This window comes from Lynx canadensis, chromosome D1 (assembly GCF_007474595.2).
Source record: "Lynx canadensis isolate LIC74 chromosome D1, mLynCan4.pri.v2, whole genome shotgun sequence".
Lineage (NCBI taxonomy): Eukaryota > Metazoa > Chordata > Mammalia > Carnivora > Felidae > Lynx > Lynx canadensis.
Genome location: NC_044312.2, coordinates 102,025,892 through 102,097,980, shown reverse-complemented (window position 1 = coordinate 102,097,980; position 72,089 = coordinate 102,025,892). Strand labels below are relative to the sequence as shown.

Genomic DNA, 72,089 nt, shown 5'->3' with positions numbered 1-72,089 from the left:
TTCTTTCTTTCTTTCTTTCTTCTTTCTTCTTCTTTAAATTCAAGTTAGATAGCATACAGTTTTTGTCTTGGCTTCAGGAGTAGAACCCAGTGATTCATCTCTTACATATGACACTAAGTGACAGTAGAGAAGCAAAGATACTGTTAACATTCAAAAAGAGTGATTATTTTTGTCTGAAATGGATCAAGGAAGGCTTCCTGGATGAGGTATAATTAAGTAATACCTGCAGAACAGATGGGATTTTGACTTCCAGTATTTCAGTATGTGAGAAGGGAGTGTCAGGAGGGTTGTAAGGAACTGGGTGCCCGTGGTCTGTGTGGGAACCATAAATCAGTGAGTCTGTTTGAATCTTATAATGTTCCTATAATGAGAAAGGAAGCTGTCAGTGTAGGTCCTGCAACACTGAAGAAGCTATGTTAAAGTGAATGCAGACTTAAGTCATGCTGAGATATCGCTGTGACTCTGAAGTTTATATGGAAATGCAAAGGGCCCAGAATATCTCATTAATCTGAAAAAAACAAGCCATGGGCACCTGGGTGGCTCAGTCGGTTAAGCGTCTGACTTCAACTCAGGTCACGATCTCGCGGTCCGTGAGTTCAAGCCCCGCGTCGGGCTCTGGGCTGATGGCTCAGAGACTGAAGCCTGCTTCTGATTCTGTGTCTTCTTTCTCTCTGCCCTTCCTCCGTCATGCTCTGTCTCTCTCTGTCTCAAAAATAAATAAACGTTAAAAAAAATTGAAAAAAACAAGCCAGGTAGAAGGTCTTCCTCTACTTAACAAAACTATAGTAATTAAGGCAGGATCAAGAATAGACTAATGGCCCCAGTGGAACAGAGTGGAGTGTCCAAGTATATTAATGAATGCATGCTAATACCTTTTATGTTAAAGAATATACAGACCCAATATATGGATGTTTCATTTTATGACACGGGTGACACAGTAAAGTATTGGGGAAAGAAAGATTGAGAAAAAATGGCGTTTAATCCATTGGATGTCCAAATGGGAAGAAAAGTGGAATTTTATCCCCATCTCACAACACACATTAAGATTAATTACAGATTATTTGGAGATTGAAATGTGAAAGGCAAAGAATTAGGGGATCTAGAAGATATTGGAGAATATCTTCATGATGTATAGTAGAAATTAAAAAAAAAGTAGGGCTGCAAAATGCTAAACATGAAGAAAAATATTGATTCCTGAACTATATTAAAATGAAGACTTAGGTTTTACTCTTAAGAGCATAAACCTGGAAGGCACAGCAAGGGAAATTGTTATTTATAAGGCATATAGGTGACAATCTGAAGAACATGAATAACTATATAACTTTTTTTCAAGTTTATTTAATTTTGAGAGATAGAGACAGAGCATGAGGAGGGGAGGGGCAGAGAGAGAGGGAGGACACAGAATCCGAAGCAGGCTCCAGGCTCCGAGCTGTCAGCACAGAGCCCGAAGCAGGGCTCGCACCCACAGACCATGAGATCATGACCTGAGCTGAAGTTTGACGCTTAACCGACTGAACCACCCAGGCGCCCCTCTTTATTTATTTTCAACTTTATTATTTTGAGAGAGAGAGAGAGAGAGAGAGAGCAAGTGAGGGAGGGGCAAGAGAGAGAAAGGGAGGAAAGAGAGAGAGAGAGAGAGCATGAGCAGGGGAGGGGCAGAGAGGGAGACAGAATCCGAAGCAGGCTCCAGGCTCTGAGCTGTCAGCACAGAGCCCCACGCGGGGCTCAGACTCATGAACTGTGAGATCGTGACCTGAGCTGAAGTTGGATGCTTAACCGACTGAGCCACCCAGTAACTATTGTTAACTTTTAAAGAAAGACAATCCAGTGATGAAATGCAGGCAAGACATTTCAAAAGCCAATTCATAAAAGTGGTTATGGAAATGGCTTGTAAAGCTTGCAGAATTGTTCCATCTCTCTAGAAATGGCAGCTAAAGGCACAATGAGATACCATTATACACACACCATTTTAAATGGCTAATAGCGACTTTCATACCACTGCTAATGGAAGTGTAAGCAGTGGGTTTTGGAAGACTTCTTCGATTATCGGTCCTCAGGAACATATATGCGCCCCAATAACAAAGACATTCCCTCCCAGTTATATCCCCAAGAGAAATGCATGCTCCTAACACCAAACACATGGCATTCATGGATGCCCATTGGAGAAAAAAAACAATCACAAAGCTAAAAACTGGGAAAAATTCAAATGTCCAACAACAAAGCAATTGATAAATCATTTGTGGAATACTAACAGAATGGAATACTGGCATCCATAAATACATGAACTAGAGATGTATTCAATAAAAGATGAATTTCACAAATATAAAATGGATGGAGAGGTTCTATTTCCTGACTTGGGTTGGAGGCTTGCATGCCTGTGCTCACATTGCAATAATTCAGTGAGCAGTACGCGTAAGGTTTTTGCACTTTTCTGTGTGTATTCATCAATGTAAGTTGAAAAAAATGTAGTATCAGGCTTGTATTTTTCGGTGAAACCTCTCTCAATTTCTCATTGAATATGGTGGAGATACTTCACACATTATGATTCTCAGTGAGTTCCCTATGAGTATCAGGAAAGGAAGATGGAATATCACAATGCCAAGTAAGCTATCCTGGGGGCTGATCTTCAATGGTAAAAATCTCTAGCTCAATAGTTGCAGAAATTCCGTGGTGCTTCTTATGGGGGAAAACTCAGCAGTTGTTACAACACCGTGCTGAAGTTTACTCATTAAATGTTGTTGTTGTTGTTGAAGAAGGAGGTAAGAAATTAAGACTTGACTCAAGTCAAGCACAGAGAGCAAATAAGTGGATCCCAGTGGGTTTTTTAGAGTTTAAGGATAGTAATAGCATTTTAATTTAATTCCCTCTTAACAAAATTCCCAAGGTATGGTATGTATTGGGACATAAGTTTTTCCAGAACAACAACAACAACAAAATGAGGTAACTAATTCTGGAAACTTCCAACCAAGTGAAAAGACAATGTGATTTGGAGTGGAATCTTACCAGTTCCTTGGGAAGGAAACTTAAGAATAAAGCAAGTGATTCCAAGAAAGTCTGCCCTCTTCTCTGTGTGGAGGCACAGATGAAGGTGGGAAGAAGGAAAACAGGCTGAAAAGAGTACAGTTTATGCTCCGTTTTAATTTCAATCCTCGGAAGAAGAAAGGAGCTCCTTGGAATGTAAGTTTAAAGCATTCTTAAAGACCCATCTCTGTCCCTCCGTTTACTCTTCAAGAAGCTCAAAATAAAAAGATTGATGGGAAAACAAAAAGGACTGACATCTAAGATGTGTTTCTTCGGTACATAGAAAAATACCCACTTTCAGACCATAATTGGTTAGAATGTTGCAGCAAACCTAACATGCAATAATGTGAAATTTGCTAAGATGCATGAAGAGATTATAGTCAGGTGAAATCCCTCTTCAGATTCACTGGCTGCCCAGAACAGGGAGAGAGAGGCAGGGCCACCCTCTCTAGGGGTGGTGCCATCTGTATGGAATGCTGCCGTGCGTTATAAGCGTCACGCTCCAAGCAGGGGGTACAAATGGGAGCACAGGTGCAGATGTTTGAGAGCGCTTGTACCTGAGCAAACCTGGACTCTTTACAGGATTCCCTGGGACCTCCTTACTCTCCTTGTAATCAACAGCTCTTTCACTGATAAATTTGCATACGCGTTTTGTCTGATTCTGCAGCCCTCAAACAACATGTAGGACTGGGTTGAGACTTTGAGACATCCGAGTTTCCCTCTTGGAGGAGTGACATCTTTGAAAGGGTGGATACTCTGTATTCAGATAGGGCAGTGTCTTAATCGCAGATAACTCTTTGGAGATACCAGGTCCTGCCCTTCAGGTATCACCTTCTACATTTGGCAGCCTTGATTGTTTGCTCTTTACATTTTTTTTTTAATTTTATTTATTTTTGAGAGGGAGAGACACAGAGTTTGAGGAGGGGAGGGAATTCCAAGCAGGCTTCAGGCTCTGAGCTGTCAGCACAGAGCCTGAGGAGGGGCTTGAACTCACGAACTGTGAGATCATAACCTGAGCTGGAGTTGGATGCCTAACTGCCTAACTGAATGAGCAACTGAGCCACCCAGGCGCCCCTGATTGTTTGCTCTTTAAAATGGAGATAGCAAAATGTTTCTTACCCAAGCTTGGGTGGAAGTCAAATTGGCTGTCATTTGCAGAGCACCTGGGGCCGAATCTGATAAGTCTTGCATACTCTGAAAATGCTTGTCCCTTGTCCCCTCTCCATTGTCACCTTAAAGGTGTCGTCCCATGCAGCCAATCACGGATTTAGAACCGCAGGGTGGAAATTGATTGTATCTTTGCCACCATCTTTGTGGTCCTGGACATCTTGGAGCCTCAGTTTTCTTATTTATAAAGGGTGAGGTTGGGGCTAGAGTTCTCTCCGCTTCTCAGAATTTCAGAAATCTCGAACTTCAAATGCATGGCCTGTATTGTTACTCACTTTCTCCCACCTAGGCTTTGTATATTCTCGCTGTTTTTCTCCCAATCGATTGTAGCTATTTTTTTTCTTCTCTCTTTTTCTTTTTAAATGTTGAAATACTTTAAGGAATTGCTTTAGATTACTTTTTTGGGGGGGTTGCTTTAGATTATTTATTATTTATTTATTTATTTCGAGGGGGGAGAGGCAGAGAGAGAAGAAGAAAGAGAATCTAAAGAAAGGTCCACTCTGAGCCCCAAAGCAGGGTTCAATCCCATGAACCATGAGATCATGACCTGAGCCAATCAGGAGTTGCATAGTTAACTGGATGAACCACGGAGGTGCCCCTAGATGTTTTTAATTACAAAAGTAATGCAAGTGTATTGCCTCCTTGTAATAAAATATTAAACTTGCAGATAAATCTAGGGATCCCTTTGATTTCCTACCTACATACCAGTTCACTGTTCCTCTCTTTTCAGAGGTAATGAGTACTCCTTTGCTGCATGTCTTTCCAGACTCTTTTACTTTTTCAATCTTTTCAAGTTTATTTTTCTTGAGAGAGAGAGAGAGTAGGAGGCACAGAGAGAGAGGGAGTTTTGCACTGGCAGTGGGGCTCAATCCCACAACCATGAGATCATGACCTGAGCCAAAATCAAGAGCTGGACCCTCCACCAACTAACCCACCCAGGCACCCCTTATATATTATTTAATTTTAATTTTGATTTATTTTTTTTAGAGAGGGAGAGAGCATGCCCTTGAGAAAGGGAGGGGCAGAGGAAGAGAGAGAGAGAGAGAGAAAAAAGATCCCAAGCAGGCTCTATGCCCACCTCCCCTCTGGTAATCTATTATTTTATTTTTAAATGTCTGTACAATATTCCCCAGAATGACATACCAAAGTTTATTTACTGTTATGCTTTTTGGAGAATATTTATGTGGATTCTGTCTTTTTATCATTTGAAGCGATAGTAAAGTGGACATCATTGTTTTCCATTCTGTGTTTCTTCAGGGTAGATAAAAGTAATGGGATTTCTGAATCATCAGGTAATCACTTTTCAAAAAAAAAAAATCAAGAGATAGTAAAAAATTGCCTTCTGGAGGCCCCACCCCTGCAACAGCCAGTGATCTCCAGTGATCACCAGTTTCTCTCCTGCTTTCTCAGTATATTTCTCACTTCTTAATATCTTGTCAACTTGAAGGGTGAAATAGTATGATTATTGTTTCAATTTGGTTTCTGTGATTATTGGGGATATTAAAGGGATATTAAACATCTTGTCATATTTATTGGGACTGGGAGTGTCCTCTCTATCTTTTGCCAATGACTACAATGAATACTTGCTATCTTAGTGGATAATTTGTGGTACCTCTTTGTGTGATCTGACTTTAGTCTTCTGTAACATATGTTTCAGTAGTTCTCCATCTGTATGTCTTAATTTTACCCAGAGTATATGTTGGCATTTGTTTACTTAAAATTATTATGCCATAAAGCTTTCAACCTTTTCTTCAGGTGATTTTCATGTTCTCTTAAGAAGTCCATCCCTACAACAAATCGTAATGCTATTCTTTAGGGTTTTACTGTTGTATGTTTATAATAGAATTTTTCTTTTTAGTTTAATGATGTGGGTGGAATTTTAATACGATCTATTTTTTGAAATGGCCATCCCAATATTGTAATTAATCTTTACTTTCCTGACTGAAAGAAAATGTTTATTCATACTAAATTGGCATATACGTCTTGGTCTGCCTACGGTTTTTCTGTCTCCTGCCTATTTTAGTAATCATACCTTACTGGTTAAGCATGATGGCTTTCTTTTTGTGTTGATATCTGGAACAGCACATCCCGTTTCTTTGATTTTCTTTTTTGAAATGTCCTTTGCTCCTTTGAACATTTGTCTCTTCCATGAATTTAAACATCTGATTTTTTTCATTAAAAATTGTATTTTAATTTAACTTTTCCAATTGGTTGGAACTGCATTAAATTTACCAAATAACCTGGTAGGTGTCCTGGCCTCATCAGCCTTAAACAGCCAGGATCAGGTTAGTAGTCTAATCCAACCAGCTTTTGACCCACTGCAATGAGGGAGACCATGCACACTTAGAACCATGGATGTCTCATTAAACACACAAACAAAAAAAAACTAGAGCTATTATAGGATTTTGAGAAATGGGGAGTTTTTGGTGAAATTTCAATCAAGGAAAATTGCGATGAGCTCAAAGCAAAGCAAGGCTGTGTGGAAAGGGGCCAACATTACAACATCAGAACAGTCTGACCCACAAAGGTAGCACAGGGTCCTGTTTCCATGGAAACTACAAAGGTAAACTAGGTGTAGAGTGTTGTAACCAGACATCCCTCATGTGGAGTTTTGTACTCGTGTTGGGGACTGGGACTGCTTTGCTCTGTCAGACTGACTTAGATATTCCAGACCAGAGTGGGGTATTTCGTCTTGCTGATGTGATTTCAGACAAAAATTGTAGACAATCTGTTTTTTCAGAAAGTAAAGTTTATCATTGAACAATAAAGTATTTGTCACTACCTCCCCACCCCCCCCCACCCACCCAAATGTTGTTAGGACACTTTCCAGCTGCAGCATATCTGTGGGAGAAATATCATTTTCTGTTCCCTTCATAATTGATGTATCTGTGTGTGCTATTCCAACCTGAAGAATGGCCACGCAGAGTCTTACCGCCCCTGTTAGAGCTAATTTTTACTATCTCAGGAGGAAATGAATCTTAATAAACACATAAAAATACAGTAAATGTTTTTTTGACTGATCTAGGCAGTTCTTTCCTTGTACAGTAAAGTTAAATAATTATATTTTTCTTCATATGAATCTTGAATGGTTTTTGTTAGGCTTATTTACAGCTATTCTATCAATTTGTATTGATGAATGTAAGTTTTTCCGTTATAATTCATAGGTAATTATTATTGACTTTTTTACACCAATCTTCTGCTACTTTGAATTCTTTCATTTTTTCTAAAAAAATTATCTTTATTGGTTGACTATTTTACACTTTCTATGTGGATGACTATTTGCTTGCAAATAGTGACAGTATTTCTTATCTCTGTTTTCTAGAATTCTTACACCTTCTTTCTTTTTTTATAGTTTAGTATTTGGATGTACCCTTCACTATACTGTTAATAGCACACATTGTGAAAATATTAGTTTCTGGTTATAGTATTAATATTCCCAGTGCTTACCCTACACACATATATGCTCTGGAAGCTAGAGGAAGATCCTTTTTACAAGTCAAGTGATTCCTTTTTTTCCAGTTTGGAAAGTTTTTCTTTGTTTTCTTTTTTTCTTTTCTTTCATTTTCTTTCCTTTTTTCCTTTCCTTTCCTTTCTTTTTTCCTTTCCTTTCTTTTTCTTTTCTTTTTCTTCTTTCTTTTCTTTCCTTTCCTTTCTTTCTTTTCTTCCTTACTCCTCCTCCCATCCTCCATCCTTCCTCCTCCTTCCTCCTTCCTCTTCTTCTTCTCTTTTCTTTCTTTCTTCTTTCTCTCTTTCTTGCCATATTTTATCAGCTTCTTTAAAGAATTCTTTTGAAATAATTATAATGCATTGTCTTTTAATATGTAAGTGTGGTGAGTAATTTTACAGGTTTTCTAATGGTGACCCAATTCTTAGTTCTAATTTTTTCTTTAAAACGTTTAAACCATATTGCTGTTAAGAGTAAGAACCTTACTGTATTGCTTGGTAGCTTTTAGTTTAGTCTCTTTTTATACCAATGCTCCCAAATTGGACCTGTAGTTTCTCTTCCTGTGTATAATGTTATGCTTTTAAATAATTTAAAATTGTATGCATTATTAACGTTCTGTTTTTCTCACTCTAGAGAACAACACAACCAATGGCTGATGGGAACGATACAAGAATCACAGAATTTATTTTCATAGGTTTGAAGTATCATCCTCGGATGCAAATCTTCCTTTTCTTGCTATTTCTACTTTTTTACCTTGTTACCATCACAGGAAACTTGGGTATGATTATTCTCATCCAGATAGATCCCCGCCTTCACACGCCCATTTTTTTCTCAGTCACCTGTCTTTTGTGGACATCTGCTTTTCATCAGTAGTGGGTCCCAAGATGCTCACTGACTTCTTCACTGAGAGGAAGGCCATCTCCTTCCTGGGCTGTGCCTTGCAGCAATGGTTCTTTGGGTTCTTTGTGGCCATTGAGTGCCTTCTCCTGGCGTCCATGGCTTATGACCGCTATGTGGCCATCTGTAACCCATTATTGTATTCTGTCGCCATGTCACAGAGACTCTGCGTACAGTTGGTGGTTGGACCCTATACTATTGGCTTCCTAAGCACCATGACTCACACAACAGCTGCTTTCCGACTTCCCTTTTGTCGCTCCAACATTATCAATCATTTCTTTTGTGACATGTCCCCCCTTCTTTCTCTGGTATGTGCTGACACCCGGATCAATAAACTGTTGGTTTTCATTGTGGCTGGAGCTGTACTGGTTGTCAGTAGCCTGACCATTATAATCTCCTATTTTTACATCCTTACTGCCATCCTGAGGATCCGCTCTGGCGATGGGAGGCGCAAAGCCTTTTCCACCTGCTCCTCCCATCTCACCGCAGTGTCCATCTTATATGGGACCCTCTTCTTTATCTATGTGCGGCCAGGTGCAATCTTTTCTCTGGACATCAATAAAGTGGTGTCGGTGTTCTACACAGCAGTGATCCCCATGTTGAATCCTCTCATCTACAGCTTGAGAAATAAAGAAGTGAAAGCTGCCATGTGCAGAACGATCGTCAGGGGAAGTTTTGCATAAGAAGTTAAATTCCTGTCTGGAATACAAAATAGATAAAGGGCAAAGCTTCTAGACATGGTTAGTCTACCTGGTCATCATCCAAAGATGCTAAACAAATGTGCAGACTTTGGAGTATGGCATCCTTGAAACGTTCATATGACTTTTATTTTAAAAACTGTTTTTAAAGCTCCATTTCAATCGTGTGCCTGTGGACGATAAGAATCCCCAGTCACTCAGAGTCAGAGTAATTCTGCTTCCTCAAACAATTTCATCATTAGGAATAGGATAAAAATCTAGTAAGTGTTGGAATCATCTAGCTATTAATAGTGTGGTACTAGTTAAACCAATACACATGTCCAGGCCAGGTGAGATTCATTGGAATGATATGCATGCTCCCTATCTCTAAATTTTTTTTTTAATGTTTATTTATTTTGAGACAGGGAGAGACAGAGCATGAACAGGGGAGGGTCAGAGAGAGGGAGACACAGAATCTGAAACAGGCTCCAGGCTCTGAGCTGTCAGCACAGAGCCCGACGTGGGGCTCGAACTCACGGACCGCGAGATCATAACCTGAGCCGAATTCGGCCGCTTAACTGACTGAGCCACCCAGGTGCTCCAAGCATCCCTATCTCTATAAACAGAATTGAAAATAGCAAACAGGGCAGGTTACTTAGGTACAAATGATTTCTTTAACTAAAGGGACTCCTCCTATCTCATTCCTTTAAATATCTTTTATGCCTATTTTTGTATTCTTGTCTTCTAAGAATACAACGTCATGATCACTGCAGAAAAGAAACCCAAATATGGACAAGTGAAAGGTGAACAACATTGACAGCACAATTCTTGCACTCTTATTCATCCACCAAGTGACAAATGACAAGAGAGATGCCTCTTTACATATTTTATTTTGATGTTGTTCCAACTACTACTTTAATACTTGATATTTAGTTATTTCTATTTCTTTCAGACAAAAATAAATAGGCACTGTTTATTATAGAAATTATAAATAAAATGCAAACATGTGAATGAGAGAACAAGAAAATTCTAAAAAAGTCAGAGGCAATAGGTGTTGAGAAGTCAGAGCTAAACTGAAATTCAGAAAATATATATCCTATTTTCATGTTAGTTTTTTTTGGTTGTTCCAATTAAAAAAAAATACGACAGAATGAAGTTTAAAAAGATTTTAACACCTTTCTGTGCCTCAGAAAACATTTGAGCAATTCAGGAAGTATATAATTATTTCAGGGAAGAGGTATTATTAATTATTATGATTTTTTTAAAGTGCCCTTTTGGTGCAAGCTAGAGTTTGCAGGTATTTGAGCCCTGATGGCTGAGCATGAACTAAAAATATAAAATTTATCTCTAGACCATAGAAGACAGAGGGAGGAAAAAGCAAAATGAAACATGACTCAGTAAGGATACAGAGAGAACTAGAGTGTAAATTTAATCCCAAGTCTGTGCCCTAATAAATTTCATGATGGAGTATGCTGGATACACTAATCCTTTCTTTGGCAGTATTGATGGAATGTTAGTGTCACAACCATCCCTTCCCAGGATTAGGAACCCGCTTTGAATATTGCAATTATTCTTGTTTTAAATTTATTTTTATGTTATATATCTTTTTAATTCTCCAGTTAGCACACAGTGTAGCCTTGGCTTCAGGAGTAGAACCCAGTGATGACACCCACTGTTCATCCCAAAGAGTGCCCTTCTTAATGCCCATCACCCCTTTAACCCATCCTCCACCCTCCTACCCTCATCAACCCGCAGTTTATTCTCTGTATTTAAGAGTCTCTTATGGTTTGCCTCCCTCTCGGTTTTTATCTTATTTTTCCTTCCCTTCCTCTATGTTCATCTATTTTGTTTCTTAAATCCCACATATGAGTGAAGTCATACCTTTATCTTTCTCTGACTGACTGACTTCACTTAGCATAGTACACTCTAGTTCCATCCATGTAGTTGCAAATGACGAGATTTCATTATTTTTGATCACCGAGTAGTATTCCATTGTGTGTGTGTGTGTGTGTGTGTGTGTGTGTATAGTATATATGTGGTATATATATATATATATATAATATATACATATATATGTATGTATATACCACACATCTTTTTTATCTATTCATCTGTTGATGGACATTTGGGCTCTTTCCATACTTTGGCTATTGTTGATAGTCCTGTTATAAACATTGGGGTGCATGTGCCCCTTCAAGTCAGCATTTTTGTATCATTTAGATAGATTCCTAGCAGTGCAATTGAATTGCTGGGTCATAGGATAGTTCCATTTTTAATTTTTTGAGGAACCACCACACTATAGTTCTATGCACTAAGTGCATAGCCCCTTAGCAATGAGGTCATAGAGTGGTTTGTGTTCAGAGGGAATGAGCAGGTTATGGAGGGAACTGAATGCCAAGACAATGAAATGATATACAGGCTAGGGACAATCATGGTTTTGGTGAGGCAACTGTCTCAGACAGCAGGAATGAGTCACAGGCAAGCAACCTAGCTAGAGAAGCAGAATTAGTGCCAATGTGATGCTCTGAAAAGGATTCAGATTTTAGCACAGAAATCTCTTCCATGTAACTCACATTATTTATTGATTTTTGAAACAGTTAATTAGATGAAGGCTGGGATCAACAGTCTCAGATGTGTATGTTTGTGCCGCTGCTGATATAAGTGAGTTCCCTTTCTCTTGCTGAAAGGAAAATTATCAGTGTTTAGTCTGTGCCTTTACAGCACAGATCTTGTAACAAAGGAAGGTTCTTGAGCATTCCCTTGTTTTTTTCCCACTCCCATTGAGGTGTTTTTTTGTTTTTCAGTAGAATCTCCAATTTCTAAGTTTAATGCTCTGGGGTACAAATACAAATCTGATCTGTTTCTCTATAATATTGGACTAGGAAAAGTAAGCAACATTAAAAACAAAACAAAACAAAACAAAACAAAACTACAACAAAATCCCCTCAAACCTTTTTCACCGGAGTTATTGGGATCAAGGTAGCTTTGCTTCAGCCTGGGGTCCATGGGGACACTTTTGTGAGTCCTGTGTTCCCTCTGGCATGAATGATGGGGGCAATTAACACCTCTGAAGCAATCTTGGAGAAGGATAGTAGACATAAGGGTAAAGCCAGGGAATTCATTCATGGTCATTCAGTGGCCACTCTGCATCTCAACACTAATTGATTCAAATCACAACCCAGCCCCCTCCCATAACACAGCTCTTGCAGCCTTGGGGAGCCGTAGTGATAAGAAATAGTGTGGGTATGGGGCACCTGGGTGGCTCGGTCGGTTAAGCCTCCAACTTTGGCTCGGGTCATGATCTCCTGGTACATGAGTTTGAGCCACACATCAGGCTCTGTGTTGACAGCTCAGAGCCTGAAGCCTGCTTTGGATTTTGTATCTCCCTCTTTCTCTGACCCTCCCCCACTCACCCTCTGTCTCTCTCTCTTCCTCAAAAAAAAAATAAATAAATAATAAACATAAAAAAGTAAAAAAGAAAAAAGAAAAAGTGTGGGTCACAGAGTCTTAGATTTTGTTCACGTCGTAATGTCGGGAAACACCATCAGACAAGTTCCACAACATTTTGTGTATAACTCAAACAACGAAAGTTTTAGAAATAATTTAAGCAAACGTTTTCGGTCAGGAAAGGGGATGCAGAATTGCTTATAAGTCCCTGTACAATTGAAAATATCTCTTGGTGAAGAACCAACCTAACCTTCTGAATGGAATGGGTGCGATCAGGTCTTCTTTAGGTGCTTACAAATTTCCTGAAATCCATCGGGATCATCTGTGTAGACATTTTACTTTTGCCAAGGCTCTTGATATCTAAGAAACGGACCAATAGAACACACTTAGATGGAAGTGAGCCATCATCTGAACTCACGGATGGTGGGTCAGTAACCGCAATCTCCTTAAATCTCACTTGAGCAATTTCAGTGCCAAATATAACGGGGCTGAAGGCAAATCTCGGGATGTTGTGGGAAGGGCACACCCATTGGTAACCTAGCAAAGAGCTCCCACTGAATGTGTTGAGAGGTTATGCGCCCTCCCAGAGATTCCAGAAATCCCTTTCTCCACAGTTGTACCACTGTTTCTCAATGATGAAGCAAAAATAATTTTTCTAATTGAGATGTTTCAATTTACTTAATATGTAACTTAATGTATAAATTCTATCAAAGAGTCTTAGAACTAATAAGAATATAAAAATGTGCCTAAATTATAAAAACATTGTTTATTGTTGCTGCTAGAGCCTATATTTGGAGGGAGAGAGGCTTGTAAGTAAAGGAAAATTAGCTAGGGGTCAGTAATAATACTAAAAGTACTATATAAAAAGCAAAAAGCATAACAGAATGGAGGGACCTCCAGATGGACACATTTGAAATGGAACTTTGAAGAAAGAGACAGAAAGGTTTAAAATAGATGTCTGGAGAGAGAAAGAGATAACCTCTTCCACACGTTCCTGCCCCTTACCAATGTGAGAGACAATCTAGGTAAAGGAAACCCCATTTTTTAACATGCTTAGGATTGTGTATGGGTATGAGAGGGAAGAGGGAGGAGAAGAGGGAGGAAAAGAGGGAGGAGAGAGAGAGAATTTAGATGGGAATGGCCCAGTTATAGTCACACTTCACAAGTAAGATTGCATAGTGCAAAATGCAAAATAAGAAGTAATGTCTAATAATGCAGACACTGTAAACAAATATTTCTTAATATACTCATTTAGGAAATGGAGGTAACATTATGTAGGGTACTTTGTTATTATAAAATTAAGAAATATGACACAGATAAGGGCTCTGAAGTTTGTGACTGATATTTCTAATATTTTGCTTAGTCTAGTAAAATTTTTATATGATCATCTGTATAGATGTTAGAAAGGCATAGAGAACCATTGCTCCTGATCAAATTTTATGAAAATAGTAGCCTAAAAAAAAGATAAACGCTTCCTTCTTGCATGTCCTGAGGAAAGACTACTTTTTCACCAGAGTTTAGCACAATATCTGACATGAGTGATTCAGTAGAAGTTTCTTAAATCCATCTGAGGTCATTTTGAAAGGAATGTGATGAAATTTCATTACTTTTAAGGCTGATATTAGCGTTTATCCAATTTCCTGTTAATAAAGATTCCCTCAAACTGACCTTCTATCCTGATTTCTTAAAAACCTAGTTTTCAATATTTAGGATTATTTTAGAACAAGAGGGTGAAGAATTTGTTTTGCGTCATGTGCTTTAGGAACACGACATGAACAATTTCACGTTAGTTACGAAATATATTTCATTTTCTTTCTCAGTTTTCAGTCGCCTATTGGCATGGTCTCCGTGGCTATAGGATGTGTTCAAATACAAGGCACACAGCTTTCCTTAATGAGATAGTATTTTAAGAATTCCTCCTCAAGGTGGAGCTAACCTTGGCCACTAGATGGCAGCATGAGCTCATCAATCACAATTTGTCCACTAAAGTTTCCTTTAGTAATTGAAAGCGTTATTAAGAGGCTCGGAAAAGCTTTCAAAAGCCTGAAAAATAATTTTGAAGGGCTGTGAAATTATATACACATTTTGTGTGTTTGGGCCATAACACACAGCTCAGAGAGCTCACTCTGTCACCAAAGGTTCTTACAACTCCTACATCTTCATAGCAATAATAAATAAAAAGTCTTTGTAACATTAGCTGCAAATACTTTTCCTAGTCCTTTGCAACTGTGAAAATAAATAAAATTGCATGTTTTCATTTTTATTACGACTTCCATCTTTGAATATTGAGCACAGATTAGAATATTTGGCAAACATTTATTTTTGAGGTTTTGTGGGTTTTCATATTTGTATTTTAATCTAATTATTCAGGAATTTAAAAATATCTGAACAAGAATCCCCTTCTCCTTCATGAGATAATACTTACAGGTTAGTAATAGTGGCGATTATAAAATGCTATTGTTAGTTGAGCTACTGAAACCCTCTTTAAGAACAGGTGATGTTATAGGCTTTGTAAAGATAATTTTATTTTAAGACAACTCTGTAAGGTAGAAATTGTTCTCATTCAAGAGATAACGAAAAGTGAGGGTCATAGATGCGGAGTGGCTTGCCTGAGGCTACACGGAGGAAATAGAGTCAAATTAGGTCCGCTTGGTTCTCAAGCTCTCCTTTTACTGAACTGCCTCTTTTACTTTATTAGAAAATCTAGAGCTTAGGGGCGCCCGGATGGCTCAGTCGCTTGAGCGTCCGACTTCGACTCAGGTCATGATCTGGTGGCTCCTGAGTTCTGAGCCCGCGTCGGGCTCTGTGCTGATGTCTGGGAGCCTGGAGCCTGCTTCGGATTCCGGGATTCCGCGTCTCCCTCCCTCTCTGCCCCTCCCCCGCTCATGCTTTGTCTCTGTCTCTCTCTCTCCAAAATACATAAAGATTCAAAAAAAATTAGGGGCGCCTGGGTGGCGCAGTCGGTTAAGCGTCCGACTTCAGCCAGGTCACGATCTCGCGGTCCGTGAGTTCGAGCCCCGCGTCGGGCTCTGGGCTGATGGCTCAGAGCCTGGAGCCTGTTTCCGATTCTGTGTCTCCCTCTCTCTCTGCCCCTCCCCCGTTCGTGCTCTGTCTCTCTCTGTCCCAAAAATAAATAAACGTTGAAAAAAAAAATTTAAAAAAAAAAAATTAAAAAGATAAAAGAAAATCTAGAGCTTAATGATGGCACTTGTGTTCAGTTGTCGGTCCTGGTGCCAGTGTCACCTGGTCCAACACTTACTTCTGTAGAAAGTCTGTTATTTAGTACGTCTGGTATTTTATGCCCTACTTATCATTTTCGGAATTTTTCTTGATACATTCACTAGTGAAATGTTTTAGATGAATGCAGAATTGTTTTTGGAAATAAAAATGTAAATAAAAATCCTTTTGCAAATCCAATAAGTTCTCAACGGGAAATGTCTATATGAATTGCCAACTGGAGTAGCAGTTGATGTCTGTTCCCGGACATACCTTAGCCAATAAACAAACAAGAAAAAATCAAGATCGTGCTTTGATTTATAAGGACATAAGAGAGTAAGTTGAATTACTTGCCAACCAAGTTTTGGTCCCCTCTGCACTCCTCACCCCATGTTATAGAATCTTGTAAACAGTAGACATAGATCAGGAAGGGCATCCAAAATATAACTGGTGGGACAAGGGTACTGACGTGTGGAGGAGAATACTGGTTGAAAGAAGGTTCTGCCATGGGCTGTCCTCGCGTTATCCTTCTAGTGGCTGGATGGCAGCGAAGTCTGGATCTGGAGTATAGGGGTTTCGTGCTCAGGGTGGTGGGCACTTGAAAGGCTGAGAGAAGCTGCTGGAAGCCGAGCTATCCCAGCCTGAGTGGCGGGGCCCGGGCTGCGGACGGACTGGTGACAGCAGGGCGGCCCGCCGACAGTGAAGCTTCTTGTCCTCCCGCTTTTAGGTAATTTGGCCTTAAAAGTACCTGGGGTGTTGTCTGTTGGGGAATTGCCCTCGGCAGGCCCCCTGGGAAAAGAACCATTAGGGAAGAATCTAAGGTTCTGCAAGGAATCGTGCGGCTTTATGTTTAGCCCTTGCCGTCCCCTATGGAGACTCCTCCACTTGCAGGAAGGATGGCCTCATGCATTTGCCAGCAAAGAGGGCCTGTGAAGGAGAGACATATGGATTTGAAAGCCCCACTCTGGCAACTAAGGAGTGTATCTCTGGGCACAGGAGACTTCAACCCCTAGGCCCACCTGGCCCCCTGGAGGCATTCCAGATGGTGACTGAACCTAGTCGGTTCAGGTACAGAATGGTTCCTTAGTTCCTAGGTGCATTGTCTCTCTGAGAATGTGTGAGGCATGGGTTTCTAAGGCCCTATCGCCCCCTTCCCGGCACCTCGGACCGAGGCAAACACATTGTTTTTCTGGCCTCTTGTGGTTAGGAGGTCATGTCCCCGTAACTGTTCCACTTGAGGTATTGAGAAAGGGAGGGCCTTTCATGAGAACAGCAAAGCAAATGCTTTATAGACTATAGATAATTATAGATAAACACAGATGCATAATGGAATAAGGTAAGAAATTAATCTATAATCAAAGGGTATGCGGGAACATTATGAGAAAATCGCCATGTTATTTCTTAAAGGTTGACTACACTAGGAACATTTTAGAATTAGGTAATGTTAGAAACACATAGATGACGAATGCTGCAAGGAAATCACTAGCAAATATCGTGCCACGTTTGCTACAATAAATCGGCCAGATCAACACACTGCTGTTGTCTATGTCCATTTTTATTTCAGTTTTTTATTTTAGCTTTTTATTTTAGTTTTGTTTTATTCTCACCGACGCCGTTCATCCTTCGGGGATCCCTGGACCTGTTGGAGCTGGACCCCAGCAAGAAGCAGCTATTTTCCAAAGACTATGGATGTATTTTGATATTTAACAGCTGGCACAGCCAAGCAATGCTACCCTGGACACTGCAAATGTCTGTTGCATTGACTGGGTTATCGTCCCTGTCTTCCACGATCATGGTCTTGTAAAAGATAGCGTCACACAAAACCACCATAATAAAAGTAGCACTGATAAATCCCGTAGGTGGGGTCATTGAGGGTTTTGAAATTTAGTGGCCGAGATTGCTTTAGACTGCAGATGTCAGAAGGAAGGCTCGCTATGGTGGAGATGATGTTTCAGCTAAAAATTGCATGAATTTGAAATAGTGTTCAATACCAATCTGATATTAAAACAAAAAAGCACAAAATAATATTTTTATTAATTTATCCTTATTGTCAGATAAAAATAGGCAAATCTTTTGCAGCATAGGGTGAATGCTCTGTGGTAAAGCTTAACATAGTGTATTTGTACCTTTCCTTTCTTTGTTCATTTTTCCTTGCCTAATATTAATCATTTAGGTTAAGAAGGAAACAGCTTTTAAGAGCACACAAATATACATTAGAAATCCACCTAATTTTTCACCTTTTCTTTGGTAAATGGGTTGGCCTTATGAATTTGAAATCCCAACTTTAGTCAACAGTGGTTATATCCATATAGCTAAAAATGAATTATCTTAGGTCTTCTTGACTTCAGAAACTAATTTTAATAGGGATTTAATTGACATACAATATTATACTAGTTTTAGGTGTCCAGCATAATAATTTGCTCTCTGTGTGCATTGCAGGATGGTTACCACAAGCTTTTTACATCCATCAGCACAGAGTTACAATTTATTTTTTTACAAGGAGAACATTTAAGGGCTACACTCTTAGCAACTTTCAAATATACATACAGTATTTTTGATGGTAGTCTTCCTGCTGTCACTACATCCCCAGGATTTATTTATCTTATAACTCATTTTGTTCACCTTCCGAACTCCTGCCTCCGGCAATCATCAAACCACCGATCGATCACTTCTCTGTTTCTTTGAGTTTTTGTTTTTGTTTCGTTTTGCTTTGTTTTAGATTCCACATGTAAGTGAAATCATACAGTATGTGTCTTTCTTTGTCAGACTTTTTTCAGGAAAAAGTTTTATTTTATTTTAATTTATTTTAATTTAATTATTATTTTATTTTATTTTATTTTATTTTAGAGAGAGAGAGAACACAAGCAGGGAGGTAAAGCGAGAGTGAGAGAAAAATCTAAAGCAGGCCCCACACCCAGCACAGAGTTCGACCCAGGGCTTAATCTCGTGACTGTGAAATCACAACATGAGCTGAAATCAAGAGCTGGGTGCTCAACTGACTGAGCCACCCAGGCACCCCAGGAAGTAAAGCTTAAAAGGAATCTTAGGAATATATACCCTCAGGATTCAAAACAGTCTTATATAAAGGACTTAAAAATAATTATGTGATAAACAACATGGGAAGAATTAAAATACTAATTTCCATTTAGCTTAATAAGTACAATTTCTAAAAAAAATTAGAAAATAGAAACATGATTCCAAACCCGCATTAACCAGTTCTTCAAAGAAAAAGATTCAACCAACCATCAGGAAGACAGTAAGCAGGGCCAAAGTCACTCCCCAAATTCTAACTAATGACCAATGCTTGTTGTAGACACTCTACCTAAGAAAACACGCATATAAAAAGCCTTAGCAATATTCAACCTATGAACTCACACTGCCATACAATAAAAATGGATTATTATCCAGACAACTCAAAGGAACCACATAATTTTGAAGCGAAGTAGCAAAGGAATCAGAAAAATATTTGAAAAATATTTGGAATTTCTGAAGGATCTCAGATGTGTTTGTTTCTGTGAAGACACACAGAAAACCATGAAAGAGGTCCACTACTAGGTATTTACACAAAGGGTACAAAATACTGATTCATAAGGGATACATGTTTATAGCGGCATTTTATATATAACGGAATATTACTCAGCCATCAAAAAGAATGAAATCTCACCATTTGCATGATGTGGATGGATCTAGAGTGTATCATGCTAAGTGAAATAAGTCAGTCAGAGAAAGACAAATACCACATGATTCCAGTCATGTGGAATTAAAAACAAAAAACAAAAACAGATGAACACAGAGGGAAAAAAAGAGGCAAACCAAGAAACAGACTCTTAATTACAGAAAACAAATTGAGAGTTGTTGGAGGGGAGGTTGGGGGAATGGATTAAATGAGAGATGGGTATTAAGGAGGGCACTTGTGGTGAGCATTTGTTATATGCAAGTGATGAATCTCTAAATTCTACTCCTGAAACTAATGTTACACTCTATGTTAACTAACTGGAATTTAAATAAAGTCTTGAAACTAAAGAAAAAAAGAAATTGAAGGACAAATCTAAATGGTTTTCAGGGGAGAAATGGAATGGTCTTTCATATGTAGAGTCGACCAGAAGTTATTATCAAAGATTCAGGTCTCATGGAAAAATTTACATTAAAGGATTCAGGAGCATGCTAAGAAATTCAAAACAAATCAAACAAAACCTCTTAGAGTAAGGAGGCTGTGTCACACACTGAAGTGCTTACACTTTCCCTCACTCAGGCTGCAACCTGTATTGACTCTGTTTGGTCAAGCTGATGCTGTTTGTATTGCAAATACAATGCTGAAGAATTTTATTTTATTGATTTTTATTCAATTCTGGGCAGTAAGAAATGTATTTCCCTTGCCATATGCTAACAGTTCAGATATAACATCTTTCCATAAAGTTTACTGATCCATTGATACATTCTCAGAAATTCTCTTCCAGCTCTTCCTTCCGATGGTTCCACTCTTTGTTTTGAACGAAGTCCCAGGAAAACGAATTTACTTAGCAACCTATGGTCAATGCTGTGTCTGAGAAAAGTTCATTTTCTACATGCTTTGCCCTTGACCCCAAGATACGAACGCGAAAGAGAGACGGGAAGGGAGAGCTAGGGTCCCATGTCCCACCCTCTCTGTGCTACTCCAGTTTCCCAAGAGTTCCATAGACCTTCCTTGCTTAGCCCGGATATAGAGACAGTGAAGAGACTATATCCAGTTAAAAACAAACATAATGGCATGATCAGAAAACAGATCTCATCGGATTTACTTAGGATATGAAGCGAAACTTTGATTGTACCTTCCCTTAGTGGTCCATTCCCAAGATATGGCAGACTTTGGGGACACAGCAGCTCCCATAGCAGAGATGATGCAACTGGTTCAGGGAACTTTTATTGACTTGAAGACCCTGAACACATTTTACAGTGAGTGAGGATTCCACAGTTTCTTCTTGGAAGAAAAGAAACAGTAAACCCAAATGACTGTTGAAAATTCTGACCTGTTGTGCACGTGAAGGTGGCCAGATTAAGGGGAGGGGTGGAACCCGACCAACTTGGCTTAGTTTTGCTGTAGCTCTTTGTGCCATCTTTAAAGAAGAAAGAGCCCGTTAGAATGTAAGTTGACAGCCCCCAATCGTTTTCTGTTCTTTCGACCCGACTTTTAACAAGGTAAAGAGAACACAAATTATTTTAAATGGAATTACAATAAATTCTATATTGGACTCATGGCCAGGATGAACATGATCCTCATCTTTGTTGGATGATGGAGAAGACCTAAGAAGAGATCATTCATGTAGAGATAAACTTAGGTTTTGCAACTGGATCAAAATATACTCATGTAAGTAGAACATGGGACAGAGATGCTTTAGCAGCGGAAGAAAGGGAAAAAAAGTAGCACAGAATTCAACTCACATCCCTGTCCACACCTTTGCTAAGGGAAGGTTATCATAGGTTGTGTTGACATTATGATATTATCCTGGTGCTCTGAACATGAGGGCTGGTTGTGTTCCCCGCTCTGTGTGGTTTGATCTTTAAGGAGCACTGCATTCTATTCTAAACACCACATACCGCAGGGAAACAGAAATTAAAATGTGCATGGAAGGCTTGGGTCAGTTTAGAAACTATAGCTAACAAGGGATTGTCCTAGAGTTTTGGGCAACTGTCAAATGGAAGAGTGAGATGTAGTGTATGAAGGACCCTGAAGAAGTTCCTAGACTCTTGAAGAGTCCTCAGCAAGAGGTGAGTGTGGGGTGGACAGTCTGCCTGGAAATCCTCCCTTTCTCTTTAATTCCCTGAAGCAAAGGATATAATGTAAGCTGCATTATTGGCCTCAGGGAGGCCTCACCAAAGTCGAATGATACATTTCAGATTGGAAAACCGGGGGAAAAGCATCTAACGTAAGTTTGGTGTTGGGCTCCTATCATTCTGGGCTAAGAAAACTTTTCAAAAGAAAGTATAAGTAGTTTTCTGATCACTGATGTACACCTTCCCCTTGTTCTAAGTGGATGCGAATTCTGAGAGAGAAAGACACAGCTTTAGTCTCATTGAACACACAAAGCAACTCAGGTTCGAAGAGATCAGCTGACTTAACCCAGTGCACCCTTATGGGGGGTGACAAAGGAAATGTGGAGCGTATATGGGTGGGATGATTTAGGCTCTTTTCCAGATTTCTTCCCTGTGCATTTCCATGCAGGTGATACTCAAGCTCAATAGTCTATTATCCTACGGGCTTCCCATTAGTGGCCTTTGGCTGTAACCTCAACATCAGGAGTAGGCCGCCAAACAGGCATCATCCTGTACTCATAGTGGAATGAGTTTTGCATCTCTTTGAAAAGAGTAGAATTGTGGACACGCAATTTCTGCAGTGTGACGAAGGAAAGAGCAGTCTGTTGGGGCACGCACACGTGCAAAGCCCACCCCTGCCGGTCACTAGCATCGTGAACGTGGGTTGAGCTTCAATCTTCCTCCTATGTGAATTGACATAATCATAGTCAGCTTGCAGGCTTATTAAATGAAGTATGTAAGGCAAAAATATGAATACTTATTATACCCTTGTCAAGGTGCCCAATGAGACCCTCATAAGTAGTTTGCAAGCTCAATACTTTGCAAGCTTTCTCTCATGTTATCCTCACAGCAATTTACAAGGTAGGTGTTACTATTATTATTCCTGTTTCACAGATGAGGAAGAGTAACTTTCCCAGGGTCAGAGGGACCCTGCCTTTAGGCTTGGGTTCTAATTCCAAAGTGTGTATATCCCAAAAATGAGTGGCTGCTCACTCTCTCCACCTTGCCTCACTTCCACTCTCCTGCATCATTACCCCAGGTGTGGGCTCACCTGGAGAACTCAAGCAAAGTTCACTGAAGTGAGAGTTCTTGGACATGTCTTCTGGAAGCTCTCTGCCATCAGTCATGTGACCTTGAGAAAGCTGCTTCTATTTTCCAGGTTTCTGGTTTCTCATCTCTGTAATGATGGATTTCTGCAGACTCTTAGAAGATGAAGGCTTCAGATCCGATCTTTTGCACTGGTCTATACTTCACTTTTGTTTCCTTGGCCACAACATGCAACTAAGTCATATCACCCGTGATGCTCTCCCAGCCACTGGTATATTTTTTCTGTGTCCCGTTTTTGAAGATATGTTCAGCAAATCTGTTGTGACTCCTCTGCTCTTCTTCTAGGGGAAACGGGAACCAGTCAATGGCCGGTGACAACTACACAAGGGTTACAGAGTTCATTTTGGCAGGTTTGAGTGACAACCCCCAATTGCAGGCCTCCCTCTTCCTGCTCTTCCTGAGTTTCTATGTCATCAATCTAACCGGAAACTTGGGTATGATTATTCTGATTCGGATTGATTCCCGCCTTCACACACCCATGTACTTTCTCCTCAGCCACTTGTCCTTTGTGGACATGTGCTTCTCCTCTGTTGTGAGCCCCAAGATGCTCACGGACGTCTTTGCGAAGAGGAAGGCCATCTCCTTCTTGGGCTGTGCTTTGCAGCAGTGGTTTTTTGGGTTCTTTGTGGCAGCAGAGTGTTTCTCTTGGTGTCCATGGCCTATGACCGCTATGTGGCCATCTGCAACCCGTTATTGTATTCTGTTGCCATGTCCCAGAGACTCTGTATCCAGCTGGTGGTTGGTCCCTATGTCATCGGGTTCATGAACACCATGACCCATACAACAAATGCATTTCGTCTTTTTTGTGGCCCAATGTCATTAATCATTTCTTCTGTGATATGTCCCCCCTGCTTTCCCTTGTATGTGCTGACACAAGGCTTACTAAGTTGGTAGTTTTTGTCGTGGCTGGAGCTGTTGGAGTCTTCAGCGGTCTGACTATCCTGATCTCCTACATTTACATCCTTGTCGCCATCATGAAGATCCACTCTGTGGATGGGAGGCGCAAAGCCTTTTCTACCTGCTCTTCTCACCTGACGGCCGTCTCCATCCTGTATGGTACTCTTTTCTTTATTTATGTACGACCTAGAGCAAGTCTGTCTCTGGATCTCAATAAAGTGGTGTCAGTGTTTTACACTGCAGTGATCCCCATGTTGAACCCACTTATCTACAGCTTGAGGAACAAGGAAGTCAAAGATGCCATCCACAGGACTGCTGCTAAGAGGAAGTTTTGTATGGCCTAAATTCTTATGTCGTCAGGAAATTGGGAGACAATTCTAAAAAGACAGACTAATTGTGTGGATTCCTAAGATTCCAGGCCATTTGTAAGTGTTGGGGGCTGGTTGGCATTCATTTACCCACTCATCTATCCACTTATTCATTTACTCAGTCAATATGGATTGATTAAGCCCTGTATGTGATTTTTTTCCTCTGTAATATACCAATATTATAGTTCACATCTACCGTGTATTTAATTTTGCTTCTGTCAGACACCTCACAATCCAATTATTTTCAAAAAACCTTTATTATTTAATTTCAATTATTGTGTTTTGTTTTGTTTTTTATTCTGCTGATATATTTTCTCTCCCTACTGACTCCTTGATATGTGCAGTCCTTTGGGTTTTGCACTCCTACGTAGCTCCCATCAAAGGAATCTATTTAAAAAGGATGTAGAATTTTATGCTTAACCTTGTAATACACTAGTTTTTTGTTTTTTGTTTTTTTTTTTTTGGAGTGACCTTGACATGAAGAACTACATATATCTCAGGGCCTAGAGATGGAATTGTGTTCAACTCTGACAGGTGGGTGGTTCACAGGGGCCATTTATAGTAACAGAGACTTCTGCTTCACTCTAATGCACTGAACACCAAAATAAGCTTCTGACAGAAGGTGCTAAGACTACATTTTTTTTAGAACTCAATTTTCTGGAAGGTGTTGAGAGTATTATTACCTAAACTTCTGCAGGTTGGGATTTGATCGTGCATATGATGCTGCCAAGAATGTACAGAGAAATGCCATAGGTGAAGTTGGGCTCTCAGTCTAGATCTATCTGTTTCTCTTAAGGTCAGTAGGTTTGTAGCATCACAAGGGGGTTCACAGAGGCAGCTCAATTTGATGGTTATGAATTAAGGGCAAGATAAGTGCTGGGAAGACGTCAGGTCTGAGCACTGTGATGTACCATCGCTGCATATGAAGAATGGGCTCCCATGCCAGGGCCTTTATGTCCTCTCACAGACCCAACAAAGTGACTCAATTCTATCTTATCTTTTCTTGACATAGCTATATCTCTGGACTTTGAAATGAAGACACAAAAAGCAGAGAGCTTCATGGAGGAAATGGAACAGCATTCCTAGATGGCCTTGTAGCCTCAGGGCTAAATCCTTGTAGAAATGTCCTCAGAATTTTAAGGAACTCCTACATCCAACTATTTGCCTAAAATGAATTTAGCAAAGTCGATTAAGAAGCTTTTAATGAGAGCCATGGTCTGTCTCCTGGTTATATAGATAGACAACTGTTCTAAACTTTTGTGTACTTTTCCACATACAAAGTGTGATGGGTTATTTTCTAGCGATTATTGTTTAATGTGAAATCTCTGAAAATAGACAATTGATCAGTGAGCTCCCACACAATCATATCATGCTTTGTAGCCATGGGGCTTTAGAGATCATTTACCCTAGCCAGATTACTGGCTCAGAGAAAAATGTCTTTTATTATCTTATGTGATACAAAAGCCCAAAATATGACTTGCTATCAAATTTATTTATGGTAGACTTATTTAAAATTCAAGAACTTTGTTTTACAGCGAGTTTCCCAGATGGGATCAAATTTCTCCAAGAGTCTTCACGGGAGATAGTAGAGAAGCAACATGATATAATAACAACAACAACGACAAAAAAAAGAGTTAGAATTGGAAAATGTCATGCATTTACTTATTCAACAAATAATTATTGAACTTCTTCTGTGTGCTAGGCACTGAGCCTGGTGTTGCATACAATGGTGAAAAAAACAAACATCATTCCTGCATCTACACAGTGGATAGGATAGCAGATCTAAGATGGTCTTCTGTTTATTACCTTTTGTGACATCTCAGTCAAGTCCATAATGAGGTACACAGAGGTAATGATAATATCCACCTTATTGTAAATGATCAGGAGGATTAAATAATGCAGGTAGAATCACTTCATAAACTATGAGCATATTTTGTTGCCCCCCCCCCCCATAAAGCTATTCGGTGAAAACAGCAGAACTCTGGAACCAGCGTGTTACTGGAAGTGTGCCAGACCCCCCAGTATTGGTTCCGTTGCAGGATCTTAGGATGTAGTACTGGGAGGGGACACAGAGGCAGATGGGACAGTTACCTCAATTCTAATCCTAGAGCCATCTCTTGAGTTTTGTGATTTTCCTGGGATGTCTTTTTTTTTTTTTAATTTTTTTTTCAACGTTTATTTATTTTTGGGACAGAGAGAGACAGAGCATGAACGGGGGAGGGGCAGAGAGAGAGGGAGACACAGAATCGGAAACAAGTTCCAGGCTCTGAGCCATCAGCCCAGAGCCTGACGCGGGGCTCGAACTCACGGGCCGCGAGATCGTGACCTGGCTGAAGTCGGACGCTTAACCGACTGCGCCACCCAGGCGCCCCTCCTGGGATGTCTTTTAATTTCACCAAATATCTAGGGATAATACTGCCTAACTTACTGAGGATTTGTAACCAGTTTCTTGAAGGAAGCTAAAGCTTACGGGGTGTATGTAGGAGGCAACTTTCCTATTTTTCGTCATTGCCCCTTCACACTCTTGCTGTGTCATCTCAGACCTTCCTCCTGCTCATTAACATTGCAGGCAGCTCTGGTAGGTTTTCCTTGGAAGTAAGAAACACAAGATTTCCTTTATTCCCCAAGTATTAGAAAATCAAGTGCACTGTCATGTCAGAGGACATGTCCTTTCCCAGATTACAACATCCTCTCTCCCCCGTCTCAGGTGCTAAAGTCTTGCTGTGGTCAAAGGGGACCACCCAAGTCACTACTGGTGGCTTTTTCTCCCCACACTGCAGCTGCTGTGCGGCCAGTCCAGGACCAAAGCCAGGATGTAAAGAGGAAGAGAAAGAGGGCAGAAGGAGTTGGCTGGAACAGCTGGAATCTGGTGACAGATGCATGATTGCTGGCTCTGTCTTTCGGGGGATTCCTTTGTGGGTTCTTCAGAGTGAGAGCGCCCCTCGACCCCACCAACCCGGACCCCTGAATTCCATCTGTTAGTCCTTTGGGAAGCCACCTCCCCCTCTGGCTGGACATTTATGGCTCCTCCAGCAGCTCCCTGGTTTCTGGTCTTGAGTCCAGGGTGATCTCACCCTGCCAGGAGGATGACTTTCCTTTTTAAGAGCCTTCCCTCTTCCTTGTGGCCCATGTCTGGCTCCAGGAAACACAGGCACTCCCAGGCCCTCCAAACTCTGGAAGAGAAGGCTCTGTCACTTGGCCTGGTAAAGGCATAAGGGTGCACATTGACGATTCTCTTTGAAGGAATCCTCTCCAAACTGTCCTTACCTCTTCCCCCGACTGCCTGCCTCTCCTCCAAGCTTAGGGACAGTAGAGGAAAGTGACCCAATCTGGTAATGCTGGAGGATCCAGGATCCAGGGTGAATGTTCCCACCCCTTGAGCAAGAAGATGTCCACACACTCTGCTTTAAATTTTTTTTTAAATTTGTTAAATGTTTGTTTATTGTTTTGAGGGAGACAGAGTATGAGTGGGGGAGGGACAGAGAGAGAGAGAGAGAGAGAGAGAGAGAGAGAAACACAGAATCTAAAGCAGGTTCCAGGCTCTGAGCTGTCAGCACAGAGCCTGATGCAGAGCTCAAACTCGTGAACCGCGAGATCATGACCTGAGCCAAAGTCAGCCACATAGCCAACTGAGGCACCCAGGTGGCCCAACTCTGGTTTAAAACTCAGCAAGTTCAGGAGTGCCTGGGTGGCTCAGCCTGTTAAGCATCCAAATCTTGATTTCGGTCCAAGTCATGATCTCATGGTTCCTGAGTTCAGGCCCTGCATCAGGCTCTGCACTGACGGCTTGGAACCTGCTTGGAATTCTCTCTCTTCCCCTCTCTCTGCCCCTCGCTGCTCATGTGCTCTATCTCTCTCTTTCTCAAAATAAATAAATAAGTAAATAAGCATAAAAAAAACAACAAAAAACTCAGCAAGTTCAGCCACCTTAGCTTGTCCTTCATTCCATGGCCTCTGCTAAAACTCTGAGACAACATTTAACATCCTGGCATAATTTAAATCAGATAATAAAAATTAGGTGCATAGTTTTGTGTCTTGCTATAACAAATGCTCAATAAACACAAGGTATATTACTATTGTGACACTGACTGAGGTAGTTTTTCACCTGTGACAATCCCTAAGTATTACTGCATGTAAAAAAACTTCTCTTTTATTACTAGGCATCCCATCAACAGTACTTAAAAAAAAGTATCTTACATTTTTTTTTTTTTAGTTTACTGTGTGATTTCCCATTAACTGAGAAAATGTGCGCAATCACAGTTATGGCTTATATTTGCACAGTACTGAGTTAAAAAATAAAGCCTTTATTTTTGCTTTGTTTAATTAATGAAACTCTTAGAAGCCTCATGCTGCACTCATACATGGCCATCCTAGAAACTTACATCCCCATGTATAATTTTCCTTCCCCCCCCCCCCCAATATGGTTGGCTTCTTGGGACACATTCACATACTCCCACTAGGCCTTAAACAGGATGCAGTCAGCCAAGTGAGATAGTCACTGCTTAACCATCATAAGGATTATGTCTACTGATATCAGAAAGCCAGTGAATTGTGGGGAGTTCAGTGACTTATAGACAGGACTCCACCATAGCTGGTGCCTTAGTTTACAATTATATCCTCCTTATGATAGCTCACCCTTCTTTGTGCTTTGGCCCCATGTGTGCTTGGGATAGAGAGAGCAGAAGACACCATTGGCACCTATGGGCTTTCCCAAGGTAGCATGCCCCAAACATCCCAAATTGTGGGAGGAATTAATCGATATAGAAAAAGTCATAGTAAAATAAATTGGGGAAGACTGTAACCTTATATGCTTCACATCCCCTCCCTGTGGTGATTCTAAAGATGTTCGTCGAAATCTGACATTAAATGAGCCTGTTTATATTCGGTTAAGTCAGTGTTTCCCAAAGGCATTTGACAATGTGGCCCTTTGTGAAGAATTCTTGGTTAACATTCAGTAGAAATACTGTCCCAGGGTGTACTGTCTTGTAGGGAAAGAAAGGACAGGATTGGGATGCCGATATTTCCTTTCACCTGAGATAGAATTAATTGAGCTTGGAGAAGAGACAGAGCTTTGCCAATACCCTCTAGCTATGTCTTCCAAATATTTCTTAGTTTTTTGGGGAAAGGAATGAGAAGTACATGAAGAAGGGATATTTTGGGGGTTCAATCTTTGCTTTGAAAAATGACTCAGAGAATGACTGGCAAACATAAGCATAACACCAGTAAAACATGTTAAAACATAGGGGGATAATGGTGCATTTTATAATCTTAAAGTGGGTGTAAAAAATGATGGATTTGCCTACCTATCATGAAACTTCCATAGGTCAAAGAGTTAAAAGTCCTTTTTAAAAGGAGGGAAATATTTGTAGGAAATAAATACCTGGTACTTTTCTTATTAAGTATTTTTGTAAAGACCTCATAGATGTATGGGAAAGGGTTCTGAATGGAATATCAGAAGAAGGGGAAATCTTAATGAGAGTTTGGAAAGCATCTCAGGATGAAGACTATAAAATGGACATTACAGGAGCACCTGGGGGGTCAGTTGGTTAAGTGTCTGACTTCGGCTCAGATCATGCTCTCACGGTTTGTGGGTTCGAGCCCTGCATTGGGCTCTGTACTGACAGCTCAGAGCCTGGAGCTTGCTTTGGATTCTGTGTCTCCCTCTCTCTCTGCCCCTCCCCCACTCGTTCTCTATCTCTCGCTCTCAAATATAATAAAATTTTTAAAAATTTAAGAAAATAAAAAAACGGACGTCAGAAAAGATTTTAACTATTGAATTAAAGGTTTTGTTTTTAGAAATGGCAAGAGGAATTTCAAAATATTGATCAAGTTAACTCTAAAATGTGCCTATAATATAATTTGAAATGACAGATACAGAATTGCTGGCTCTTTCTCTTGAGGGATTCTTTTGTGGTTTCCTCGGAGTAACCCAGTAATTCCAGTTCAGATAATTCATCCTAAGGAAATAATCCCAAATTCAGGGTTGTGATGGCACCTTTTACTCAGAGATGTGTTTGTTATGTATGTATACAACCTAAGTATCCCCTGGTTTCTTTGGCTAGTAGCTGAAAAGGGCATATGCCCTTTCAGGCCAGATTGTGATGGACTGAAACTCCCATCCTTAGCGGTCACAAGAAATGTAGAGTGATTCCAGCGTGTCTTCTCCACGTGGCTCAGAGAGTCCCCACGGGAAGGAACATGGCCACTGCTGCTTTCCCGCCTTCACAGCTGCCTCAGGCTGCTTTGGCTCCTCCCGCACCTCCCGATTCCCATTGCTCCAAGGCTCTTCTGCTTCCTGCTAGTGGCCACCCTTCCAAGACAGCACTGTTTCCTCCCAAACTTGCACACAGACCCGCTTTATTCTAGGTTACCCTCAGCACAGTTGAGGCCAGGCTGCAACTACGAATGAGACTTTATTAAAAAGTGGAAGTAGCCAGTGTGATTCTAAGAATGACTTGGGCTACAACATGGCTGCCCTGAGTCTTCACGTGGCTTGCTTTGTGGACTCCGGGCAAGGCAATCCCATGAGACAAAGGAGTCCTTCCACAGACCGTTTGTCTAAGATTTGGCCACTAGTCTGGAACAACGCCACATGTAAGCCCTCAGAGTTGGGTCTTGGCTGAGTGTATCCAAACTGAGTTCAGTTCTTCATCTACAGGTGTTTCCTGTAGAGTCTCAACCCAGAATTTCTTATGAGACTCTAATTTAAGGAGAGCACGCTGAATCAACCATAATTCAGAGAGGTACTATAACTTAAATTCACACTCAGAAAAGAATAATTTATCCCCAAAGAATCATGTCTTTCAAACATGACCCATAGTTAAAATATCCATACACACACACACACACACACATATATAGTTTAACTACACGTCCCATAGTTAATATATATGTGTGTGTGTGGTGTGTGTGTGTGTGTGTGTAGTTTAACTACCTGCGATACATTTTGATTACTCAATTTCCAGGGACTGGCATGTGGGTCATTTCCAGCCTGGCACCTGTTTATAACTTGCAAGCTAAGAATGGGTTTTATGTTTTGAAATGATCAGTTAGATCGAAAGCAGAGTAATATTTCATGGCCCTGGAAATTATTTGGAATTCCAATTTCAACATCCATAAATGAAGTTCTGTTGGAATGCGGCCATCTTTTGACGTCAGTTTTTCAATGGCAACACCACTGGCATTTTAAGGACTGGATTATTCTTTGTGGTGGGCATTGTTCTTTGCACTGCAAGATGGTTGGTCTCATCCTAGCCTTTACCCATTAGATGCCTGTACCATCCCCACCCCAGTCATTGCATCAGAAATGTATCCAGATATTCTCTGTGGGGCAAAAATGTGTAAGACAGAACCACTGGTTTGTGGCTTGCCCACGGCTGCTTCGGGGCTACAGGAACAGAGCTAAGTAGTTGTCACAGAGACAGTCTGCCCTCAAAGCCTAAAATATTTACATATTATATAGCTGTTTTTAAATGTTTATTTATTTTTGAGAGAGAGAGACAGAGTGTGAGGGGGAGGTGCAGAGAGAGGGAGACAGAATCCATAGCAGGCTCTAGGCTCTGAGCTGTCAGCACAGAGCCTGATGCAGAGCTTGAACTCACGCACTGTGAGATCGTGACCTGAGCTGAAGTCAGAGGCTTAACCTACTGAGCCACCCAGGTGCCCTACATATTATATAGCTTTTTATAGAAAAGTTTGGTGACTTCTGCTTTACTTCTATTCTATTCTATTCTATTCTATTCTAAATTTCTTTAAATAATGCTGGCCATGACTTACTAAACTGATTTCACTGCCCACTAATAAGACTCAACTTGTGGTTTGAGAAACCCTATTCCCTTTTTTTAAAGTTTATTTATTTATTTTGAGAGAGAAAGAGAGAGAAAGAGAGAGTCAGTGCTAGTGTGTGCAAGCAGGGAAGGGCAGAGAGAGAGAGGGAGAGAACATCCCAAGCAGGTTCTGCATTGCCAGTGCAAAGCCCAACGTGGGGCTCAACCCTACTAACTGTGAGATCATGACCTGAGCCAAAATGAAGCGTCAGATGCTCAACCAACTGAGCCACCCAGGTGTCCCTGAGAAACCCTATTCCTAAGCAGCTCTGAAAGGAACTATATTGATTATTAGATAAGAGCATATGCCTACACCCAAGCTTGGGTTCATATTTTGACCACGTTGCTTAATACTTGTGTGAACTTGGCCAAGTTACTTAATCCTTCTGAGCTTCTAGAACCACATACATAAGGTGGGGATGATAATAATAATAGTTACACAGTTAATTTTTGTAAAATGATTAGAATGGTGCCTTGGTAAACAATGAGCATTAGTTGTTTGCTACTCTCATTGGTGTTTGCATTGTTCAGGGTCTTCCAGAGAAACAGAACCAACAGGATGGGTAGATAGATGGAATTAGATTTATTTAAAGTAATTGACGCATGGGATTGTGGAGGCAGGCAAGTCCAAACTCTGAAGGGTGGGTTCACAAGCTGAAGACCCAGGAAAGATCTGATGTTACAGTTCAAATCTGAAGACCATCAGGTTGAAGACTCAGGAAGAACTGGGGCTGTGGTTCAAGTCTGGGAGCAGTCTGCTGTAAAGTTCCCTGTTACTCAGAAGAGGTTAGTCTTTTATTCTCTTTAAGCCTTCAAGGTATTGGATGATGCCCAACCACAATATGGAGGGCAATCTCTTCAAAGTTTAAGATTTTAAATGTTAATCTCATTCAAAGACACCCTCACAGAAACATCCAGAAATACGTGTGACCACATATCTGGGCGCTGTGCCCCAGCCAAGTTGATGCGTAAAATTAACGATTGCATAGTTACCATCATGTCATGGTAAAATAAAGAAAAGTGATAATTTTTCAGAATACTGAAGAAATTGGGAAATGATTGGAATATCTACCTGAGGTTTGCTTAGAAGACTCATTATTTTGAAATATAATATAGTAACAATAAAAGTAAAATACAAAATTATAGGGAAGATGTTTTGAATTTGCATAAAAATCACAAATAACTTCTCTCTGAATTTCTGAATGGGAAACTTGAGTTTGCTTCCGTGAGCACAACAGTTTTACTCCGGGTTTTTGGTTGAAATTACTATGAACAATTCCTGAGGCACAAATTTGAGTACTAATTTGAAAATGAATTTTTACAGCATTCCTGTGTTTAAAGGAACTGAAATTAAATTTAGAGAAAGGATATGAAAGCTGGTTTTCCTTCTTTTTGACAAATTCAAGATTGAGATTTCTCGTTATAACGAAAATAGACTTCTGATTCACTCTAAGGTTTGCCCATCGTGCATTTCAAACTCTGATGAACCTCTAATGTGCCGAACATTCACGTTAGGCTGTCGGGCTGCAGCGTAGACATCAGTAAAATGATAATCAGACGAAAGCTACAGATGTATGTGGTAAATATGAAGGCAGATTCGGGAACCTACATGGAGCTACATTTTCCAGAGACTCCACCAGCCCCACCTATTTACCAACTCTTGCTTGAATGCATCCCCATGGACACGTACCTGTCATCCAGCACCATGGTCCCTCATCCACCATGGGGCTGTGGAAGTGGTTGTTCAGGTGCCTGGCTTAGGCCACACTAGCATGTTGCTCTAAGGCAGAGAACAGAACTGTGCTTGTAGGGCTCAGTCTCTGTGGGGTCCATGGGACATGCCATGAGACCCTTCTGTGTGAACTACGCGTTCGAAAGATGCCGCATGAGCTGTCCCCACAGTTGGAGCCTTACCAGGCCAGGGGAACCAGCCGCCCCTTTCTTCGTGCCCATATTTCTTGGCACAGCTCTACTCCGCCTGCTTTTTTAATTTTGTCACCACTGTTTCCCTAGCAGAATGCCTGCTACAGAGTAGGGACTTAGTTACATTGTTGAGTGAATGACTGTAAACCGTCCAATATTTTATGTTATCATATTCATCCTTTTCTCTGCAGAAAATATTTGCTTTGTCTTTGCATGTCTAAAATGTTGACTGACATTCACAGCAGCGCTATTTACCAGAGCCCAAAGCTGGAAACAACTCAGCCATTGAAGGATGAGTGGGTTCTGAAATGTGGTCTGTCTGTACAAATGGGATATTATCCAGCCTTGAAAGCGAGTAAGATTTTTCTACATGGTACAACACAGACGACCTTAAAGACATCACATTAACTGAAATAAAAATAAAAGGATATGACATGTTTTAAAAGCACTACATAGGGAAGAAAGGCAAAAAAAGAGAGAAAATAAATACATTATCTAACTTAGTAGCAGTTATATTTGTGTGGTGAGGCTGGCCAAATATGATTTAAAAAAAATTCCATGATTATTAAAAAAGAAACTACTAAAAATCCACAAAAACAAAACAAACACACAAACAAAAAAACCTCTATGGGCCACCTGGGTGACTCAGTTGGTTGAGTGTCTTGACTTTGGCTCAGGTCATGATCTTGTGGTTCGTGAGTTCTAGCCCCTTGTCGGGCTCTGTGTGGACAGCTCAGAGGCTGAAGCCTGCTTCAGATTCAGGGTCTTCCCACTCTCTCTGCCCCTTTTCCCTGCTTGCGTTCTCTCTCACAAATAATAAACCTTAACAAAACAAAACAAAACAAAACAAAACAAAAAACTCAGAGTGTCTTCAGAATGTCCACTTAATTCTTTGCTGTCCTTTTCAAGGACAGTAGCTCTCCTCTTGTTTTATTTTTAATTAAGCTGGGATTTGAGAGAAACCTGTTTAACCTATTTATTATTCATTTTTGGCCAATAACACTGTTTTAAAGCATTGGTCTGGTCAATGTCTAGACTTCAAGGATTTAATTTACTATTTGCTGATGTAAAAGATCCATCACCACTCCTGCCCCATATCTTGATTTGCCAAATTTTAAACCTGAGGGCCCTGTGCCATGAATTTTTCCACCTGATGAGTTGCTTCTAAAGGTTTTAGGAGGCTGTGGTCCTCTGGATCCTTTGGTCTGAAATAATGTGCAGGGGGCAGAGGGAAGGAGGAGAAAAGGGGAATCAGGCTGGGGAAGTTACATGCTAACAGTTTTATATAAGTTTGTTTTGTAAAATTGAGATCCAGCTAATACTATGGCACATGTGTTAAGTAGCTACGGGGGAAGTTTGAGAGCATAAGGATCATTGACAACATTGATAACGGACTGTTAATCTTGTCCCTATAAGATCAAGAAAATATTGAGCTGAGAAGATCACTGGATATGAAGTCAAAGAGTGGAGTTTTAGACTCTACCACTAACTTTCACTGTGATCCCCAGAAGCTAACTTGCTTCTAGGAGGGCTTCATTTTCTTCATTTATAAAGTAGAATTATAACCATTTATTACAATGAAATAAGGGTTATTTATTGAAGTTCAAATAGTAGAGAGATTTGTTGGCATTTATTATAACTATTATCAAAATAACCAGAAAGATAGAGTCTGTATCCTTTGGGAATTTCCAACCAAATAAAACATGGCTAATATATAAATGACTACAATTTATAACAACATAAGAAGCAAATGGCTTAATGGAGGCTCAAAGGAAAGAAGGAAGGAATAAAGGAAGGAGGAGATAAAGGAGGAAAAGAAGAAGGAAGCTTCATACTGGATTAAGGGTGTGAATGGTTTCATGGAGAGGGAGATCCTTGAGATTGGCAGTGAAAGTAGGAGTTGGATGTCTAGTCATGGTGAGGATACCAGGTGGTGAGCATGGTACAAGGAAGGGCACACGATGTGACAGAAAGGATCTGATTTAGCTGAAATTATAGGAACTGTGAAGGAAAGTGTTGGGGAAATGGATACAACAGATAGAGTCAAATTATGGCCTCATCAGTTGGGGAGTTGGGCATTATTCTTTCTATTGCAAGAGGGCAACACTTATAATGGGTAGGGCTACCCAACTGGAGAGGGGGCTTAGTGGAGGATGGTCAAGAATGAGGAGTGACTGCGGTTAGGGATCTAGTAGAATCTAGTGGAATGGCCTGGGTAAGAGGAGAGTGATGGCCACATAATGAGAACCACTATCTCTCTTAAGCTCTTACTACCTTCCAGGAACATTATGTGCCTTATTTCATTTCATTCTCCACTGCAGGCACTGCTGTTTAACCTACTGTTACATTGGAAGGAACTGAAACAAGAGTTGTCATTTTTTTAATGGCATGTAGTATATTTATTTTTAAAAGATCCACCTATAAATGGATCCCCAGAGTTCAAACCTGTGTTATTAAAGGGTCACCTGTATTTTAGGTTCTGTTATAATATAGAAATGTAATTATATATAAATATATAAAATATAATACATTAATATTACAGTATATACATATTATACAACATATGTAATCTTTGATATTCTTACTGTACACAGTATTTTACAGTCCATTGAATTTTCTTTTTTAAATATTTATTTATTTATTTATTTATTTATTTATTTGCTTTTGAGACAGAGAGAGAGACAGGAGGGGAGGAGCAGAGAGAGAGGGAGGGGAGGAGCAGAGAGAGAGAGAGAGGGAGAGAGAATCTCAAGCAGGTTCCATGCTGTCAGTGCAGAGCCTGGTGCAGGGCTTGAACTCAAGAGTCATTAGATCATGACTTGGGCCAAAACCAAGAATTAGATGCTTAACCAACCGAGTTATCCATGTGTCCCTATCAAATGTTAGCTTGCAGTTTATTACATAACTTAGAAATGTGTGTATGTTTCCTCACCCTAACCTATGAAAGTTGACTATTGTGATTATTAGCTTCTTTTATCTACATTCACAAAGTTTACTTTTACTTGACTGGTGTAAGCCTTAAATATAGCTTTTTCAGTGTTTCCTTTTTCTTCTAGTTAGAAGTTCCCACATTTTGCTCTTTAGTCAAAATACATTGTTTTCTTTTGTTCAATAGCTTAATTTATTCTCCACCCCCGCCACCCCCCCATCTCCCTCCTTCCCCTCCTGTCTGTCTCTCTCTGTCTTTCTCTTCATATCTAAATTGTTGCCACAGTATCACTTTATATAATTAGATGCCCCAACTGTAAATAAAACGGTTTGAAATAACACGTTCAAGATCAAGGGCTGGTGTTCAAACCAAGAGGTGTCCGCATGCAAGACAGACATTCTTCAACAGCGCGAAGATGGGAATTACAGCCTTTCCTACAGCTTCTGATTTTTATAATTAATTTAAACTCCTGGGTTTGCCAGATTTTGCTAAATTTGGAGTAAACTTTTATTTTATTTTGTAGGTCAGAGGACCTCACTACAGCAAGACAGGATAGCAATCAAGAAAATGATAATGCCGGAAAGTGGCCCTCCGCCCTGCACCGACTTACAAAGAAATTGCCCACCCCCAGGGTCAGCCCTTCTTTGCTGCCTCTCCTGTGACAGGCCCTGGGACCTGACTTTCAGAGTTGAACAGCAATCATCACTTGGGAAGTTTTCTTATTTAAAATTGCCTTGATTAATTAGCTCCTCTGAAACTTGTTTAGGAGTGAAATAAATACTTTCTTTCAAGTTCGGTAATTGCCGATCTCTGAGCGCCCAATCAATCCTAATAATGCCCAAGGCATCTTGTTAGAAAGTCACAAAATTGGGTCTTGAAGCCTCAGTCTCACACTGGCAAGCAGAGTTTGTTAGCATTTTGCTGCAGTGGTTTCTCTGAAGAGCTAATTACCGATTGCTCAGGCTTCAAACGCACTATCGTAAAGTTTTTTCAAGTCACAGAGATGTTAGAAGTGAAAACAACCTTAGACATAACCTGGGCTGAGCCCTTTCTTTGTCAAGTGAGGAAATTGATCTCCTCAAGGTCGTGGGGTTAGAGGCACAACTCTGTCAAGAACCTGATCTTTCTGATATTTCGAGCAATTATTCTTTGTGGAGCAGCATTATTCTTGTTCCTGAAAAAGGAAGGAAAGGAAGAAGGAAGTCAGGGCAGAAGGAAGATAATGAAGGAAGAAAACTCAAATAGCTGTCACACCGGGAGGGAGTAGTAAACATTTTATGATTAACTCATGGCTATTTCCAAAGGATCTTCCATTAAAAAAAAAAAAAAAAAGACCATTATGCTCTTTTGGAATTTTAGAAACTCATGATAGAGCAATAAAAGAATTTTTTGAAAGAGAGGCAGCACTTCCTGGTACTTCCTGATGAAGCTAACAAAGGGAAGGAAATAGTTTTGAACTCTCAGGGAAATAATGACGCTTGCCTTTGCCTCTACTCTGTTCTCTTTTCTACCCATTTTTTGAAAAATTGGATCTTTCTTGTGAGAGATATTTGATTGATATAACTCTCTTGAATAGATATAGTTATGGAAATATATTTTATGTGTTTTCTTATATATGTAAACATTGCATACACACACACACACACACACACACACACAATACAGCAAATATATGACAGAGCCAACATGATACTAGCCTGGGGAGGGCAAAGTCCTAGAACCATGAGATGAGAAGTTTAAATGGATATTATAGTGCTGAGGTTCTAGACAAAAGTGAGAGAGTTGCAGTAAAAAGGCACATGGAATTATGCAAAAGAGCCATAAGGGACCCTGGTCTTATAGCATATGCATTCATCCACTCAAAATAGAATAGAGACATAAATGTAAGACCCGGAACTGTAAAAACTCCTAGAAGAAATAAAATAGGGAAAATGTTCCTTGACACTGGTCTTAGGAATAATTTTTTGGATATGACATCAAAAGCACAGAAAACAAAACAAAAAATGAACGAGTGAGACTACATCAAAATAAAATGCTCCTGCTCAGCAGCTTAAACAATAAACACACTGAAAAGGCAACCTATTTATTGGGAAAAAATATTTGCCAACCACATTATCTGATGAGGTTAACAACCAAAATATGTAAGGAACTCGAACAACTCAATGGCAAACCAAACCAGACAACAACAACAAAAATTTAAAAATAGGCAAAGAACATTCATAGATATTTTCCCAAAGAATACATACAAATTACCAATAGGTATATAAAAAGATATGCAACACCACTAATCATCAGGGAAATGCCAATCAAAGAGGTGCTCTCACCACACATCTGTTTATGGTTATTATCAAAAAGAAAAGATAACAAGTGTTGGCAAAGATGTGGAGAGGAGAGGACTCTTGTGCACTTTAGGTGAGAATGTAAATGGTTTACGAATTATGGAAAACGGTATGAACTTACTCTAAAAATAGAACTACCATACAATCCAGCAATCCCATTTCTGGGTTTGTTCATAGAAAATGAAACCAGTTCTTCTCCTTCTCCTTCTTTTTGTTCCTCCTCCTCTTCCTCCTCCTCCTCCACTCTTCTTCTTCTTCTTCTTCTCCTTTCTTTTTCTTCTTTCTTCTTCTTCTCTTCTTCTTCTTCTTCTTCTTCTTCTTCTTCTTCTTCTTCTTCTTCTTCTTCTTCTTCTTCTTTCTTCTTCTTCTTCTTCTTCTTCTTTCTTCTCTTCTTCTTCTCTTCTTTCTTCTTCTTCTTCTTCTCCTTCTTTTAAAGAGATGAAAGTTTATTGAATACCCTGCGAGGGACTAGTGGGCAGGAGAGACTGCGACAAGGCAGTAGTGAGGGGCCACAGTCATGGGCAGAGTAAGGAGGTGTGGGAAAGTATGAAATTCTCCATGTTTTGGTGACTGTGCCTGGTTGTAAGTAGCCCATTGGTTAGTTAGGTCTTATGGCTATTTCAAGGTGGCTCACTTAATGAGCCTATTTGCCTTCAGCTTGGTGGTCCCAGTGGGCCCTTTTGCCTTACTCAGGTTTCCATTGCTCAAGCCTGTTGCCTAAAAGTGACCTCCACATTTCCCCCTGACAGCTTGACAATTGACAAATCTTTGGCATTTGGGTGGGAGTAGCTTCAGTAGCTTCTTCCTGCTGAATGGGGGGGGGGTGCAGAAATGTCCCTACTTATGAGTTAACATTGGTAAGTTAAGGAATTTATAGATAGGAGTTATGAAAGGCAGAGGCAGCTGAATCCAGGGTAGACAACCTGTCTTAATCTCCCTGAGTAGAAAGGTTCATCTATTAGCTAAAAGATATGGCAGTGAAAGAGTTTCAGTACCAGGTGGAGAGACATCAGAAAAGATAACAAAATAAGATTATTATTATTATATAATTATAACATATATTATGAAATACATAATATAATATTATTATATAATTATAATGAGCAAAGGAAGCCCACACTGCAGCATTATTCACATTAGCCCAAGACTTGAAAATAATCTAAATGTCCATCAATGAATGAACACATGAGGAAATAGTGATCATATACATTTAGTTTTAAAAATGAAAGAGATACCATCATCCATAGCATGGTTGAATCTGGAGGATATTATGCTAAGTGAAATAAGCCAGACATAGAAAGGCAAATAGTGCATAATTTTACATATATGTGGGATCTGACTTATATACGAAATCTAAAAAATGTCAAGTTCTAAGAGGGTATAACATGGTTAAAGGGGCAGGGATGTTGGGGAAAATGGAGAGATATTGGTCAAAGAGTGCAATATTTGATTTACGTAGGATAAGTGAGTTCCAGAAATAGGATATACAGGATGGTGACTATGGTTAGTAATACTGTATTGTATACAGGAAATTTGCAAAGAGGGTAGTTCTCAGATGCTATCACTAAACACACAAAATGATAACTGTTAGGAGATGGATATGGTTACTTAGCTTGATTGCAGTTATCGTTTCACTGTGTGTGTATACCAAACATCATGTTGTACATCTTAAATATACATAATTTTTTATTAAAAATCAACTTTAAAAGGTGTGTGGAGTTTTATTTTCTCATTTTACAAATCGTAAAAAATGTTAGTACCTTTCCATATATATTGGCAATGGTTACACTATTTATTGTTCGGTTTTATGCTTTTATATTGAAAAATAATATATGTTCATGGTAAAATATTCCAGTAAAGCATATGAATGAATCCACAATAAGAAGTGATCACAACCTAGACCTGCAGTTTCCTTCTTTAAATGGATCGATATTAATAGTTCTGGGTTGTTTTCCACAAAGTTTTTATCTTTGTAGGGACACACATGTATATATCTTGCATACACTGGCAAATGGAAAGATACCGTATACATTGTTCTGTGCATTGCTTTTTTTAATCTAAGAAACAACTCAGAGGTTATTATGTTTCAGTGTATTAAATAATCAGTTAACTAACTTCATGAATATTTATCAAGTACTCATGTGCCAGGTGCTACGTAGAGGGCTATGCCAGGGCAAGAATATAGTATATTAATGAGTAAAAACAGATGTAGACCCAGCTTTCTTGGAGTTTATGGTTTAGGAAAGAGACAGGGAAATACATAGTCACAAATTCATGTAAATTTTATAGCATAACAAGTGCTATAAAATAGGGACTCTTGGTCATGGATGCTTTGGAAGGTATAGATTCTATAAAAGTTTTGGAGCAGCAGAGCCTAACGAATGGAAGGTGCTTCTTGTTGAACAGATGTATGCATACACTGAAAGGTGGTATTGCTTTTATCCAGCACAAGGCATCAAAATTCTCCCTGCTAACCTGAAGTTGGAATGTATTTTTTGGTTGTCCACATATGGGTAAATATTCGTATAAAAAGGAAAAATTTTAAATATTCATTAAAAGTGTCATTAATTACATTTCCTATATTTAAGTCCTGGCAAAATAATTTTTAATTCTTTTTTATTTCTATGATATAGGTAATTATCTATGGATGCCTCTTGCTAAAAAAGAACGCAACATTGAGGGGTGCCTGGGTAGCTCAGTTGGTTAAGCATCCGACTTCGGTTCAGGTCATGATCTCACAGTTCATGGGTTTGAGCCCCGTGTCAAGCTCTGTGCTGACAGCTCAAGGCTGCTTCAGACTCTGTGTCTCCCTCTTTCTGTCCCTCCCCTGCTCACTCTCTCTCAAAAATAAAAATAAACATTAAAAAAAATTTAAAAAGAATCAACACTGAAGGAGAGAGAGGAAAAATGAAAATCCTCAATCTTCCACTTCATATTTAACCACCTTCAAATTCAAGATTCTTGTTATGAGATAGCAAGTACCTTCTCCTAACTTTCAAAATAGACTGCTGTCATACAGAGAAAGACAGATACCATATGGTTTCACTCTTATGTGGATCCTGAGAAACTTACAGGAACCCATGGGGAGGGGAAGGAAAAAAAAAAAAAAGAGGGTTAGAGTGGGAGAGAGCCAAAGCATAAGAGACTGTTAAAACGGAGAACAAACTGAGGGTTGGTGGGGGGGGGGGGGGGGGGGGGGGGGGTGATGGTTATTGAGGAGGGCACCTTTTGGGATGAGCACTGGGTGTTGTATGGAAACCAATTTGTCAATAAATTTCATAAAAAAAAAACAAAAAAAAAACAAAAAAAACAAATAGACTGCTGTTTTAGAGCAGTTATAACCTTACAGCAAAATCGAGTGGGAATCCAGGAGATAACTGCTTTTGACAACATTTTTGCCCTTCACAGTTTGCCTGAAAAAGTGTATTAAAATATCTGCTTGTTGGGGCCCTGGTAAAAACCACTGGGTTGAGGCCCAGTTGGTTAAGCCTCTGACTCTTGATTTTGGATCAGGTCACGATCTCATGGTCGGTGAGTTTGAGCCCTGCATCAGGCTCTGCACCGACAGTGTGGAGCCTGGTTGGTATTCTCTCTCTCCTTCTCTCTCTCTCGTCCCCTACCCTGCTTGCTGTCTCTCTCAAAAAAATAAATGAATAAACTGAATTAAAAAAAAACAAAATATCGGCTTGTGTTACATTTCCCACAATTAAAATTATCTTCCTCAGAGGTAGGGACTACATTTTTATTTGCCTTTGATTTTTAACAGTTGCAAAGCTGATGTAGTTGCCACATTTTAAAAACTATTTGTTTGATTTTTTTTTACTGAAGTATAGTTGACACAGAGTATATATTTATTCAATTTTGAAATGAGTGACACGACTCTTTTAGTAGGGATAGGCTAGATTATATTACATTCCATGTCCTTGGGACACATCATCTTTGCACTAATTGGTGACTTCAAGAAGCCAGGTTCCTTCCCTCTTTTGGTGTCAACATCACCAAAACAGGATAAATGTGTGTATGGGGTTTTATGGACAGAAATAGAACAGGTGCCTCACTGTTGTTCACATCCCGCTGTTCCGAATATAGTCATGTGATCCTGGATCAACTGCACAATAGGCTGAGGGATGTGGTCTTCAGGGAGAATCTTGAACACTTTGAAGCTCATCTGTGTTCTTCTTAATGAACAATGATGCTGAATTAGAACTCTTGGCTCTAGCAGAGGCAGATAATCCATTCAGGTGGCGGGGGGGGGGGAAGGAAGAAAGAAAGAAGATAGAAGGTTAAGTAGTAGGACTTGTAGACATACAAAGTGCACTGTGACAAGTTCCCATTATACTGATTCTGCCATTACCTATCATTCATGGTCTTGAGCAAATCATGGAAGTTGCGATAATCACACAAAGAATTGCTTTCCTCTGCAGTTGTGACAACCTGAACTAAAGCACCACAAGGACCAGGAGTCATTTTACTTTGTTCATGGTTGTATAGCTAATGATTAGCACATACTTAGATAAATGGTCCATAGGCACTTCTCAGTAAATATTTGGTGTATGGCTAAATGGGATGTAAATTATTTCTGACTCTGTTTCCAATGTGGTCTAAAATCAAATCTGTGAAAATTAAAAAGTGAAAGTTGGCTCAAAGTAATTTTATTCAATTATTCACCTCTGAACACTGAGGTGTTCCTTCTACCATGAGACTGGAATGGAAGAAGTAGGTTCTGGAAAAGGGCATTATCAGGGCACATAAATTTAGAAATGTGGCTGTGGACACATATGTGGTTCACGGAACATTCAATGGACAAGAGAGACACAGACTCCTTAAAGATAGAAAGGGTTTATCACTCGCACTCTCCTTCTCCAGCTTCCTGCCCTGCGAAAGGAAGCCATTTTATAAGTACATTGTGCAGAATAAGAGTTAACCATTCACAAATACTGACGGTCCTTATGATTTGATGAAAGAAGATACCAAGCAAATGTCCATGAAATGCACGAACATGGGAAACAAAACTAACATTTTCTAATATATCGTAATAAAGTATTTGATGGAATGGATCTTGAAAAACAAAGACTGTGAAATGCTATACAGAATTTTGACTATGTACGAATTCATACATGAAACCAATAAAAAATTAAATATTGAGAGGTGCATAATATTTCCAGCACTCCATTACGGTTATTCATGGCTCATTCAAAAAGGGTGTTAGTTTCACAAAACCCTCTGGAGAACTTCATGGAATTTTTCAAAGGTTTCTCTTAATCTGTGTATCTCAATTCTCTTCGAAGCTCTATTGGATCGTCATCTATTTTGCTTTTCCTTTAATTGCTAGATTGCTACACATCAATCCTCATGGCTCAATAGATGCATCCACAATTAAAATATGGCAATTTTCTCCTGTGATTGGTTTTCATTATGGCTACAATGTATCCTCTGAGGATAGCATGACGAAGTAAACCAAACTCTGACCTTCAAATACATTGATCTTTTGGTTGGGTAGGTTAGCTATTATGAAGCAGAGAGGTATGTTTGAGTGTTTGGTATTTCCTCAGTGGTTATTTCTTCGAATATTTTTTGTGTTAGGACTTCTGTTGCTTAACATAACCATGCAATGATTGGGATTTGGATCGTAATACATGTCATAGAATGTCTGTGTATATTTCATTTCTCTCTTCATCCAGGCTCAACGCCTCTTGCATTTGGGAATTCATAGCAAGCTTCCTTTTGCTAGTGGGTAGTTGATGGTATTGTCAATTTGTCTCCTCACTTCTTGTCATTATACTCTCCTCAGGGTGCTACAGGGTGAAACTTAACAAAAAACTAGCTATCAATTTCACGTTACCAGAAAATCTATAATTTCTAAATTTAGTGCCTTATCTCCCCAAGAAAGATGTAAAACTCACTGAAATGTTCAAACAGAGAAATTAAATAGAAACAATATTATATTAATTCAAAATTTATATACTGATTATTATGTATGCTAAACAAGGTTCTTAATACTTAACATGCATTGACTGACCAAATGAGTCACAGGCTTAAATGAAGTTGCTGTTCTTTTTCTGTTTTTTAAAAACACTTTTAGGGGCGCCTGGGTGGCGCAGTCGGTTAAGCGTCCGACTTCAGCCAGGTCACGATCTCGCGGTCCGGGAGTTCGAGCCCCGCGGTCAGCTCTGGGCTGATGGCTCCGAGCCTGGAGCCTGTTTCCGATTCTGTGTCTCCCTCTCTCTCTGCCCCTCCCCCGTTCATGCTCTGTCTCTCTCTGTCCCAAATTTTTTTTTTGAAAAAAAAATTAAAAAAAAAACACTTTTATTTCTTAAAGAAATGTTGTCTCATACTTTTTTCATTTTTCTCCACTGCATGGTATTTAGGATATTTCTCTGCTGCTCTACACAGGTTTTTCTCTCTTTGACTTGTTCCAAGTTTGAGTGACATAATATCCAGAAAATGTTGAGCCCTGTGCCTGGTATCTTGCAAACACTTAGAATTGTAACTATTCCTCTAATTAAGAGTTGAAGATTCAGGACAGGTGTCCCTGAGGATAGGTCCCTGATGGAACCGTGAGTTACTGATGTTCCACACTGTAGTTTGTACAGAGTACCTAGTACAAAATGCAGGGACTGACTAATTGTGTTGATGGGGGATGGGGGGAGGGTGGGGAATGCCATATGTTAACTTTTGACTCGAAGCATGTGGTTTGAGTAGAAGCATGCAAGAACATTCTAGGCACAAGGAACTGCAGGCTTGAATCCAAGCAGAGGTGGTAACAGTGCAGGCTTTTTCAGGCAGCAGCATGAGTTCTGAGAGTCAGTGTCATCAAGGGCATGGCAACGGTGAGTAGCAGAAATGGCTGAAGAGGAAGGATGTAACTTATGACCCTTTGTGTCTTGCATCGGACCTTGACACATTATCAAGTTGCCCTATTGGTCTGAGGGTTCTTGAAATGGACAGGTGATTACAATAGGGTCACAAAACACAACAGTAACAGTTTTTTTTCTGATTTAGTTTCTACTTATACAAGTGCTAATGACCCTGCTCTAATCTGGCCAGTCACATTTTTGCGGGGGGCGGCGGGTATCTCCCCCATCATGCAAGAGTCTCTTACTAAAGTTGAAGAACTCATTCAGTGAGAATGATCCTATTCCTTCTTTCTATCCTTCCAAAAATGGTCTCTGGCCCCTCATTCTTGACACAGTTGGGCCAAGAAGCTGTGTCTTTTTGCAATCTCTGTATGGTTTCTAGCAATGCTAGGTGCTCTTTGATGTTTTCTGTCTCTCCCTTTACATTAGTGCCCTCTCCAATCTGTGCTAATTTGGGGACATTTTATTATTATGCCTCCACAACACTAGTCATAGTGTATAACGTCATATATTTATTTGACATCCCTCCCCCAAACTGCAGTAATTTCCACAAGAACAGGCACTGTATGTCTATTTTAATTTTTGCTTGTTTTTTTAAAAATTTCGATTGATATTTATTAAAACCTTTATATATGTTATCTCACTTCATCCTCACAACAGTTATATGGGGAAGACAAATTATTTCCATTTTATCGATAAGAAAAACTGAGGTTTGGTGAGTTTAAGTGCCCTGCTCCTGGTCATACAATTAGTGAGCAGGTAGACCTGGGGTTCACACTTAGGCAATCTCTGTCCTGGGTTTGCTTTTTAACCCTTATAAGTTCACTTAAGTCCTTACCTTGGCTCATAGTTGTATCTCTTTCAACATCTAATTCAGTGTTGGATACCCAAGAGTTGCTCAATGGATATATTTCAAATGGATGAATATAATTATGGTCTGGTGTAGAGATAAAATTTGCTGTAACCATGAGGCTTTGCTTCTGTTTCTCAATTTCAATTTCTCAAATGCTCTCAATTTCATTGTTTGCAAACTGGCACATTTTATTAAGTTGTTCTCAATGTGGTTCAGAGCTAAAATTCAAAGGCCTTTTCCTTATTGTCATTATCACCATTAACATCATTACGGACTACAAGTAATTCTTGAGCATCTATTATGTGCAGACAATTCTATTGGTTATTCCTCTCTGCCAAATTCTGTTTGATCTCAAATACATCAATGAAACTCACAAAACAAATGGACTTTCCAGGTCAATTGGGCCAATATATTTGTGATAAATGATCTCTCCCTTCTTTATTCCAGAAATAAAACTGAGCACTGTAATTGTTCACTTGGAACCAGAAAAAGCGTATGAAGATTGGCTTTTCGTGGCATAGCCCCAAGGGAAAGATCAGGCTTATATTTTGTCCTCCCATTGTTACCATTGAAAAGAGGATTCCTGTGGAATGAATAGAAGGCACTTTTTTTTTTCCCATAAGATAATGTGAGAAATTCTGACTTGAGTTGAACTTCAAACAAATCATTATTTATTTTCAGGAAGTAAGTATTGTGTTTAACTAAGGAAAACGGTCAGGAAATCACTATATGGACCAACCTCCCCACCCCACCCCCCTTTCTTGATATAATCAAACCAAAGCCTAATTTGACTTTGTGAAATACAACAAGGTTTTCTTCCTTATTAAATATATTTGATGAGAAAAGCTGAAACGTTTCCAAATGTCTTATCTTTACTTCCTGTCTTTTTCAGTGGAACAGGCAATTAGATGTGTACGTGACGGATGTTTTTATTCTCAAGAACCCTCTGTAGCTAGATGTAGTTGTGTGTAGCCTGCCTCCTTATATCTTGCAGGAAACTTATTAGCCCTTAAAGTAGGTCAAAGTACAGGAATTAACTTCAGCCAATGTTTTCATGACCTGAAAATGTTTCCTTTCCTACATTAGGCAGTGCATGGGATAGGAGTTCCTTAAGAGAAGTACAAGTTTATGTATCATCTCTCTCTACCTATCGTCTACCTATCATCTATCTATCACTCTCTCTTTCTATCTATCTACTCTATCTCTACCTATTTGTATGTAATCTATCGTATCTATTTCTCTATGTATCTATCTGTACCTTTATCTGTATCTATTTATATGTTTTTCACTTGCTTTAATATCTAAAGATCTTTGTACAGAAATATAGATATAGATATGATGGAAGGTACATTTGGCCTGGAGGGGACTGAGAATTAAGAGATCAGTTCCTTGTGGATGACCACTCTCAGACACATCTACCTCTTAGAAAGATCTCCCTATTACAGGGAGGTGTTTGAGAGCTGGGGAGGGGGAGATGTTTTGTTTCTGCCCATCCCTTGGCTCTAACAAGGCATATAACCAGCTTCAAGTCTACGAATGAACACAGGTAAAGGTCAGAAGAGCTCTTTATTGTGTGTCCTCCCTATATAATAACACTATTCAATGTATTATGCATTCTATTTCACTCACTCTCTTCACAAGTATTCTTGGAAGAAATCATTTCAAAGTTGGTAACAAGAATGGTGATGTTTTGCCCAAACTCTTGGTTGATTTACCTGTCTTTTGGATGCTACTAATTTTATAGATGGGCTGCTAAAAAGTTTCGAGTCAAGTTTGTTGTCCCTACAGAACAGTGGGTAGGACTTTGTGCAATAGGTTCCATCCTTGCCTCTATGTTATGTCCTGGTCTTGTTTTTCCTTTGCCTTTTCTTATTTTATTATCTCATTTACCTGTGTCTTATATATCACCCTAAACGCCTTCGACCCTTTTTTTTTCTCAATTTGTAAAAGTGGGGACATACATATTCACATATGTTTATATTCATATATATGTTTATTTTACATTTTAATAACTGGAGAGGCAAACAGGAGAGTTGGGAAAGAAAAGCCTCTTGCAATTTTCATTCCCAATAAAATTCTGCAGTTGAGCCCAGCAATTTACCGGCTTGTATAAAAGCCACATATTGAAGAAGGGGAGGTTTCTTCATGACAACAAATGAAACTCTAAGGAATCATAGCATAGGTGCAATTAGAAGTCCTTGAGAGGTGAAGCAAATTTTTCTGAAGGACAGATTACTGAGGTGAAGAAATTGTGAAATCATAGAGAACGCAACACATGATTTTAACGTCCAGCTTTTAAAGTGCTTAAGCACATCTGTGATCTCTTAACGGCCCCCTGAACTAAGGAGGGTAGGTGAGACAACAGAGTTTTGCAGCTTATCAGGTTATTTAATATTGTCAGCAGCTAGATCAGAACTCAGGTCTCTTGGTTCTTGGTCTTAAGCCACTTTCAGGAACATACTTTGTGAAAATGACAGCCTTGAATTCTAAGGCAATTAAAGTGTTACTTATTCCAAGCTTCTTTTGCTTATTACAAAGAATTCCTACCTGACAATAATTATAGCATATGTATGTATGTATGTGTTTATTTATGTATTTTAAAGTTAAAAAGTATAGATTCTTACCATCAAATAGATACAATTCCAAGAGAACAATTCTTTATTTTTCTAGCTCAGTTGTAAGTCCGTCACCTAGCATCTGAGCAAAATTAAGTTTTTTAATTTTTTCCCTCAAGCATAAGAGATTTCTATTTATTGCTTTCAAGGAAATTATAGTAAATACATTTCCAAGGATATTCCAAAATATGCTTAGACTAATGAAAGTATGCTTCTTCATGTAATTCTCTAGTAAAGACAAAAGGAGACAATGACCAGAAGAGAAACCAGATCCCTCCTTCAAGCTGCCTTTTTCATATCTTTCATGGGGTGCTCAATCACCTCAAGTGCAAAGAGAAAAAAGAAACAGCTCAATTGGAGTTGGAGGAGAAAGTCATTGAAAAATCCATGGTGACAGGGAATAAAAGGCACAGCACGGTGAATATAGTAAATGGTATTTTAATAGCATTCTATAGTGACAGATGGTAGCTACATTTTTGGCAAGCCTAGCATAAGCTATCAATTTGTTGAATCACTATGTTGCACACCTGAAATTAAGGTAACACTGTGTGTCAACTTTACTCAAAGAAAAAAATACGGTGACACGCACTACGTGATGAGCATAGTAACCAAACTCCCGAGTCAGCATAGCACTGATTTCTCTGTTACCTAAAAAGAGTGATACCCACTGTAGCATGAACATATCTCACAGTGAACAACGTATATGCATCAGTTGTGTTTTTCAGTGATCTCAAATGGCAAATGATCGAAGTTGATATACTGAAATGCTGACATAGTTATTCATCTTTCCACAGAAAAGGAACATAGACACCCCACATCGATGGATGAGAAAAATTTCACCAGAGTGAAAGAGTTTATACTTCTAGGGTTCACAGCAGACTTGTGGTTACAGAGAGTACTCTTTGTCATTTTCCTCACCATCTATGTCATCAGTCTGTCCGGGAACATCACCCTGATTTGTCTGATCGGTGCTGATTCTCAACTCCACACACCCATGTATTTCTTCATTGGAAATCTTTCCTTCCTGGATCTCTGGTACTCTTCTGTCTATGCCCCCCAAATCCTCATGACCTGCGCTGCGGAAGACAAAAGCATCTCCTTTGCTGGCTGCCTTGCTCAGTTCTTCTTCTCGGCTGGGCTGGCATACAGTGAGTGTTACCTGTTGGCCGCCATGGCTTATGACCGCTACACGGCCATCTCCAATCCTCTGCTTTATTTCCAGGCGATGTCTTCGAGGTTATGTACTGGTCTTGTTGCAGTTTCATACTTTGGTGGCTTTCTTAACTCAACCCTCATTACCAGTGAGACATTTACCCTGAGCTTCTGTGGGAACAATGTCATTGACGATTACTTTTGTGATCTACCTCCCCTTGTAAAGCTGGCCTGTGACGTGAAGGAGAGCTACCAGGCTGTGCTCTATTTCATACTGGCCTCCAATGTCATTACTCCCACTGTGCTCATCCTTGCCTCTTACCTCTTCATTGCTGCTGCCATCTCAAAGATGCGCTCCACCCAAGGCCGCCTCAAGGCCGTCTCCACTTGTGGCTCTCACCTGACGGCTGTCACTTTGTACTATGGCTCTATTCTCTTCGTTTACTCCCGACCAAGTACCAGCTATGCCCTAGAAAGGGATAAAGTGGTTTCAGTCTTCTATACTGTGGTCATACCAATGTTGAATCCCTTGATTTATAGCTTAAGAAATAAAGATGTTAAAGATGCCCTGAAGAAAATGTTAGATAGGGCAACATTTTCTTAAATGAAAATCTTGGGGAAACACGGCTATATCTTTTTTTCTAGGTTATCCCCCTGTTACTGTTACTAGCTTAGACTCTCAGGAATGATGAAAAGAAGCCAAAAATAAAATTATTGGATAATGCAGAAACACTAGACTGCAATTGTCTTTTTATGTTGGTGCTAATGTGTGTGGATACGTGCTTAAAATAGATGAGGCTGGGGCATTTGGAAAAACTGCTATGCCTGCCAGCTGGGGACAGAGTCCAAAATTCCTGGGATTCTGAGAAGATTGAAGGAGAACAGTTTTGTTTCGTTTTGTTTTTTAAATTTTCACTTGGCAGTTCATAAGTTACCTGTAAGTATATTTTAATCTCTAAGTGGGAATAATAAAATTGGTTATAGAATCAGCGTGATGATTAGATGGATTGAATGACTTACTTCAAATCATGTAGTTCATAGGGGAGGAAACAGGAATGCAAACCCAGAACTTCTGACTCCAAAGGTTCTTGTCCCATTTGTTGGGAGAACAGAGTTGGGAAGTTGTAAATAAAAATTGTACTGTAAAATAGCTTTAGAAATAAGTTTAACTTTTCTTTTCTCATTTCTTTCCTTCCTTCCTTCCTTCCTTCCTTCCTTCCTTCCTTCCTTCCTCTTGCCATGATACAAAGATGTTCTTGGTGATATACACAGGAAAGGACAAATATCTTAGAGTCACAGTGAGCTTCCAGTGAAAGAGTATTTTCCTCAACAATTAGAAGAACTGAGGGCAAAAGAATAGCAGTTGTACAGAGACAAAAGTGGAGATATAGATGGAAATAGATAAATAAAGAGATAGATTTCAAAGAGGTTTATATCCGCGAGAAGATTTATAGTGAAAATCTGCTAGGGGAAACAATAATCGACGGCCATTAGGGTTCTGCGATTGTTTCTGTTTATTTGCTGGTTCAATGTGATGAATGAATTAGTGAGAAATTAGAGAACATGTAAACATGACTTCTCACGTTCCTGATTTTAAGCCTAATTTTAACTTTACATATAAAATGTGAATTTGTACCACAGAAAAAAGCCCTACTGTTGGTAACCAAGTATATTCATTTGCTAGTGTTGCCAGAATGGGTGGCTAAAACAACAGAAATGTATTTTCTCACAGTTCTGGATGCTAAAAGGCCAAGATCAAGGTGCCATTGAGGTTGATTTGTTCTGAGCCCCCTTTCCTTTCCTTGCAGGTGGCCACCCTCTTGCTTTCTCCTCACACGGTCTTTTCTGTGTACAAGAAGCCCTCTTTGCGTGTCCAAATGTCCATGTTTTCTTTTTGTGAAAACATGGATCAGTTTGGAGTAAGAGTCACCCTAAACATCTCATTTTAACTTAATCACTTCTATAGAGGCTCTGTCTCCAGATACACATTCTGAGTTACTATTAGTCAACATGTGAACTTGAGAGGGTTGCCATTTGACCCATAATATCAGGGCTTAACAGGGGGTTCCTGGTGAATGAGACAGGGAAATGTAGCCCGGAAGCCTAGTGTAGACAAGGAAGCATAGTAGATCTTCTGGCACTAAATATATGTGTGTGTGTGTGTGTGTGTGTGTGTGTGTGCGCGCATGCAAATGACACACTCTAAACATTTTTAATTAGAACATTTTGGGGAGTTTCTATTATCAGACATGTTTATGATTATATTGTGACTTCATGGTAAAAGAGTGAAATTTTAATACAATATTTTTCGTCATATCCTAATTACTATATCATCCTCATATTCTAAGCAAACTTTAATTGATTCTTTAGAGACTGAGATAGATATTGCTAGGCTGTTCTGTGGCAGAGGTCTCAAAGGGCTGTTGAGAAAATACATATATCGGCTCCAACAAAGCGTGCCAAAATATCAGAGGAGAGAGAAAAGCCTGTAACTTCCAGCATCTGTCCTTCCTGACCAAGGGTAAGCAACTGGAACCAGGGGCAGTTAAGTGGTTTGGCCTCTCATTGGCCTCAGCTCCATTAGAAGGCGGATACAGAGTTTGGCATGGCTCTTAAAGGACTATGGTTATGCCAAATACCACACACACACACACACACACACACACACCCACACACCCACACACCCCTAAATACAATTCAGATTCCACTAATGGCATGCCTAACCTTCAGCTAGAATTTGAAGGTCAGTCTGGTAATTATGCCGAGTCATTGCATATTCACTTACACAGTGAGGTGAGCAGAGGAGAAGAGAGTTGACGTGCTTTTGGACTCTAGTGGTCATGGCACTCTGTGCTGTGCAAGCTAATAGTGTGTAATGTTTTCACTTCTTGTTCCTCATTTTCAGGTGCTAGAAGGACACATTCTTCCCCCAAATTTTTAGTGTTCCAGTGAAGGGAGGAGGGAACAGGAGAATACATGTCTTGAGAAATCATTCTGTATAGGCTGCTTTGGCATGATTGGCTCGGACTTCTTCTGTGTCTTTTATTTCACATTCATATTTTCATCGCAGTTTATTTCAAATTCAAGATAGATTTTGGCGAATCTTGATGGTTATGAGTGTGATGGTTATGAGTCTTTCTTTTTTTTTTTTAATTTTTTTTTTCAACGTTTATTTATTTTTGGGACAGAGAGAGACAGAGCATGAACGGGGGAGGGGCAGAGAGAGAGGGAGACACAGAATCGGAAACAGGCTCCAGGCTCCGAGCCATCAGCCCAGAGCCCGACGCGGGGCTCGAACTCACGGACCGCGAGATCGTGACCTGGCTGAAGTCGGACGCTTAACCGACTGCGCCACCCAGGCGCCCCATGAGTCTTTCTTTAATTATCTTCTTGCTAAGTGATACAGTACTCCGAGTCAGAAAAGTTCAGTTGAGGGTAAATTTGTCCTGAGTAGTTTGTACTAGGTTAGAAGTAGACAATATTTTGAGGAAAACAGCTTCAAGATATAAATATAATTACTCATTTATTCATTCTAGAAATATTTATTAACTGTCAATTAGTTGCTGGAGACAGTTCTATAAGCTGGATGCAGCAATAAACAAAATAGAAAAATCATCTTACTGACCTGTGTCTTGCATGCTGGTGGGGAAAAATGGACTCTAAACAATATTCAGGAGTTAGAAGATGACACTAGGTCTCGTGGAAAATAGAACAGAGTCTGCACTCACACCCTCATCTCTTTCAAGTCCCATTCAAATGTCATTTTCTGACAAAGGCCCATCCTCATCCCTCTATTTTAAATCCCACACTCTCTAACCAGCAACGTCCATTGTCTTGTTTTGCTCAGACTCTGCTCTATTTTCCCCAAGACGATTTGTGTTGGTGTAAAGGCCAAAATCCTTAATATGGCTTCCATTAGGCTTTGTGAGCTGATAACTTTTCTGGCTCACCCACTCGTTCCATTTTCCACTCTGTCTTTACTTAACCTCTCAGCTCTTTGGGCTCACCAGTTGCTCTCTCATGTGAGGGCTCTGATATATGGAACTGCTCTCCTCTCTCTCCTTAGCCCTACAAGGGGCTGGCACTGGGGTCACTTCTCAGGTCTCAATTTCAATATCTCTGCTTCTGTGAAGACTTTGGTCAGTAGACCAAAAAAATTATTATTTTTTTCAGTAGAAGAGTAGTAACAGGCGCTGTCAGATATTTTCATTTGTATCCCAAATTATATTGTATTAAAAATGAGCTTAATAAGGCACAGGTATTTTTCACTGTATAGACACATGATAACATAGCAGACGAAGTTCAGAGTAACTATTGAGACCGTGGACATCAGCCACAGGTTTTTATAGTTCAATGTAGTAGCCATAGGTCACTGCCAAGAAAGCTATTACTTAAGCTTGAGCCAATTCAGAAAAAAGATTAGCGTACCAATGAACACCAACATAGCACTATAAACGTGAAGCTTCTGGGCTGTGAGATGTGAGATTACTAAAGATAAGTCAATTATGTGAGTAATTTAGTTTAGTTGACGTCCTAAATAAATGAAGACAAGTGATGAGAGAGGGTTGTAAGAGTAAGTTAAGCTCACTGATGGAGGCAATATACGACTAAAATATTTCTCTCTGTGCTAATGAGATAAGATCCATTATATAGTAATAGATGGAGAAATGAATGATCTTCAGGATTCCAAGCTTTATCTACCACAGTGTCACTGATTAAGTCATGTCCTCTCTGAACATTGTCAGCTACATTTGAAAGATCAGAACGCCTAATATTTAAAGAGTGAGATACCTCCCTTTCTAACAAGCAGGAACAGTAGATCTTGGGGTAGAAAGTTTGCATTTGCATTTTATAGAGTTATAAACCACTTCGGGCTTAGCTCAAAGGAAAACGTTCTGAACATGGAGGTAAATCACAATCGTTTTTCAGTTTTAGCTTTCTCCCACTACCGTGTTATCTAAGTGACGGTCAGCTGGCTACTGGGGCATTAGCCCCAATTCTGTATGGTATTTTTTTTTCTGCAAAGTTTTTATTTAAACTCACCTTAGCTAATATATAGTGTAGTATTTGTTTCAGGTGCAGAATATAGTGAGTCATCACTTACGTATAACACCCAGTGCTCAGCACAACAAGTGCCCTCCTTAATGCCCATCACCCATCTAGCCCATCCCCCCCCACCTACCTCTAGCAACTCTCAGTTTGTTGTCTATAGCATGTTTTGAATTAGAGTCCTCCTTCTTTAAAAACTTTTTATTTATTTTTGAGAGAGAGAGAGAGTCAGAGCATCAGCTGGGGAGGGATAGAGAGAGAGAGAGGAAGACACAGCATCTGAAGCAGACTCGAGGCTCTGAGCTGTCAGTGCAGAGCCCAACATGGGGCTTGAACCCACAAACTGTGAGATCATGATCTGAGCTGAAGTTGGAAGCTCAACCACCTGAGCCACCCAGGGGCCCCAGACTCCTCCTTTTTAACTTCTCCCTCAGAGCTTCAAAATAACTTGGAAGAATTCATGGCTTCTCAATAAATCCTTCACACCAAAAATTGTTTTTTTCCTAATGTTCAGCATTCACTATATCCAAAAATACCTTAGGTATTTATATAAATCTCACATCAATAAAACAAAGTGGGGGAAAACATTCTGAAAAAAAGGATTCTTAAAGATATTTTTATTAAATCAAGAAATTCAGTTTGCCAGAGGATTATAATGTTGCCTTGGCTAGGAAAGCAAAAAAAAAAAAAAAAATTACTTACAACAGACATAAATGGCTTAACAGCTGAGGGCACATACTCTTGATAAAGAAAATTCTGGGTTCAAATACCAGCTCTGCTATTGACCAGTTCTATAACTTTGGAATTATTTCTTAAACTCCATGAGAATCACAGTTGTACCTACTTTCGAAAGTTGTGGAAAGGATTATGTGGATTGAGATTAGGATTTAAAATATTAACTGACACCAAGTAATATGTACGTATGCATATATATATGCATATATACGTACATATACATATATACATATATGTACACACATGTGTGTGTATATATATATACATACATATACATATATGTATATATACAGTATGTTGGTATTTGTATAACCATCAGCACAATGCCTGACATGTAAATTCTCAATAATATTTGAAGGATACTGAAATTTTTTGAGCACACACTATGTACTTAACATTGGGTTGGGTATTTTCATGCATGTTTCCTTCAATCAATCCAATAACCTGTTGGGGACTTTATTTTTCTTCTCTGTTTGGTAAGACTAAGGGACTTGCCCTGCATTCAACAATTACTAAGTGAAAGCCTTACTAATTTCACAATCAGATTCTAACACCAATTCCCGTGGTCTTCCCAAGCGACAGACTGAAGTTCTATCATTCTAGGCAATCACAAATAAAAGTCCATAGATGTCCTAGTAATTACTGACTTAACTTATACCTTTGTTTATTTATTTCAATAGAAAAATCACAAAGTGATTTTTTTCCTCCTCAAAATCTTTACCAGGCTTTCTCCTCTGTGGACATGGAAGTAGGAAATCGCACCCTTCTGACTGAATTCGTCTTGGTGGGTTTCTCAGCAGACCCACAGTGGCAGCTGATTCTATTTGGAATTTTTCTGATACTCTATTTGATGACTTTGTCGGGGAATATGACCCTGGTCATCCTAATCCGGGTTGATTCCCGCCTGCACACGCCCATGTACTTTTTCATCGGCAATCTGTCCTTCTTGGATTTTTGGTACACTTCTGTATACACTCCCAAAATCTTGGCTAATTGTGTCTCAGAAGATAAACGTATTTCCTTGGCTGGATGTGGCGCCCAGTTGTTTTTTTCCTGTGTTGTAGCCTATACTGAGTGTTATCTCCTAGCAGCCATGGCCTATGACCGGCATGCTGCAATCTGCAACCCACTACTTTATTCAAGTACTATGTCCAATTCTCTCTGTACTGGACTCGTTGCTGGCTCCTACTTAGGAGGACTTTTAAACGCCATAGCCCATACTGCCAACACTTTCCGCCTGAGCTTCTGTGGTAAAAACATCATAGACCACTTCTTCTGTGATGCACCACCATTGGTAAAAATGTCTTGTACAGATACCCACGTCTATGAAAAAGTCCTCTTGGGTGTGGTGGGCTTCACAGTCCTCTCCAGCATCCTTGCCATCTTGGTTTCCTATTTCAACATCCTCCTGGCGATCTTGAGGATCCACTCAGCCTCAGGAAGGCGCAAGGCCTTCTCCACCTGTGCCTCACATCTCATCTCAGTCATGTTCTTCTACGGATCCTTGCTCTTCATGTATTCAAGGCCAAGTTCTACCTACTCCCTGGAAAGAGACAAAGTAGCTGCTCTGTTCTACACTGTGGTCAACCCATTGCTCAACCCTCTCATCTACAGCCTGAGAAACAAAGATGTCAAAGAGGCCTTCTGGAAGGCAGCACAAACCATAAGGCCACAGAGATGAAGGTTATCTTTTTGCAGATTGTTCTTGTTGCATAATTTTCCAACTCACTGACTTATATTTATATATATGTTCCTAATCATTGCAATTTTATGTAAATACAACAAATTATACTTAAAGCAATGTCACACTGAGGAAACTACTCTTTAAGTGTTTGCTATTATTTTGTGTGATTAAACTATTTCACATCTATTAAGATTGGGTTGATTGATGTTTCACAATATTGTGTTTTTGCTTCTTCTTAATTCTAGATTTACATAAAACTTCTCTTGATTATCTTTGGGGGAACCTTGGAAAGACAAGAGAAATTGAATAGTTTTTGTGCATGCAATTTGACTTTGAACTTTGGCAAGCAAATCGCTTTTCTTTTTTAATTTTTTTAATGCTTATTTATTGTTGAGAGAGAGAGAGAGAGAGATTGAGAATGAGATAGAACATGAGCAGGGTAGGTGCAGAGAGTGAGAGACACAGAATCTGAAGCAGGCTCCAGGCTCTGAGCTGTCAGCACAGAGCCTGACGCGGAGCTTGAACGCATGAACTGTGAGATCATGACCTGACCCAAAGTCAGATGTGCAAGCAAATTGTACTCTGTGGGGAAAAGATCTAGAATGGTTAAACCTCTGGAAATTTACTGAAGATTTTACAAATATTTATTTTTAGTAAGGCATTCTCTCACTATTTCTTCATAAAGCTCTAAGTGAGTAGACAGAAAATATCCTTCTAAACCTTGTGTCTTCTACATCAATTTAATATTGGGCAGTATGTTTAAAAGTTGCTTAGGGCAAGCAAACAAACGAACAGCCAAAATATTTTTTCTACATGTTTGGAGAGATATGTGTCTCTGGAATTGTGGTGTATCGCCCCAAAAGAGTGGTCTCTCCATGGAGAATAGGATGAGTACTCTGCTTTCCACTCCTTCATTTCTACCACTGCACACTCCCCATGACCAAAAAGATGAACACCAAGTGGAACAAACCAAACAAATAAATAAACCCACAAAAGCCCCACTGTCTTCTAGACACAATTTTTCTCCCCCCCCCAGAAGATTTTAAGCACGACGAAACTTATAGCTGAATATTCAGAACATAGCAGAATTAGCTGATTTTTTTAAAATGCTCTTTACCACCACAGTGAAAATTAAGGATTATTAACTACATTTGACAAATGAATAGCCTGTGACTCACAAGTTAGTACTTTATTATTGAAAGACTATAGCTACTGTTGTAGGGAGCTTATTTATTTATTTATTTATTTATTTTTAAGTGCATTTATTTAAATTCAAGTTAGTTCACATACAGTGTAGTCTTGGTTTCAGGAGTACAACCCAGTGATTCATCATTTACGTATAACACCCAGTGCTCATCCCAACAAGCGTCCTCATTAGTGCCCATCATCCATTTAGCCCATTCTGTCACTGATCTCCCCTCCAGCAACACTGAGTTTATTCTATGTATTTAAGAATCTCTTATGGTTTGCCTCCCTCTCTATTTTTATCTTATTTTTTCCATCTCTTCCCGTAGCTTCCTCTATTTGGTTTATAAATTCTACCTATGAGTGAAGTCATATGATGTTTGTCTACTGACTTATTTCATTTAGCATAATACATTCTAGCTCCATCCAAGTTGTTGCAAATAGCAAGAATTCATTCTTTTTGATCGCTGAGTAATATTCCATGGCATATATACACCACATCTTCTTTATCCATTCATCAGTTGGTAGACATTTGGGCTCTTTCCATACTTTGGCTATTGTTGATAGTACTGCTATAAACATTGGGGTGCATGTGCCCCTTCAAATCAGCATTTTTGTATTCTTTGGATAAATACCTAATAGTGTAATTGCTGGGTCATAGGGTAGTTATATTTTTAATTATTGAAGAACCTCCATACTATTTTCAAGAGTGGCTGTTTGCATTCCCATCAACAGCAAAAATGTTCCCCTTTCTCCACATCCTCACCAACATCTGTTGTTTCCTGAGTTGTTCATTTTAGCCATTCTGACAGGTGTGAGGTGGTATCTCATTGTGGTTTTGATTTGTGTTTCTCTGATGATAAGTGATATCGAGCATCTTTTCATGTGTCTGTTAACCATCTGGATGTCTTCTTTGGAAAAGTGTCTCTTCATATCTTCTTCCCATTTCTTCACTGGATTATTTGTTTTTTGGATGTTGAGTTTGATAAGTTCTGTATAGACTTTGGACTATAGATTATAACTTTGGGTTGTAGACTAACCCCTTATCTGATGTGTCATGTGCAAATATCTTCTCCCATTCCATTGTTGCCCTTTAGTTTTGTTGATTGTTTCCTTTGATGTACAGAAGCTTTTTATCCTGATGAGGTCCCAATAGTTCATTTTTGCTTTTGTTTCACTTACCTCCAGACACAAAACTTGTAAGAAGTTGCTGTGGCCGAGTACAAAGAGGTGCTTCCTGTTTTCTCCTCTAGGATTTTGATTGGTTTCTTGTCTCATATTTAGGTCTTTCATCCATATTTAATTTATTTCTGTGTATGGTGTAAGAAAGTGGTCCAGTTTCATTCTTCTGCATGTCACTGTCCAGTTTTACTTCACTATTTGCTGAAGAGACTGTCTTTTTCCATTGAACATTCTTTCCTGCTTCTTGAAGATTAGTTGGCCACATATATGTATGTCCATTTCTGGGTTCTTTCTTCTGTTCCATTGATCTATGTGTCTGTTTTTGTGCCAGTGCCATACTGTCTTTGTGACTACACTTTTGTAATATAACTTGAAATCCAGAATTGGGATGCCTCCATCTTTGATTTTCTTTTTCAACATTACTTTGGCTGTTTGGGGTCTTTTCTGGTACCATAAAAATTTCAGAATTGTTTGTTCTAGCTCTGTGAGGAATTCTGGTGTTACTTTGATAGGGATTGCATTGGATTTGTAGATTGGTTCGGGTAGTGTAGACATTTTAACAATATTTACCCTTCCAATCCATGAGCATGGAATGTTTTTCCATTTCTTTGTAACTTCTTCAATTTCTTTCATAAATTTCTATGGTTTTCAGCATACAGATCTTTTACCTCTTTCATTAGGGTTATTGCTAGGTATGTTATGTGGTTTTTTTTGGTTCCAATGTAAATGTACTAAATGCTCCAAAAGACAAAGGGTATCAGAATGGATTAAAAAACAAAATAACAAAACAAAACAAACAAGATCCAGCAATAAGCTGCTTACAAGAGACTAATTTTAGACTTAAAGACACCTGCAGATTGAAATTAAGGGGATGGATGACCATCTATCATGCTTGTTAATGGATGTCAAAAGAAAGATGTAGTAGCGATACTTATATCAGACAAACTAGATTTTAAAACAAAGATGGTAACAAGAGATAAAGGAGGCTATTATATCATAGTTAAGGTCTCTATCCATCTAGAAGATCTAACAATTGCAAATATTTATACCTCTAATTTGAAAGAATACATATATATAAATCAATGAATAACAAACACAAAAAACTGGTTGATAATAATACAATAACAGTAGGGGCCTTTTACCTCACTTACAACAATGGACATATCCTCTAAGCAGAAAATCACAAGGTACAATGGTTTTGAATGACACACTGGACCAAGTGGACTTAACAGACATTCAGAACGTTTCATCCTGAGTACTCATTCTTCTTGAGTGCACCTGAAACATTATCCACAATAGATCACATACTGGGTCACAAATAAGCCCTCAACAGGTACAAAAATACTGAGATCATACAATGCATATTTTCAGATCACAATGCTATGAAACCTGAAATCAATTACAAGAAAGAAGTTAGAAAACCCTCAAATACATGGAGGTTAAAGAACATCCTATTAAAAAAGGAATTCGTTAACTAAGACATTAAAGAATAAATTAAAAAAAAAATACTTAGAAGCCAATGAAAGTCAAGATAGTCCAAATACTTTGGGAAGCAGCAAAGGAAGCCCTAAGAGTAAAGTAAATTGCAGTTCAGGCCTATCTCAAGAAGCAAGAAAAGTCCCAAATAAACAACATAACCTTACACCTAAAGGAGCTAGAAAAGGAGAAGCAAATAAAGCCTAATGTCATCAGAAGTGAAATAATGAAGATTAGAGCTGAAATAAATGATGTAGAAACAACCAACCAACCAAACAAACAAACAAAAAAAACCAGAACAGATCAATGAAACTAAATGCTGATTCTTTGATAGAATAAACAAAATTGATAAACTCTCAGCCAGACTTGTCAAAAAGAAAAGAGAAAGACCCAAATAGATAAAATCATGAGTTAAAGAAGAGGAATCACAACCAACACCACAGAAATACAATTATAAGAGAATATTAGGAAAAAATATATGCCAACCAACTGGACAATCTGAAATAAATGGACAAATTCCTAGAAACTCATGCACTACCAAAAACAGAAAGAAATAGAAAATTTGGACAGACCTACAGACCTATAACTAGTAAAGAAATTGAATCAGTTATCAAAAATCTAACAAAGAGTCCTGGGCCAGGTGGCTTCCCAGGCGAATTCTACCAGACATTTAAAGAAGGGTTAATACCTATTCTTCTCAAAATATTCCAAAAAATAGAAATGAAAACTTCCAACTCATTCTATGAATCCAGCATTAATTACCTTGATTCCAAAACCAGACAAAGACCCGTTAAAAAGGAGAATTATAGGCCAATATCCCTGATGAACATGGATGCAAACATTCCCAAAAAGATACTAGCAAATCAGAATAAATAATTATTCACCATGATCAAGTGGGATTGAATCTGGAAGGGATCTGCCCCTTCCCTGGCTGCAGGGCTGGTTCAATATTCACAAATCAATCAATGTGATACACCACATTAATAAAAGAACGGATAAGAACCATATCTCAATAGATGCAGAAAAAGCATTTGACAAAATACAGCATCCTTTCTTTATAAAAACTCTCATGAAAGTAGGTATAGAAGGAACATATCTCAACATCATAAGGCCATATATGAAAGACCCACAGCTAATATCGCCCTGAATGGGGAAAGAACTGAGAGCTTTCCCCTAAGGTCAGGAACATGACAGGGATGTCCACTCTCACCACTGTTGTTAAGCATAGTACGGGCAGTCCTAGCCTCAGAAATCAGACTACAAAAAGAAGTAAAAGGCATACAAATTGGCAAGGAAGAAGTCAAACGTTCACTCTTCTCAGATGACATGATACTCCATGTGGAAAACCCAAAAGATTCCACTAAAAAACAATTAGAACTCATACATGAATTCAACAAAGTCACGGGATATAAAATCAAAGTGCAGAAATCAGTTGCATTTCCACACACCAATAATGAAGCAGCAGAAAGAGAAATGAGGGAACTGATCCCATTTACATTGTGATGGGCACATTTATAAAATGCATTTAAATTAAAATTTTAGGACAAATATGTGTATTCACTTCAGCATTTGTATTATCTCTGACACTTTTGATCTTTCTTTTCCTCTGCATTCATCAAATAATGCCTCACTGCCTTCTCTTTTCATCACAGTATTCTTAGTATTTTTTTAATTCTTCTATTAAGAAACTCTGGATAGCATAAGTCTCCAGAATTTCTTCACATTCCCATAAAGCACAGTGTGCGGGGAAAAAAAAATAGGTAATCTTAGGGGAGATAGCAAAGTAAAGCTTCATCTTTTGTGATATTATAAGCAACATATGCATTTCTATTTTGCATTAAAACCCAATGCTGCTTTTTAAAACACTATGTTAATATTAGATTGAACCAATATTTGATAATATATAGTCTGATCACTAGAGTAAATCAAACTAATATAAATAAAACTTTTTCACTGGATTTCTTTGAGTAGAAAAAAAAGGTGGTTTTTGTTTTGTTTTGTTTTTAATTTTTTTTAATGTTTATTTTTGAGAGAAAGAGAGAGACAGAGCACAAGCGAGGAATGAACAGAGAGAGAGGGGGACACAGAATCCCAAGTAGGCTCCAGGCTTGTGGGGCTGGAACCCACGAATGGTGAGATCATAACTTCAGCCAAAGTGGGACACTTAATCGACTGAGCCACCCAGGTGCCCCTTGTTTGATTTGGTTTAGTTTGGCTTGGTTTTTGTTTTTTAAAGCCAGTTTCTCAAGCTTCCCCTGAAGCAATGCATTCTCCCTGAGCACTGATTGAGAAATATATGTCAATTCAGACTTCCACATGTGTTAACCGAAAGAGTTTTTTCAGTGCCTCTTTCACATCCTTATTCCTCAGACTATAGATCATGGGGTTCAACATAGGGAAGAGCACAGTATAAAATGTGGACACCATTTTGTCCCTCTCAAGGGAATAGTTGGAACTTGGGCGAGAATAGATGTAGAGAATGGAGCCATAGTACAAGGTGACAGAGAGCAGGTGGGAGGAGCAGGTGGAGAAGGCCTTGCGGCGGCCCTGGGCAGAGCGAATTCTTAAGATGGCAGCGATGATGAACAGGTAGGAGGCGAGGATGAGCGTCGTGGGGGTGATGACATTGGAGGCCAGGAGGAAGTAGAGCACAGCCTGGTAGCTCTCTTTAACATCACACGCCAACTTCACCAGAGGTGGGACATCACAGAAAAAATCGTCAATGACATTGTCACCACAAAAATCCAATGTGAATGTGTTGCTGGTGAGTATTATTGCATTGACAAAACCTCCAGTGTAGGAATATGTAACCAAACAGATGCACAATGTCCTTGACACGGACTGAGCGTAAAGCAGAGGGTTGGAAATGGCCGCGTAGCGGTCATAAGCCATGGCAGCCAACAGGTAACACTCACTGTATGCCAGCCCAGCAGAGAAGAAGAACTGACATACACAGCCAGCAAAGGAGATGCTTTTGTCTTCAGAGATACAGGTCATGAGGATCTTTGGGGTGTAGACAGAGGAATACCAGAGATCCAAAAAAGACAGATTCCCAATGAAAAAATACATGGGTGTGTGCAGCCGGGAGTCATTACAGATCAACACTATGAGGGTGGTATTTCCTACCACAGTCAGAGAGTACACACCAAGGAATACCACAAACAGGACCAGCTGCATTGTTGGGTCTGTGGTGAAGCCCACCAGAATGAACTCAGTCACCGTATGATTGCTTCTTTCCATGACTTAAGGAGATACCATCTACAAATGAAACAGTGAAGAGTTTAACACCCTCAGCTGATACTACAGGAGATCCTTCTCTGTGATAGGACTGCGAGTTGTGGTCAAGGTTATGGATTTTAGGGTAAGGGATATCAGAACAGGAATCTTGCCTGGCTAGGGCAGGTGATGAGAGTTTTTGAGTCTCAAAATATTCATTTCAATGAGATGCATTTAACAATAGGAAAGCTTGAGTGATCTTGGGGGCTTATTCATTTTTTTAAGAAAATAGTTCTTGAGCCCCAGGTTCCATCTGAGCATTGGGATATAGCAATGAGGACAATAGGGCTGACTCTTATTCTATGGAGACTTTATTTAGAAGGGAGGCATACGTAATAAATAAACAAGTAAGTGTAGAAATATTTTCAGTTAATTTTAGAAATATTAAGAATATAAAACCGGATGGTGGAGTGAAAATGAATTGGGAGAGGAGCTAATTAAACTTAGACAGTGAGAGGAAACATTCCTTTCAAGTTGTTCAAAGTCCATGAGAGATGGGAAAGTCCCTGGGGTTTGGAAGGTGGTGACATTTGAAAAATGGCACAATATACGACCCCAAAATATGGCATTTTGGCATATTTTTCTTTTTCATTAATGTTGTAGCATGTATCATTACTTTGTTTTTATTGACAAATAATATTCCTTTATATAGATATACCGTATTATTTTACCCATTCATCAATTGATGTATGTTTTACTATTAGTAATTTTTGCCAATTATGAATAATGCTGCTATGAACCTTCCTGTAGAAGTTTTGTACAGACATGTGTTCATTTATAATTGCTGAGTCACATGGTGTATCTATATTTAACATCTCGAGAAACTACAAAACTGTATCTCAGATTAGCCCTGCCGTTTTTCAATCACATCGGCAAAGTACCTGCATTCCAATTTTTCCTTATTCTGATACAAATTATTGTTTTTTTGATTTTAGCAATCCTATTGGGTGTGAAGTGGTATAATATTGTGGTTTTGATTTACATTTTCTTTCTTTTTTTTTAATGCTTAATTTATTTTTGAGAGAGAGACACACACACACATACAGTAGGAGCCAGGGAGGGTCAGAGAGAGAGGGAGACACAGAACCTAAAGCAGGCTCCAGCACAGAGCCTGACATGGGGCTCAAACTCGTGAACCACGAGGTCATGACCTGAGCTGAAGTTGGATGCTCAACCCACTGAGCCACCCAGGCACCCTTGATTTACATTTTCTTAATGACTAATGATGTTAAGCATCTTGTCAAGTGCTTATTGGCTATCTGTTTATCTTCTTTGGAGAAAAATATTCAAATCTTTGCTCATCTATTAATTAGTTGTGGTTTTTTTTGTCTTTTCTTTGTTGAATTGTAATACATCTTATATTCTGGATACAAGTCTTTGATCAGATATATGATATGCAAATATATTTTCTAATTCTCTGTTATCTTTTTATTTTTTTCATGGTCTCCTTTGATGTACAATAGTTTTTAAATTTCATAAAGTCCGATTTATCTTTTTTCTTCTTGTTTGCTCTTGGTGTCTTACTTAAGAAACCATTGCCTAACCCAAGTTCATAACAGTTTGCTCTGTTTTATCCTAAGTGTTTTAGTTTTAGTTCTTACATTTAGGTCAATGATCCATTTTGAGTTAATTTTTGTATATGGTGTGAGATAGGGGTCCAACTTCATTCTTTTGAGTATGCATATCTAGTCCCAACAGCATTTGTTGAAAAGACAATTTTTTCCCCACTGCATTGTCTTGGTACCTTTGTCAAAAATCTGTTCATCATTATATGTTTCCTATTGTCCTTGTAACAAATTACTTTACACTTAATGGGTTTAAACAACAAAAATATATTATCTTGCAGTTTTGTAGATTAGAAAGAAATCCAACATGGGTCCAACTGGGCTGAAATCAAGAGGTAGGCAGGGCTGTATTGTTTTCTGGAGGCTGTAAGGGAGGATCCATTTCCTTGTCTCTTCCAGCTTCTAGAGGTTGCCCACATTCCTTGATTCATGGTTTCCCTTCTCCATCTTCAAAGTCAGCACCATTGCATCTATATGGCCAGTCTTCCATAGTTACATCTTTTGGCTCTCAACTCTTGTCTCTTTGTACTTTTAAGGACTCTTGTGATCACATTCAGCCCAGGTGATTATCCAGGACTATCTATTTTTTTAATCAATTAATTAGTTTATAACAAGATTTAATGTACATTTATTCTTAACATATAGAACATACAAAGATTTTTTTACTGAATAAATGATATTCATTAAGCCAGAGGAAAAGGAGGAATTTACATGAAGTTTTTTTCTCTACTTTTTTTTTAACTACATTATCTTGAAATACGGATGTGGATTCTTAACACTGAAAAATCTGTGAAGCTGTGTTTTTTCCTTTTAGTTGCATTTTTTTTTTCCTTTTTTGCTTGTCCTGGTAACTGTTTTATAAATCAATCACTATGCAACCATTTCTACGTCTTGAGATTCATGAAGCAAGTTGTGGTCAGCTGCTCTCTTGAAATACAGCATGACTTCATACATACAGAAACTTGTACATTACCCTCTTTTCTTGTTTTTATTTTTGTTTTTGTATTTTTTTCTTGTGTGTGTGTGGGCAGGGGGGGACATATGGCCCTAATGAAAAAGAAACTAAAAATTCTGTACTTAAAAAAAAATGAAGGTATGTTTAATGTACAACTTGTATACACATCACAGCCAATAAGCAGTAAAAAAAAATTTTTTTTTAATGATTATAGGAATTGTGAAGAACTGTCATGTAAAAGGTCAACGGGTAACAGACATGACAACAGTGGTGAGATAATCAGGATAATCTATTTTAAAGTCAGGTGATTTGCAACTTTAATTTCCACTTCCATGTAATCTAACATATTCATGGATTCCAGGGATTAGAACATGGGCATTCTGGGGAGACTTTCCCCTACCTACCAAAACCAGAGTGTAAAGATTTATTTCTGGGTTCACCATTCTATTCTACTGATCTTTATGTCCATCCTTCTGCCGGTACCTCGCTGTCTTAATTACTGTAACCTTACAGTAAGTTTTGAAATTGCTCTTAGCTTTCCTCTTTAAAGTAATTCTTGGGGCCCCTGGGTAGCTCAATCGGTTAAGCATCTGACTCTTGATTTCAGCTCAGTTCATGATCTCATGGTCTGTGAGACTGAGCCTCAGGTTGGGTCTGGGCTGTCAGCCCAGAGCTTGGTGAAGATTCTCTCTCCTGTGTGTGCCTCTCCCCCGTGCATGCTGTCTCTCTCAAAGTAAGTAAATAAACATTTAAAAAAATAAAATAAAATAATTTTTATCTTCCTTCGGCCGCCCCATATACTTTAGTTCTCTTCCACAGTTGCTTCTCTTTGTTCAAACTTGCGTATAAAAAAAATTAGGTTTTCTCACTTCTTGAGATCTTCATTTCCTTATGAGCACCACGTCCTATAATATTTATATTAAATATATTGTATGCTTTTGTTCTGTCAATTTGTCTTATGCCAATTTAATTCTCAAGCCCAGCCCAAAACCCTCAAGTAAAATTTTGCCTCTCCTACACAGTTTTCTTCCACAATCACAGACAGAGAAGCCTTTGGCACATTTATCATAAGTCCCAGTGAGACAAACAAATTGAGAATCAGACAGAAATTTCAGAGTGGAGATCAATAAATTAATCCATCTGGTTATGTCAGGTAACAAAATATGTGATGTCATCCTAAGTCTTTTAGGTCTAAAAGCCTGGGACTTAACACTATTCTCTAGATTTTATAACTAGCCATGTACAATGTTTAAAAAGACACTTATCCCAGCTTGATATCGTTTGTAGTAATAATTCTCAATTTTATCACATTCAGAAACTTCCACTTTAAAACAAACATTTAAAATACTTTCTTTTTACGGTCTTAAAATGAAATTTGTAATTAATATAACCTATGTACAACATATGTGTATGCATGTATATAAAATATGCCAATTCGAAGGTAAAGCGATAAAAAAAGAAAAGTAGCTCATAATGTAACTCTGATAATAATAATAGGATTTATTCCAAAATAATGTGAATTTCAATATGTAAATTCTGGAACACTTGGTGAAATAGAATCATCACATATGTATTAGTGATTCAGATATCAAGAGTGACATTTCCATTAGTGGTAAGATTTTTCTGACAAAGTGAATAATTCTTGATAAAGTTCCAAACAAAATTAATGGCAATCTTCCCTCAATTTTGCATTCTTAGGCGAGTTGACTTATAGTAAAACCTTGCAAAATATAGTGTATACTTGTAAAGTGGGGTAGATGTCAGACTGACGTAATTATAAAGATCTTTTTTCAAAGCACAAATGTCCATGAAGACACCAGATGTAAAGAGTGGGACAGTTGTTTTGGTTGGAAGTTCCCCATACATGCAAAATATTTTCATTCTGTCTGCCGCTTATTATATAGGGCCTGTGATCTTTGTGACAGTCAAGAATCCAACCACACATTTCGAAAATGTGCCTTAAAGGATATCACTCTGGGAAGAAACTCCACTCACTCCACAGCTTTGTATTTTACTTTGTAGACTTTTGTACCTTTTTTTTTTTTTTAATGCTTATTTATTTATTTTTGAGAGACAGAGAATGCAACCAGGGGAAGGACAGAGAGAGAGAGACACAGAATTTGAAGCAGGCTCCGGGCTCAGAGTTGTCAGCACAGAGCCTGATGTGGGGCTTGAACTCACAAACCGTGAGATCATGACCTGAGCCGAAGTCGGAGGCTCAACCGACTGAGCTACCCAGGTGCCCCACTTTGTGACTTTTGTAGGATTCCTCTGGGAAAATGTGAAGAAATGGAAAATAACTGGAGAATATCTGAGTGGTAAATTTCCACTTTTCATGGGCCTACAGGGTTACTGGGGCCACACAGAGATAAGAGCCCATTAAGATATAAATTTCATGAGAGCAGGGATTATTGTCTGTTTCATTCATTATTATATGCTTATAACTAGAATAATATCTGATATATAATAGACACACAATAAATATTGAATGAATGAATGAATGAATGAGCAGCCCTGAGTTGGAAAAAGAAACAAACCAAAAGAATTGCTTTTCTGGGTGGCTTCTAAGAAATATCGGTGATGTTATTCTCACTCTTTATCGCTGGAGTCTGCCTGCCGTTGCAATGTTGTGAATCCTCCGGGAGTTGCAATGTGTTGCCTAATGTTACACATTTAAGGAGAGGAGCTGTAAACAGATCTACTCTGCATGCTGATGCCAGTGCAAAAACAAGTAGGGCACACGTTTCCTTGGGTAGAGAGACCGGACTGAAGAGTTGAGTTCTATTTTGCCGATCAGATCACAGTCATCCGGCTAATTAATTGCTAACCAGCTAACATGTTATTCTTCCTAACTAAAGTTATGCTTTCCTATTATACCGTAAATCACGTATTTCCACCCGTAATTACTCGAATATAAAGTGTGTGTTTAGAGAGATCTCCTTGAATTCTTCTCAAAAATGCCATCTGATGCTATGCTTTGTTAAAGCATTTCAAGCGGGAAGAAATTTGACCTTTTTTGGATGCCCTTGGCCTTCAAGAATCTCTAATAATCTCTGCTACTTCATTCTGTTGCCCCAGTAGCTCTGTAGATACTAAGAATGTTTTTCTTTCCCTTGTCCTTTCCATAAATGCTGATCACCTTTTTTTTTTTTTTTTTTGGTCTCATGCTAAGATATGCTTTTTCTTCCTGTGAAGTCAGCAGTTTCAGAAGCTACGATAGGAAGGTGGTGAAGATACTTCAAAAGAGGCTTTTTCTTTAGCATCTATGATATCTTAGTATGCACATGACCATTGCCCTGGTTGTGAGGAACAAGAGAAAATTTCCATCTACCTCTAACATCTGGATCAGACAACTTACCTAAAATTATCAGCGACACCGTCATTTCCACAGGATTCAAATTGGCTGGCCTCAGGCACTTTTATATCGCTTTCCGAATCCCCAGAGTTGTAGACTCCTGTAACCTCTCAGGATTTCATAAGCTTGAGAAATAACAAACAAGACAATAAACAAAATTGTGTGCTGACAAATTGGGTATTATTTAATATTGGAGAATTCATTTTTTGAGACTGGGATTCCCTGGTGAAAATGTAATCAGTCATAACTTGCATTCTCATTTTCTCTTGACTTGAGTAGAAGATAAACTAAGCCTATATGTGCACATATATTACATATAAAATATATATTAATATACATACATCTGCATATTAAAGCACCTATGCTCAACAATACTGATATTTTTGTTAAGTGTTGAATACCTTTCTTTTGTCCTTCCAAATCCATTCTCCATCTTTTTAAACTCCTCGTTTGCTCTAGGATACTCAGCCATATTAACTGTATCGGTGGGCTTCTTTGTTGTCTGTCTACTTCATGGATTTAGCCAGTGGTTATCATTGGTGGGGAACAGAGTGAGGTCCGAGTGGTTTTCTCCAGTCTTCGTTCTTGCAAAGATGCCACAGCGGGCTGCATCCCTAGACCTGGATCATAACTCCTGCCAGGTGACCTGTTTCAAAGCCCTCCCTCCATTACTCAAGACTTTTCTGACTTCATGCAAAAATAAAAAAAGGTGACATATAACTCTCAGAAGTTACTGGTTTTAGAGTTAGTACACTATTCGTTGGGAGTTCCTTATACCATGTGCATTTCTTTGTAATAATCCCCTTTTAAACCCTCCCCAAATTAATCAGTTTATGTGTCCATCTGTTACTTGCCAGATACTGGTCCTAAAAGTAGTACCAGGAGATAATACAATTGGGATCGGGTTGTTCATGTATTTGAAGGTTGGACAGATAAACCCATCGTGGTGGGAAACGGGACAGCGGTAATCTATTGCATTTAGTAGCATCAAACTTACTTAAATGATCACCAGTGGCATCATGGAAAAAAGGACAGGCAGAGGGCAAGGCATTTTTTCTGTGGCACAGAGGCATGCAAATAGACATTATAAATATCATGTGG

General features: G+C 39.1%; 5 protein-coding genes across 5 annotated transcripts; 4 read left to right on the top strand and 1 right to left on the bottom strand.

Annotated features, from left to right (window-relative positions):
• The first annotated feature begins 8,281 nt into the window (after nucleotides 1-8,281).
• LOC115526406 (olfactory receptor 1009-like) lies at nucleotides 8,282-9,213 on the top strand. Its single transcript, XM_030333808.1, is given in 2 exon segments — nucleotides 8,282-8,453; nucleotides 8,456-9,213. Coding segments are annotated over 2 exon segments (930 nt in total).
• A 13,858-nt stretch (nucleotides 9,214-23,071) lies between these two features.
• LOC115526091 (olfactory receptor 1009-like) lies at nucleotides 23,072-24,008 on the top strand. The gene is given in 3 exon segments (XM_030333567.1): nucleotides 23,072-23,408; nucleotides 23,411-23,575; nucleotides 23,578-24,008. Coding segments are annotated over 3 exon segments (933 nt in total).
• Nucleotides 24,009-50,194: 26,186 nt separating this feature from the next.
• LOC115526405 (olfactory receptor 1013-like) lies at nucleotides 50,195-51,130 on the top strand. Its single transcript, XM_030333807.1, has one exon. It carries the CDS (start codon nucleotides 50,195-50,197, stop codon nucleotides 51,128-51,130), a length of 936 nt encoding a protein of 311 aa, XP_030189667.1.
• Nucleotides 51,131-57,037: 5,907 nt separating this feature from the next.
• On the top strand, nucleotides 57,038-57,991 carry LOC115526404 (olfactory receptor 9G4). Its single transcript, XM_030333806.1, has one exon. The coding sequence runs from the start codon at nucleotides 57,053-57,055 to the stop codon at nucleotides 57,989-57,991; it is 939 nt and encodes a 312-aa protein (XP_030189666.1). The 5' UTR covers nucleotides 57,038-57,052.
• A 6,150-nt stretch (nucleotides 57,992-64,141) lies between these two features.
• Nucleotides 64,142-65,077, bottom strand: LOC115526042 (olfactory receptor 1013-like). Its single transcript, XM_030333505.1, has one exon. It carries the CDS (start codon nucleotides 65,075-65,077, stop codon nucleotides 64,142-64,144), a length of 936 nt encoding a protein of 311 aa, XP_030189365.1.
• Nucleotides 65,078-72,089: the final 7,012 nt, after the last annotated feature.

Bases quoted from the DNA above. Each gene is read 5' to 3' on its own strand.
- LOC115526405 (XM_030333807.1), top strand. From the start codon at position 50,195: ATGGATGAGAAAAATTTCACCAGAGTGAAAGAGTTTATACTTCTAGGG.
- LOC115526404 (XM_030333806.1), top strand. From the start codon at position 57,053: ATGGAAGTAGGAAATCGCACCCTTCTGACTGAATTCGTCTTGGTGGGT.
- LOC115526042 (XM_030333505.1), bottom strand. From the start codon at position 65,077: ATGGAAAGAAGCAATCATACGGTGACTGAGTTCATTCTGGTGGGCTTC.